The 72,089-nt window shown below is 43.9% G+C and overlaps 1 protein-coding gene across 1 annotated transcript; it reads right to left on the bottom strand.

Moving 5' to 3' along the window:
* Positions 1 to 14,301: 14,301 nt before the first annotated feature.
* RAB11FIP1 (RAB11 family interacting protein 1) lies at positions 14,302 to 55,220 on the bottom strand. The gene is made up of 6 exons (XM_075858448.1): positions 54,730 to 55,220; positions 37,212 to 37,651; positions 35,438 to 36,152; positions 25,234 to 26,676; positions 20,385 to 20,484; positions 14,302 to 16,846 (listed from the first exon to the last, which is right to left on the bottom strand). The coding sequence occupies exons 1-6, from the start codon at positions 55,077 to 55,079 to the stop codon at positions 16,637 to 16,639; spliced, it is 3,258 nt and encodes a 1,085-aa protein (XP_075714563.1). The 5' UTR covers positions 55,080 to 55,220; the 3' UTR covers positions 14,302 to 16,636.
* Positions 55,221 to 72,089: the final 16,869 nt, after the last annotated feature.

Raw genomic sequence — 72,089 nt, 5'->3', positions numbered from 1 at the left:
CTGGAGTTGCTTTTTCTTTTTTGTTTTTCTATAGTTTATAATCCAACCTAGGTCTGATAACTCCTGCATTACTATTTTCACATGAGTGGAAAGAATATGTCTGGTTTTCACTGTAATAAAAAAGTAGCGAAGGTAAGAGACTATCATTATCCGCTGCTAAATGTCGCTACGATCGCTATCTTTATTTTCGTATATACTCTCAGGACGGATGAGATTCCAAAAGGGAGAGCTGTAAACTGAAAATGCAGGACCTTGTCTGGAGATATTTATACGGCAAACCTGAGGAACTTTTGTGAAGAGGGGTGAATATGGACATGGTAATAAGCGTCCTTTAGGTCTAAGATGTACATGTATGCCCCTTTGTTTATTAGAGGCACTGAGGATGCTATGGACTCCATCTTGAACCTTCTGTATACTACCCACCGTTCAGGTATTTCCGGATTATTAGTCTGTGTGTTGTTTGGCTTTTTTTTTATCAGGAAAAGTGAGGAATAGTGACCTTTTTCCCACGGAGACTGAGGTACCTGAGTTATTACCCCTAACTGAAGTAAACCCTGAATGTTGTCCCACATTCCCTTCTTTAGGATGTTTGACAGTTGTCTGGTCAAAACAAACTTTCTGGGAGGAAGAACTGAAAATTATAATCTGTATCCGTTCCTGATTATGTCTAGGACCCACTTATTTTGAGTGATGTACCTCGACTGATGGTAGAATTTTAGTAAACTTCCTCCAATCCTGGCATCATAGTTTGTTTTCCAGATTATTGAAGTTATTTTGGTTGAGGTGGAAGCCTCTACCCTTTCCTCCTTTGGGGTAACTCCAGCAATCTTCTTGCAGCGTTGGTAAGGGCATCAATCCTCAATCAGAGATATCTCCCTGCTCTGCCATAGTGTTCAATAGTATCTTGTCCTAAGGACACAGATACAATTGAATGTGGTGTCGGTGCCGCTGTAGCAGTCATAGCGGCAGGGAGCACGGCCTCCCCGTGCCGTGGGCCCCGAAGCACCCACTGTGGCTGCTAAAGCGGTAGTTACGCTGCATCCTAGACAGGGGCTCCCTCTAGAAGCAGAATTCCTGGGAGAGCGTCGGCAATGCTCTGGCCAGGGATTCCACTCCTGGAGGAGCCATGAAGGCAGCGGCAACACCCAGAGGTCGAGTGGGCCCCCCCAAGGGTAGTCGGTCCTGGTCATAATGGTGTCATGGATCATCACTTTTAGGAGAATACAAAGCAGTAGCTTACATATTACTTCATGACACTTTCCTTTCTTAAGGTGCAGGTATAAGTGCCCGGGTTGCCCTGCTGTTTATGAGACACTCACCCCCAATCTTTGCTGAATTGTCAGTTCTCGTACAACAACAGATAGAAAAAGCCTTAGTGCCAACACCTACATTTTCTTGAGTTGGGAGATCTTTGTGCTACAGTTATCAGAATTGTTGATGTAGAAGAGCCTTTATACAGTCTTTATGAAGCTTTGTCCGTTTGTGGGGGAAGGAGGATATTTTTTAATTACTATGTTCATTGGTTATTTAGGATAATTTCTAAAGTGAGAAAACGTCTGGTGTTGGATTGAATATATATTCCAACATTGTTTTGAATTTTGTATGCATTTCAACACAAGTATGTCCCTTTTCTGGGTTAGCACCCAAACGGAGTATCTGAGCACTTGTTCTGGAGTTTGATATAACATAATTGGAAAGCTCAGTTTTTTTTTTGCATCTGATACATCTGCACACAATGGAATTCAAGTGAGATTACAGCTAAGAATAGAATTTCCCATTGTAAAGATTATTTGGCCTTGCTTTTTGTTAGCAGCCGCCAGAATTTTCTTAGACCATTTCAAGTCTTGGCCATGGCATGTGAGCATCCTCCACAATGTTACTGACATCTACCTGTATCAACCACATTCAATCAGTGTGTTTTGTGCAACTTTCTAAATACTTTTTATGAAAAAATGATTTTTACTTTTTGGGATACAGCTTCTTTGTATACTGTATACAGGGAGCTGTATCTAAGGGTATGTTCACACGAGGGCGTCCGTTACGGCTGAAATTACGGGGATGTTTCAGCCTGAAAACATCCCCGTAATTTCAGCCGTACCGGCATGTGCAGGCGCTTGAACGCCGCGTCCATTACGGGCGTAATTAGCGCTGCTATTCATTGGAGTCAATGAATAACGGCTCCAATTACGGGCAAAGAAGTGACAGGTCACTTCTTTGACGCGGGCGTCTATTTACGCGCCGTCATTTGACAGCGGCGCGTAAATATACGCCTCGTGTGAACAGACAAACGTCTGCACATTGCTTTCAATGGGCAGATGTTTGTCAGCGCTATTGAGGCGCTATTTTCAGACGTAATTCGGGGCAAAAAAGCCCGAATTACGTCCGTAAATAGGCCGTGTGAACATACCCTAACGCTGAAACCTGTGTCCGTCAGTGAATAAATTACAAAGCCATAAAAAAAGCAACCTGTGAAGATTTCTGATTTACGTAACCTCCTAACAATCACAGTAAAATTGAAAGAACGCTACAGGAAATGTCAATTTTTTTAAATGTAGATTTTGAATTTACCGTATTTTTCAGACTATAAGACGCACCCAGGTTTTAGGCAACAGAAAATAAATTCATATTTTACTACTTTTACAAAGAAAAAACTATTTGTTTTAAAAATAAAAAAAATTTGTTCTGTTTCATCACATTCTGAGAGGCATTTTTTGGTACATGCGATTTTTTTTTATCACTTTTTACTTCATTCCTTATTTTAAATTTTTTACATTGTGCTTGGGGAAAGTGGGAAAAGGTATTTTTTTTAACTTTGAATATTTTTTTACACTCCTAAAAATGTATGTAACTTTTTTTTTTTTTTTACACATTTTATTAGTTCCCTTAGGGGACTTGAACCAGCGATCATTACATCGCTGGTACAATACAATGCAATACATGGATGAGTTACGGTAACAGCGTAACTCACTGAGCTTCCCTGCTTCCGTAATTCCCATCATAGTGAATGGCAGTTACAGAAGCAGCGTAGCATGCTACGCTGTTTCTGTAACTACTATTCAATTCTATGGGAGTTACGGAAACAGCGTGGCTCACTGAGTTACGCTGTTTCCGTAACTCGACCATGTACTCTGTTATCAGAGCTACCGAGTTCTGGAAACAGCGTAGCTCGTGGTGCTAAGCTGTTAACGTAACTCCCATTCACTTCTATGGGAGTTACGGAAACAGCTCAGCGAGCACTCGGCTGTTTCCGTAACTCCCGACCACCTAACCAGGAAGTGGCCGGGAGACAGCGGAGCGAGTACGCTAGAACGGGGGTTTAGGAGGCCCTGTTCTAGACATAGGTGCGGTTATCAGAGATAGGACCCGCATCTATCTGACATTTATGGGAAGACCCCTATAAATGCTGCGGTTCCTATTGTCCGTTGCATTTAACTAGTTAAACAGCCAGGAAGAGCGTCATCGCTGTTCCTGGCCGTTAGGGCAGCGTGTCAGCTGTAAAACACAGCGGATACGTGCAGTGTATGGAGCGGGCTCAGCGCGTGAGCCTGTTCCAAACATCATCCCCTCCACGCTCCATGAAGTGCCGGCACATCATGGGTCGGGAAGGGGTTAAGCAAGAAGTGGTCAGGGGGCCCGGCGTTGTCGGGTCCCTGGACTGCCGACTATAAGAAGAAGGAACTTTTTATCAAGATTTATTCTTGCTAAAAACTGCATGTTATAGTCCAAAAAATACGTGTTAAATAAATATAGTTTGCCTATAACTCAGGTTCATAAACCCCTTCCCAACATTTGACTTACAGTTACCTCATAGCCGTGAATGGATGAGCCCACTCTATACTCAACGGGTGTCGGCAGATAACTCCAATCCCGGCCGTTTAACAACTTAGATGACGCGGTCAATAGTGACCGATCACATATTCTCCTTCTCTCCCTGCAGGCTACTAGTATGTTCCCCACTGCTCCATTCTCCTCCTCCAGACAGGCTAAAATGAGAGCTGAAAATACAGTATATTGGCTATAAAACAGACCAAAATCGTGACTCAAGCTGCGTTCTAGCCAGAGCAGGAGCCTTTAGGCTGGGTTCACACGACCTATATTCAGACGTAAACGAGGCGTATTATGCCTCGTTTTACGTCTGAAAATACGGCTACAATACGTCGGCAAACATCTGCCCATTCATTTGAATGGGTTTGCTGACGTACTGTGCCGACGACCTGTCAAACGACGACGCGTAAAAATACAGCCTCGTCAAAAGAAGTGCAGGACACTTCTTTCAGACGTAATTTGAGCCGTTCTTCATTGAACTCAATGAAGCACAGCTCAAAATTTACGGCTGTCAGGGTATGTGCACACGTAGTGACCAAAAACTTCTGAAAATCCAGAGCTGTTTTCAAGGGAAAACAGACCCTGCTTTTCAGACGTTTTTTGACCAACTCGCATTTTTCGCTGCGTTTTTCGCGCCGTTTTCGCGGCGTTTTTTACGTCCGTTTTTGGAGCTGTTTTCATTGGAGTCTATGAGAAAACGGCTCCAAAAACGTCCAAAGAAGTGTCCTGCACTTCTTTTGACGAGGCTGTATTTTTACGGGTCGTCGTTTGACAGCTGTCAAACGACGACGCGTAAATAACAGTTCGTCTGCACAGTACGTCGGCAAACCCATTCGAATGAATGGGCAGATGTTTGCCGACGTATTGTAGCCCTATTTTCAGACGTAAAACGAGGCATAATACGCCTCTTTTACGTCTGAAAATAGGTTGTGTGAACCCAGCCTCAGAGAAGCCTCGCAAAATGCGAGGAGGAGCAATTACGTCTGAAACGAGGCAGCTGTTTTCTCCTGAAAACAGTCTGTCTTTTCAGACGTAAAAGCCTCTCATCATGTGCACATACCCTTAGGGCAGATTCACACGAACGTTGCGTTTTTGCGCACGCAAACAACGCGGCGTTTTGCGAGCGCAAAAACCATTTGACAGCTGCGTGTGTCATGCGTGTCTGATGCGCGGCTGCGTGATTTTCGCGCAGCCGGCATCATAGAGATGAGGCTTGTCGACGCCCGTCACTGTCCAAGGTGCTGAAAGAGCTAAATCTTTCAGCACCCTCGACAGTGAATGCCGAACACAACAGCGAAAAACATGTAAAAAAAAAGATAAAGTTCCTACTTACCGAGAACTTCCCGGCCGTTGCCTTGGTGACGCGTCCTTGGTGACGCGTCCATGGTGACGCGCCTCTCTTGACATCGGGCCCCACCTCCCTGGATGACGCGGCAGTCCAAGTGACCGCTGCAACCTGTGATTGGCTGCAGCCTGTGCTTGGCCTGTGATTGGCTGGAGCTGTCACTTGAACTGAAGTGTCATCCCGGGAGGTCGGACTGCAGGAAGGAGACAGGAGTAATCGGTAAGTTAGAACTTAGTTTTTTTTTTACAGGTTCATGTATTTTGGGATCACAAGTCACTGTCCATGGTGCTGAAACAGTTTAACTCTTTCAGCACCATGCACAGTGAATGTCTCCCGACGTCGCGGACCGGAAATTTTTTGGCCGGGTTCGGCCAAAACGAGTTTGGCCGAACCCGGTGAAGTTAGCTTCGGTTGTCGGGGTTCGCTCCTCGCAAAGACACTCCGTTTGGATGCTTGGAAACAGAAAAGCACGTGGTGCTTTTCTGTTTCCATTCATCCTTTTGACAGCTGTTGCGCAAACACGAAGTTCGCACGGAAGTGCTTCCGTGCGACATGCGTGGTTTTCACGCACCCATTGACTTCAATGGGTGCGTGATGCGTGAAATACGCATAGTTATTGAACCTGTCGCGTATTTTGCGCAGCGAACAAACGCTGCGCAAAATACACGGACTGTGTGTACTACCCCATAGACTTCTATAGGGCATTGCGTGCCGCGCGAAAACCACGCGCCCTACACGCTGCCAAATCACGCTCGTGTGAATCCCCCCTTAGAGTGGCAGCTCTCTCTGCAGTCACACTGCCTGAGCTGTGCTTGGGCTAAACTATAAGATCCTTTTCCTACATCCTGAGCACAACTCAGGGTATGTGCACACACACTAATTACGTCCGTAATTGACGGACGTATTTCGGCCGCAAGTCCCGGACCGAACACAGTGCAGGGAGCCGGGCTCCTAGCATCATACTTATGTACGATGCTAGGAGTCCCTGCCTCGCTGCAGGACCACTGTCACGTACTGAAAACATGATTACAGTAAGGGACAGTTGTCCTGCAGCGAGGCAGGGACTCCTAGCATCGTACATAAGTATGATGCTAGGAGCCCGGCTCCCTGCACTGTGTTCGGTCCGGGACTTGCGGCCGAAATACGTCCGTCAATTACGGACGTAATTAGTGTGTGTGCACATACCCTCAGGATAACCTATTAGGTGGTTAAGCTGATAATAGTACATTATCCAGGAACTAACAGAGCAAAAATGCAAATCTCTGCAAATTGTACTTCATATTTAGCCTTTCATAACTGAGGTCCAAAAGCGTTTCCCAGTGTGAATAATTTTCCATCTTCATTCAGTGCTTGTTGCTGATGCAGTCTGTGGAAGCATGTTTGTCCATCATCAGTCCTGTGCGAATCTCATGTGGCCTTACAATTAGGCCGGATTCACACGAGCGTGAGCGTTTTGCGCGCGCAAAAGGTCCATAAAAGCTCCGTGTGTCATCACCATATGATGCGCGGCTTCGTGATTTTCGCGCAGCCGCCATCATTATGACACTCTGTTTTTATGTTTGTAAACAGAAAAGCACGTGGTGCTTTTTTGTTTTCATTCATAGGTTTGACTACTGTAGCGCGCATCACACGGAAGTGCGTCCGTGTGCCGTGCTCGGTTTTCACGCACCTATTGACTTCAATGGGTGCGTGATGCGCGAAAAACGGGCAAATATAGGACATGTCGTGATTTTTATGCAGCGGACACACGCTGCATGAAAATCACTGACAGTCTGAACGGCTCCATTGACTAACATAGGTCCGTGCAATGTGGCAGGATGATCACCACTGGTGTAGAGTAGAATACAATTGTAGTTTGGTAATATGATTCACGAGTCATGTAGGATAGATGTAGAATCCTGTTTGTCTACATAGTTAGAAATATTTATTAGTGATACTATAGACCAATTGTACAACAGAATAAACTTCTTCAGGTTTTTTTTAATAAAACTTAAAGTAAATCTATCAGATAGGCCCCTTAAGGGGGTTGTCTAGTCCCTAAAAATTGATGGCCTATTCTCAAGATAGGCCTTCAATATTTGATCGGTCGGGATCCGACTGCCGGGACCCCTGCCAATCAGCTGTTTTGAAGGGGCCGCAGTGCTAGCACGAGCACTGCTTGCCCTTCATTCCGGTCACTACTCCCACTGTGAATCGCTGACATAGCAGTAGTGGCGGTTCACAGTATTACAACCTTCTCCCATTGAAGTGACTGTAAGGGTATGTTCACACGGCCTATTTACGGACGTAATTCGGGCGTTTTTGCCCCGAATTACGTCCGAAAATAGCGCCTCAATAGCGCTGACAAACATCTGCCCATTGAAAGCAATGGGCAGACGTTTGTCTGCTCACACGAGGCGTAATTTACGCGCCGCTGTCAAAAGACGGCGCGTAAATAGACGCCCGCGCCAAAGAAGTGACCTGTCACTTCTTTGGCCGTAATTGGAGCCGTTATTCATGGACTCCAATGAAAAGCAGCGCCAATTACGTCCGTAATGGACGCGGCGTTCAAGCGCCTGCACATGCCGTTACGGCTGAAATTACGGGGATGTTTTCAGGCTGAAACATCCCCATCATTTCAGCCGTAACGGACGCCCTCGTGTGAACATACCCTAATACTGTGAACCGCCGCTACAAACGTGTCGGTGACCCACAGTGTGAGCAGTAAGGGAAATGAAGGAGAAGCAGCGCTAATATGAGCGCTGCGGCCCTTTCAAAACAGCTGATCGGCGGGGGTGCAGGCAGTCAGACCACGACCAATCAAATATTTATGGCCTATCCTTAGGATGTCATCAATTTTTAGGGACTGGACAACCCCCGTAAAAGCTTTTTTACAGGGGCCAATGGACACTCGAACAAACGCTTATTCCCGATCATTGCCCTGTGCAAAACTGGCTGTGATCAGCCGATGAACGAGCAAACGCTCATTTGTCGAATGATCACATCTTTTATGTGGACAAAAAAGACTATTGTCAGCAGCACATTATACAGGGGATGTGCTGCCAACAAGATGCAAAATGTATGGGAACAAATGATTATATTAACGATAGTTCGTCCACATACTTGCAATAAATGGAGTAGACGAGCGCCAATCGACAAGCTGTTTGAGGTTCGCAAAAAGGAAACAGTCGTGTGCATGACGCCTTACGGTCAGCCCTCCCAGCCCGCTTATCAATTATAAAATATACGTGTCTGCTATTGATTCCGTCGTTAAAACGGAGACCTGCCGGAATGGTGACGAACGGAAACCATTAGCGATGTTTCCGTCACCATTGATATCAATGGTGACAGAAACGGAAGCTGTGGTTTCAGTTTCACTTTCCGTTGCAAGGTTCACCCGATGGAAACCTCCGACGGAACCCCGAAACGGAAAGCCAACGCTGATGTGAACAGGCCCTTACCGGACTTTAAGATTTAGAGGGGGGCTTTTTTTCCTCTCTCTACTATGTGGGTGAGAAGATGAGCCGTTCTAATCACAATCTGCACCTCATTTGGACATTTGTTGACTATCACTTGTTTACGATATCTGGATGGCAGAGACTTTGACACTTCAGGCATGGTGAATGTGTGAATATATGTGCATGTAGACATAGAAATAAATGAAATGTATGAACTCTGCACAACTTTTATTTTTAGGGGGTGTTGTGCGTCTCAGGCTCTGCTTAAGTCAGACTTTTAGCCATAAACATGAGTTTTTATGCATTTTCTTTTTACACAATGTTAAGCTTTCATGCATGGGTATAAGGGTATAATATAATTTTGTTTAATTTGATAATTCAGGTTTTATTTGTGCATGTCAAACGTGTGACAATTGTGGCAGCAAAAGGGGTTAATGATTAAAAGATTTTCTCTGTTCACAAGGTTCATAAGTGTTTACTTACATTTCGATGGCAAGAATCAAATCCGATCAAAAATACCAGAACCAGACAGACACTTGTTGAACCCCATCATGAGACAATGGGATCTCCCAGGTAGGGCTGGGCAATTAATTGGAAAAAAAACGAACCAAATCTCAGCTCAGATAATTGAGGTAATTTTGCACATTTCGTTTTTTTTTACAGATGAATTCTATAGTAGAGCAGTGGGCCGTCCGTTCCCTGCTCTACTGTTCGCAGTAGAACGGTGGCCGCTCCCGGCTCAGCGCAGACAGGTGCGATGACGCCATTGCCTCGAATGTATTCAGAATCCACGGCACTTCTGCCATATACCAGCGTTTCAGGCAGCTTATTGGTCCACGGTCTCCTCAATGCCCGCCCCATTTACTTCTTGTTTAGCCCCAATGGTATAGAAACGAATGATGGGGTTATATACAGGGATGATGTGGGTCCCTGTATATTACCCGCATCATCCGTCTATATGCCATTGGGGTGGGCACTGTCCACTCGCCATGCCGCATGGACGTTGAGGCTAAACAAGAAGTAAATGAGGCAGGCAATGAGGACAACGTGGACCAATAGGATGCCTGAAACGCCGGTTTATGCCAGAAGTGCAGCGGAAACAGAAAATATGCGCCGAGCCACATAGACCGAAGGAGCAAAGGGATCTCCTCCACTCGTTGGAACGGTGTTAGGGGAGTATGTATTTTATTATTTTTATTAGGCACTATTGAGGCTGTGTGGGGGCAGATATAGGGACATTATACTGTGTGAGGGGCAGTGTCAGGGGGGTACATTATATACAGCAGGCTCAGGGGATCTATATTATATGGTGTGGCATGCAAATAGGGACATGGCTGCAAAAGGTGTGTGGCCCAAAACGTGTTTATTAACCGTAATCAAGGTTACATGTTCAATTAATCGTGATTGGGTTTAGATCATAATCACCCAGCCCTACTGTCAGGGTTCACCAGCATCCCTTTAAAAATAGATACGGAAAGGCTGTACCGGTTAGGAGTCGAGTTAAAGGGGTTTTCCCACTAAGCACATTTATCACCTATTCACAGGATAAGTTGTTAAATGTATGATTGCTAGCGACCCCCTGTTCCTCCTTACTGCACTATTGCAGTAAGGAGGATTTAGAATGGGGCCGACGGAAACAGCCAAGCGCAGTACTAGTAGCAATCGTGGCAGGCAATTGGGGGAAATTTGTCAACTTTTCTATTCCAGTTTTCTGGCTTAGCAAAGTCGCAAATATTTTGACTTTCTGCCCATTTTCGCTGCTTTCACTAATTTTCTAAACTAAAAAAAAAATAAAATTGCGGAAATCTATGCTATCTCCTAGCTGGCGTAGATTTCACTCAGTGGCGCTCAGACAGCCAAAGATACGACTAATTTATTATGAGGTGCAGTGCATTTCTTAATAAATTTGTTGCATCTTACTCCAGCTTGTTTCCTATTAAGACTGGCATATGAAATGCCAGTCTTAATAAAGGCCCCCTCTTTTTCTATTTGCCCTGGGGGCTAGATTTGCAGTTGAAACCATTTTATATGCAGAGAGCTACCATTTAACAGGCGCTTTCAGCATCCCATCAGCATGGAGAAAGGGTTTCCTAGCTTATGAACCTCATTATCCAAGCATTCAGGGCCTTTTCCCTTTTTTTTTTTTTTACACAGTGCTGCAGAATATGTTCACACTAGATAAGCAAAATGAAGCTGGAAAAATATTTTTCTCCCCCCCCCCCCCATGCCTCCTATTAGTGTAGTTGTTGCTGATGAGTTGCTATGTTAATAAATTATAATTCACATAAAACTATGGTCAATCCAGATAGTCAGGGGTGGGAGAGACGTCGTGACTGGTCACTGGCTCTGTTCATTAAAGGATTAACAGCTTTTCCAACTACTAATCACATTCTGCGCTACACATAATACGTACAATTTATTCACAGAAACCTGTCCAGCACCACCCGGGATTTATCTAATGACTACAAATGGGTAGTTCCATTTCCGGCCATTACTCATCTAACTGGTACACTCAGCTAATTCCATCTCTTTACTTAGTAAACAAGTATTAAGAGGTCACATCAAAATGCTATGTCCACCATTATGTTATGTCCAGCGCTTCTTAACCCCTTTGTGACCAGCCTATTTTAGGCCCTAATGACCAAGCTATTTTTTTCATTTTTCTTTAGTTGCATTCAAAGAGCTATAACTTTTTTTTTTTTTCTGTCGACTTAGCTGTATGAGGACTTGTTTTTTGCGGGACAAGTTGTACTATTTAATGGCACCACTTTGGGGGTACATATTTTTCGATTAACTTCCATTGTTCTATGAGTTTTAAAATTGACGCCATTCACTGTGTGGCATAAAAGAACAGGTTACCTTTATTCTATGGGTCGCGGCAATACCATATGTGTGTACTTTTACTAAATAAAACCACTTCTGTAAAAAAAAAAAAAAAAAAAAAAATGGAATTATTTTTTTACTGAAATTTTGATTTCACATTACTTACTTATTTTTTTTAGTCCCACTTGGGGACTTTACTATGCGATCTTTAGAGTTCTGCTTTAGAAATCTGACAGGCAATCTATTAGACCGTGCCTCTTTCGCATCCTAATGGGCATATGCCCAGGGCAGACCTGGAGGCTTTTATAAGGCCTTGGCTGCCATGACACCGCATCGGAGACCCGCGATTGCATTTGCGGACTGCCGATGGGTGATAGGGGGAGCTCCCTCCCTCTGTAAACAAGTTAAATGCCGCGGTCGCTATTGTCCGCAGCATTTAACGGGATAAACGGCCGCGATCGAAGTAAACTTCGATCGGTCGTTGGAGCCCAGCTGTCATTAGACAGCCGAGCCCTGGCCCCAGCCTGCACGGGATACCCGTGCAGGCCTTAGACTGGGCCGCCGTGAAAAGATGGCCTAGCCCAAGGCCCCTTAGTGACCGCAATGAAAAGGCGTATTGGCGGTCACTAAGGGGGTTAAAGAGAACCAGTCACTTCGCCGTACACATTGTGGTGCGGTTTTTCATCCAGAATTTTCACGGCAGAAAGCAGCGCTGGGGGGGGGGGGGGACGGACCGTTCATACTTACCCCCCTGCCTCTCTTCTGCGCATAGTCCGGCCTCTTAAGAGGGACGTTGCAGGCCATGTGACGCTGTAGAGGTCACACGGGATGAACAGTCATCTCAGGAGGCTGGACTGCAGGAAGGAGAGAGTTCTGGGTGAGTAGGATTTTTTTTTTTTCCCCCAATTTGCAACGGCATCGCTGCGATTCCTCCGCAAAAGTCACAGCACACTGCTTCCGGTTGCGGGTTATGCATTGCCACTAACTTCAACGGGAAAAACCCGCAACAGAAAAGCAATGACAACGCAGCATAACTTGACACGCTGGAGATTTAAATTCTGCACCGCCGGTGAATTTATTAACATTTATGTTGCAAGTTTTTTCCGCAGCGTGGGCATGAGATTTACTAAATCTCATCCTCTTTGCTGCTACTGTAAATGCTGCGTCATTTCCGCACAGAATTCAGTTGCGGAAATTCCGCAGGGTTTACGCTACGTGGGAACCCGGCCTTATAGGATGCCACCATTGCAACAAGTCAGTTTGTGAAATTTTTCCATCTTAGATATTCCATGATGAACGGTGAGTGGTATTATTGCAAAGTGGAAACATTTAGGAACCACAGCAACTCTGCCACAAAATTGTGGACCACGTAAAGTCACAAAGCGGCATCGCCAAGTGCCGAAGGGCATAGTGCATAAAAGCCACCAGCACTCTGCTGACTCAATATGCCAAGCAGCTTCATGTAAGCCTTACATCGCCAAGCGTCAGATGGAGTGGTGTAAAGTATACCGCCACCGGACTCTTGAGCAGTCAGAGTGTTCTGTGGAGTGACGAATCAGGCTTCTCTATCTGGCAGACGAGTCTGGGTTTGGGTTTGGTAAATGGCAGGAGAGCGTTACCTGCCTGACCTCATTGTGCCAACAGACACTCCAAAATCTTGTAGAAAGCCCCAGAAGAGTGGAAGTGGTTTTATCTGCAAAAGGTGAACCAACTCCATATTGATGGCTAGGAATTTAGAATTGAATGTCATTGAAGCTCCTGTAGGTAAAGTGTAGGTGTCCAAATACTTTTGCCATATAGTGTACCTCAATGCCCTCAACTAGAGGGTGTAACAGCCCCCCCTCCCAAAGAAAGTGTAAATGGGGCTGAAAAAATAAAAAAGATACGCTGGCGCATTTAAGCCACACCCTCTTTACTAGACAAAAGCTTTTGGTCTAGGCCATGCCTCCTTGACCATTGAGGCGCAAAGGCTCTAAATTAGTTAATAAACGTGGTGCACGTGCAACAGAATTCTGGCTCAATTGGAGTAGTAAATATGCCCCATTGTGTATGACATGATCCCTCTCAGTAGCTCTGAAAAGTGTCATGTGACATGCCACGAAGCCTCAGGAATAGGACTGCTTCCCATTATGTCTTCAAAGCTGCCAACTGGCTGAAAAAGATCATGTGATAAACCATGTGACTCCACAGAACCAGGAAGTACTTTCTTTGGCCCAGAAAAATCCACTATGTACACAGCAGTCACAATTTTCTGTTTACCTTAGTAGCAAGAATTTCCTATCCTGGAAATCTCACATTTATAGCGCCTTTAAGCCACATTGTTTATGTGGTCAGTGTGTTCAGGGGGGTGTTACAGCTATGGTGAAACAGTAGTAAATAATAAGGACATTGTGTGGCAGTTTTACGTTAGCACTGTATATCTCGAATATAGTACATAGATTATAAAAATAGGCCGCCACCACACTCCAAAATCGAGCCTATTTATTAGGAGGTTGCGGTTATGACGTGCCGTAGCTAAAGTGTAAGAAATGTGTAACTTGAAATTGCATCTCAATAACGGATGGTAAATCTGTCACTTTAAATTAGCGGCTTGTCAGCATGTTGAACAAAAGGGAACAACCAATATGGCTGCACCTCTCGTTGTCACTTATAAAACTTGGCCGCCACAACTGAACAGGATATTAAATTTCTCTGTAAGTTACTAAAACATAATTACCAAACGTTGGCTTCTTCTCTAACTTGATTAACTAACATATGGCCATTTTACATTTTGGGTTGAAATCCTCGAATATATTTTATATATTAGTAACCATCTATAGAAGTGCTAGGTTGAATAACAAACAAAAAAACCACAAGGAATTTGTCTCCCAAATTTAAAATATATATTTAATAATTTTATAAATACATCATCACTACAAGAAAATTCCAGCTTATAATATCAGTATATACTTCATAAAGTGCTGCTAGAAGGGCCAGCAGGTGCTGGGCAATATGGAAGCCACTTAAAAGCAGCAAGAGATCCACATTGTTCTGGATTGTACGTCTTAAAAGAACTTATCAAGTTAGGACAGAAGAATTTTCAACCAGATATAGTTTAGGTCAGCGTGTTAGGAGCGGCAGGAGAATTTAGTAGAGTTGTTGGATACTTATGTTAACAGCTGTATGACCGGTAGGGTCCACCCCCCCCCAATGGTCAGTAGAGCGTAGGGGACATGGCACACACTGGTACACCACGGCCTCTTTACGCTTTATCCAGGCACGGTGCATATAAGTGTGGCCCATTGAGCTGCAGTACCAGCCACACTTATGTACAGCACGGTGTATGGAGAACCGTACAAAGTCCTAAACAACCCCTTTAAGCCAGTGATGTGAGAAGTCTACGAGCACAGATCACCTAGGCTCCGTTTGTGGGCTAAGAAAACTATACTTAAAAATGGTTGGGCCTGTGTCTCAGAAAGCACATTGGTAGTTATATTGTCTGACTTGTAAAAGATTGCAGTCTTCAAGGTTTAAACCAGATGAGATATATTGAAGGTCACTCACACCCCTGAAGTCCAGGAGCTGGGAACCTCCTAATGTACTGAACGAGTGAGCACCAGAATTCAGACCCTCTCCCCCCCTCTTCCAATATGATCTTCCATTATGTCACAAGATCTGTTCTTTGGAATACCCGGTTATCCATAGATATAACAGTATACGGGGAAAATTCCTTTAGACCGGCATTCTATACCAAAAAAATAATTGGATAATCCCCCACCTATCATTTCTCATTGAAGCCGGATGTAATACATTTTACTGTATCAATAATCACGTTCTAGAACAGTCTAGTTTGTGTATAACCAGTCATTCGTACGTTTCAGTCTTCAGTGAGTGGATATATTCTATACTCCACAGTAATATATTTTAATAATAATAATTGAAATAACAAATAATATAATTTCCACTTTTTAGCATCAATTTCCATTTTTTAGGTTTTAAGTATTATGGGATCCGCCTGATAGAGAAAGATTTAAAAAAACAAAACAAAAACAAACTTCTTACGCAGCAATAAAACTGTAACAGTCTAATAAAGTTACCACTACCGATTGTCCTTGCAAAATGGTGTTTTTTTTGCAGTGTTTCCTCACTTTATTAGTGCACGTTAGTATAAAACTTGTTCATTAAAGAAAAATACATTTGTTTTCTAGGTAAAATATTGATATTTGAATAGAAATATAGATCTCATTATACAATTGCTCTGCAATGAGGCAGGCCTGGAAATAGAAAAGTATAGGTTCCTTATATACAAGGCACATAAATATACACATATAGAACACCCACACAACAACTCACACTAAGGCCTTGTTCACACGAACGGGTATTACGTCCATGCTACGCGCGTGGCAATCACGCACCCATTGAAGTCAAATCGCGCTGGGCACACGGAAGCACTTCCGGGTGCCGCGCATGATTCGCGCAACAGTAGTAAAAAGAATGAATGAAAACAGAAAAGCACCTGCTTTTATGTTTGTAAACCTAAAAAGTGTCATAATTTTGCCGCCTGCGCGAAAATCCCACAGCCACGCATCATATGCTGATGACACACAGCTATTGCGCACGCAAAACGCAGCATTTTTTGCGCGTGCAAAACGGACACGTTCGTGCGAATAAGGCCTTACTAAAACCATTCTCATATCTTGGTACAATGCACTCTCCACAGAAGTTCAAGTGATGGACTAAAGAAAGCTCTGACAGTAGGAAAAGAGGGACAGTAGTAGTCGTCCGAGGAGTAGGAAGAGATCAGTAGGATTATTTAGAACAATAGAGAAGTTGGATTAGATGGCCATAAGTGACAACAGTTTTACATTCAGTGTCACACCATCTCGGGAACCTTCCTCATAAATTATAGATAGGAGAGTGCAGTTTCCTCAAACTATAAAAGGTGCTGAGGTTCATCTAAATATGCGTGAAGTTCATTTCCGAAGTTATACCCAAGGGCAACATGAGGGAAAATCAGGGTAGAAAAGGAGATGAAAATAGAATTAAAGTGGACATCCCCTTTAAGTACCATTAATCCAGTGATGTCAAATTTGCCACGTACTTCTCCTTTTATAGAAAGAGGTGCAACCATCAAATGATATCCTTCTATTGGGCATTATACACTACAACCAGCCCAGTCCATTCATATACTCTAACGAGGTGTATAGTCCATCAGTCTCATTGGGGGTTAGATCCTGCCAGCCTTCTTACTGCCGCTTCTTAGGATGTTGGGAGTAGCCTCCATGACCCGCACCAGCAGGTTGTCAATGTAATCTTCCAGCTCTCGTACCTGTGCGTCCTTCCTACGAAGAATGTCTTTCTGCTTCACGATCAGCTGGATGAGCTCGTCGTGTGTGAGCTGAGCATAGGCAGTGCCAGGATCTGAGGCGTCATATTTCTGTCAATAAAAAGAGAAGGGAACTGGTTAAAGTATATAAGCTACAAATAACAAAACCAGGACTGATCATAGACGAGGTTCAATAAAAATAAAAAAAGGCGGTCTAGGACATTTGTATGTGTGCCCGCTATTTGACCTTTGATAGGACTTTGGACAGACACACTAATCATATATATTATAATTGCACCTACTTAATTGATGGGTGAAGCGCCACTGGTTTTCACTTACACTTAATACATACGCAAATTAGAATGCCACAAACTAGATCTTTCCGGAGACAACGTGGCCACATGGTCAGTAGCATACTGTACAATTAGACTATCCGTTTCCTTTTTAGTTTGCAAAAATGAAAGCTAAAACGTTGCCCCCATACATATTGGATTAAAGTGGAGGATTTCGGCCATAACAAACATTTGTGTCAAATTACAACTGAACGATAGTAGGGGTATGTTCACACGGAAAACGAAAACCGGCTGTAAAATACGGAGCAGTTTTCAAGGGAAAGCCTCTGATTTTCAGCCGTTTGTTATGCATCAAGAATATTTTTGCAGCCGGTTTTGGAGCGGTTTTTCTATTGACCCAATGAATAACTGCTACAAATATGCCTCGTAAAAAGCGCATGTTACTTCTTGAGCCGGTTTTGGAGCAGTTTTTTTGGGGCGTTTACGGCCCGAAAAACATCTGAATAGGCCGTGTGAACATACCCTTACAGCCGATAGATGGCAGACAGCCATCTTCTAAAAATCAGGTCGGCTGTCTTGGAAACTTTCATCCACATATTGGAAGAGGTTAAATGTACATGGATCATTCAGACGATCTGCACACGATTTTCCAGCAATACCAACACACAGAGGAGGAGAATAGTCGAAGATAACTTAAAGGGAATATTGCTTTCCTGGACGAATGCTGGAAATCTACATACTTTTCATATCACTTTCACCCATTAATTGGCCGTTATTCTTTTTGTGTGGTCGGAAATGTATGGGCACGTTGCCAGACTATTACGGCCAATATAATCTGAAATATGCAAAGACATGTCTGCCCAATTAACATTTGTCAGACGAACAATGGTCTGAATATCACCCTTCTATCTAATAGATATGGGCACCTTAAGGTCTCGCTGGTTGCTATGAGCAAGAGATTCTCCCACTTCCTAAGGCGGCTAAGTCCACATCACATTTGGGCATTCCGTTCAGTAAGACCATTTGAAACGTTGTATACCCCAGTCATACTACTATATGCCTGTACAGTTGCATATGCCTGCGATTGACTCATCGGGAACGTAAGTTTACCGCATAGTGCAATTTTTTTTTTTTGCACACAGTTGTATTGAAAAGCACAGTAGACTCCGCTTAAAAGGGTTTTCCAGCTTCTGACAACTACATGATCTGTGGGGGTCCGACACCCGAACAGATCAGCTGGCGCGGTGCCACCATGCACTGGACGTACAAGCCGGAAGCAGTTGGCTCCGGCCACAGAAAGGCGGCCGAGCTGCAGCTCTACTCCTATTCAAGTGAATAGGAGCAGACCTGCAGCACGGCCGCTATGCTATGTACGGAGCCAACTGCTTCTGGGCTCCGTACATAGCATTATGTGCCACAACAGTCGGTGTCCGCAGGCCACCGGAACAGCTTATCGGTGCGGGGTCAGGGTGTCGGACCCGCACCGATGACATACTGATGACCTATCCAGGGGTTAGGTCATCAGTTGTCAGAAGGTGGACAACCCCTTTAAGGTCTCTGCTTTCTGCAGAATACATAGGCGATATAAATAGATTACCTATGTGACAAGTGGCAGATTATATATATATATATATTTACAATAAATATGTATGGTTTGTATGTTAGGGTCAGAGCTCATTGTAAATAAATGTGGGTGACGAGAAGGCAGTGTTGTGTTAGTCAGGGAGAAGTCTTTGTGAGCAGAGCATTGTAATGAACCAGAAATATGCACATCCTGATATAATAAAAAGCACACGACCCGAGTCAGTCATGATGAAGAGGAGCTAATTATTTCATTAACGTTTCTTCCAGAGAAGTTATTAGGAGCAGATGGAAGGGAATTAATCGCCTTCTGTTTGAACCATTTGTTTCTGCTCTACAGGAAAACCAGTGATCTAAATATCAATAAGGACAAATGACTCAATTGTTATGGATTTACTTCCTCCATCTATATAATCTTGTTAGAAGGGTCCACGCATACCCTCTCCACAACAAAGTTGCCCTTTCCTGCCATAGCGGCTCTTGTACCGGGACTTTGATGCTTCTTTCTTCAGCCACTGTGAGGTTAGTCCTATCCATGGCAGGTACTACGACCTCCATCGGACAATGCCCGGAACAGTGTGACTGTTAGACCATTAATGTGAGCTGTGGGTCTTTGTAATGGTATGGACCTTTTTGTTAGTGTTGAGTGATTTATTTGACCTATTACCACTATCCCGCAATGTGTAGTTAAACCATGAATTGTTATCTTATATTTTCAGTACTGCGTCTTTTGCAACTTGTAGTTTATTGAGGAAATAAGTTATTTCATGTTATATGCCTTTTTTCTTATCCAGTTTAGAGCACTTCATGGCACGCAGCATGGCTGTACAGTTTCCTTTATTTTTTTTTGCTTAAATCACATATTGGGGCCGAATTAGTAGGACTGGAGTTTCATATGCTAGTCTTAGTATGAAGCCGCAGGAGTAAGAGGAGATTTTTTTTTTTTTTTTTTTTTTTTTAAGAGGCGCATCGTCTGCCGTCTGCGCCATATAGAAGTGAATGGGACTTATGGAAACAGCGTAGCACCGGTAGCTACGCCGCTTATGGATTCCCGCCCTTTTGTGCATCTATGATCTGCTTCGATCCGCTGTATTTCAAATTGCTTGAGTAAGGGGGCGTTTGAGAGTTATTTAGTAGATCCAGTTGTATTTACTAATTTAACAATTTGTGAGAAGGGCAAAGAAGAATCAAAAAGAGTTAATTAGAAGGAAACAAAATATAATAAGTCACACATTTAGCAGCCCTCATTCATTTTAGTAGCCCTTTTAAATACTCAGAAGTGGTCAAATCTGAGCCACAAGGGCTCGGATATTACTACATCTCCCCAAATCTTTGCCTCCCTCAATTACTTTACCGTGCAACCCCGAACTGCCCTTTACAAGTATTCTGTGCCCCCCTAGTTCAATGCTAATTTACAGTGGTCTTTTCTGGAGATGCCATGAGATGAGCCGTCAACATGGAGGATATGAGAATAAGATCTGACTTTTGTGGATGACTCATGGTGATCCTACAATTGAGTAAAGCTTCACAAAGCAGTTCTAGATAATACAACCCATCATGATTGACATTTTCTTGCCATAAAAGTCCTAAAAAAACAAAAACTGCATTTCACAACGGCCTCTCTTAATCAGGAATGAATAGTTGGGCATGGAATGCTATCGGAGACAACGGATTAATCCTATACAGGCAATGGCTTTTAGGGCCGGCTAGGGATGGTGTTAGTACTGGTGTCCTCCTATAGAGTCAGGTTTCCATTATGGGTGACCTGACCTTACCTTGCTATTGTAGGCATTCAGTGCATTCTCCTGATTTTTGATTGGTTGTGAAGAGCTAGAAAGATGGTTCTGTGCGTTCATTGGTTTCACTGGATTCGTTCTGTAGAGAGACATAAATAACATACTGAAAACCATCCCTCATAACATCAGATAGTCTACAGATAGAAAAATACAAAGAACCTGTAGATGAAGACAAAAAAAATGTTGACAACATGTTATGTACAACATATCGCAGTTTGGCAAGTCACAGATTTAACCGTCCGATGCCAGTAACTAAATGGTTCCATATTGAAATTGGTTTTCGTCTATAGATACAAATCTTAGGACCCATCACAAATTCTGCATGAGGAAGAGAGATCTCTAAGACCATTCCCCATCATGTTGGCCTCTGATAGCCGGGAATTCCAGTGACGTCATCTGTAAAACTTCCTGTCCAAGATCTGGGTGGATGTCACATATTTGTTGTATGGTAACCAGCCATATGGAGAGGCTAGGGCCAACTTGGCAGATTTTGTAAGATTCTGCTTGGGTCAGGGGTCATTTATTTACCGACTAGCTGGCTACAATAGCACAACTAAATCCACCCTATGTGGATAACACACCCATCGGGTGAAAAGCAATGCGCAGAGAGTGCGGGTCCAGTAAATGCGTGTACCACTCTACCAGCACACATTGAGGAGTTTCTCTTCATGCCTCACATGTTCACAATGCCGTGCGCTCAGATTTAATTTGGTCATGAAGAACGCCTTCATATTTTAATTGAGGATTTATGAAGCAGAGAATGAATACCATATTATGACGCAATTTCCCTTTACTTTACTATGCCAATTTTTAGACTCCCATTACTGGGTATGTGCAAATCATTCCGATAGGGAACCTGGTTAAATCGAGAAATGACAAATTCTTACAAGGTAAAAAGCATGCATAATTTATCCAGAAGTTATCCTGCACTTACATGACAGGAAAACTAGATGCAAATCACGTGGACTTCATTCATGTACAAGCACGTGCAGGCAATGACAATACAGGATTGAATGTAAATTAGGTAGGAATTCATTTCCATTCATGCTTGTCCCAGTTTCATTCAGTCTATAGTTGGGATGCATAAACTTTTCCAGTCAGAGGGCCACATTATAGCACTCCCAAGAGCCGCAATAAAAAGGAGTATTCCCATATGAGGCATTTATGACAGACAGTATATGTGGGGGTTCCACTTCTGACCTTCCATGGATAGTGAAAATGGAGCGTCCCCTGTAATCCAGAAAAGACAAGCCGGCCGATCACGCATTTGGCTATCTCCAGCTGTTTCCGTACCTTCCATGAATTACAATGAACAGGTCAGAACAGCCAAAAGAAAACGAGAGCCGCATGCATGCACGGCCACCTCTGCTCCTCATCTCCTCTTTGAAGTACCAAACCTATGAGGCATTTGTGGTATATATTGCGGATTTGGCATAAAAAAAGTCTTAGATGGAAATACCCCTTTAAAGAAGCAATCTGAGTAAAACGGATGGCCATGGTCTGGCACAAAAGCAGAATACAGTAAGTTTTACCTGGATTGCTCCTTCACAATGATTGAACTAGAACTCATAGAGCCGCAGTGTTCCCCCAATAACAGTGCCAGCCCCACTGTACCTCCAATAACCGTGCTATCAATAGGATGCGGCTGTCAAAAGAAGTCAGTGTCTTTCTGAACGATCATGACAGATGAGCAGGTCTGTGTATGGATTGCTGGGGCTGCCCAGAATGGCATCGCGGGCCACAGGTTGTGCACCCATGGTCTATATTAATCCACCCAACCTGTTCTACCTGGGAGCCACATTACCGTACATCGATCAGAAAACTGCGCTATCTCAGCAATAATACTATAATGGGAACTGTCCCCTTTGGAGAGAAATAATAGTCAGCATGGCAGTGGAAGTTGAAGCACCTTGCTGTTCTGCAGGGTTATTGCAGCATTTCTACATGTTAAGGCCCCATGCACACGAACGTGCCCGCAATCACGGCCCGCGATTGCGGGCACGGCCGGCCGCTGACTGACAGCTGCATTTTCGGGCCGTGCTCCCATACAAAGTGCTACGGAAAGGTGTCAGTGTTCAATGAAAGTGAATGGCTCCGTTTTTGCGGACTGCAATTGCGGTCCGCAAAAACGGAGGTTTTTTGCTGTCGTGTGCATGGGGCCTCAGGCTGTAATTCTGATAACAGGGGCAAGGATCATATGCACTAAGAGAGGGGGGGGGGTGTATTTTTAGCGGTGTTCGGCTCTGTTCACATCTGCGTTGGGGTCCCGTTCTGACGTTCCGTTGGAGCTTTCCGTTAGAACTGGAACAGGACAAAAACCGCCACAGATGGAAACCAGGGGTTTCCGTTTCAATCACCATTGATTTCAATGGTGATGGATCCGGTGCCCGTGGTTTCCATTTGTCTCTGTTGTTCACCGGACTTGTCGTTTTTCCGGCGCTATTGCTTCTGGCAAAACGACGGGTCTGGTGCACAACAGACAAACGGAAACCACGGGCACCGGATCCGTCACCATTGAAATCCAGGTGTCCAGTTTGTGTCTGTTCAGGGAACAGTTTTGATGGAAAGCGCAGATGGAACATCAGAACGGGACCCCAACGCAGATGTGAACAGAGCCTTATCTGCAGTATCCACAGCGAATGTCTCTGATCACCGTAAATAAATGACACGGCAGCTTTCCGCGCCGCACCGGTCTAGTGATCATTTTGGGGCCAACCTCCACCAATCAGACATTAGTCTATTCACTTACTGGAGCAAAGGGGATTTATGTTCAAAAGGAAACGACAAGTCGGAAAGATGTTCTCCGCAGCAAGTCTTTCCACTTGATATAGTATTAAGAAAAATACAAAACTTGTTTTTATTAGCAAGACGTTTTCCTTTCAGGGTGAGCAAAATCTGAATGCGCTAAACACTATAACACCACTGACTACAGACTGAATGTTATGGAAATGCTTCAGCCACAAACTGCTGTATAAAGTCTATGGACAACGGGCAGGCAAATGCTGCCCTTGCTTCCCCCCCCCCCCGAGTGCATTCAGATTACTCCATTTAATCTAAAGCAGTCACACAATGACACCAGCGCTATAAGTAAAGGACACTGGTGGCATTTGTACTGTAGATTACTGGGCACTGTTAAACCTGGCAAAGCTGAAGTGAAATAGTGCAGCTGCCAGTGGATATCAAGGACGAACACTGGTCCTGGTCACGAGTCTGCAGCATGATACTTCATGCAAACTTTGGCACTGGAAGTGGCAGGCAAAGTTTAATAGATTTTTCCCCATAATTAAAGCAAACCAACCTATAAAAATGCCAGTACCCCTCCCCTCAGTCCCTTGTGATGTTTTAGACTGTACATAAACGGTCACACGCGATCCAATTACCCAGATGATATACGGAGATGGTATCAATAGATCTTTTTCATAGTTTACTGTAATGATAAAGCTGAATATGCAATTAAGCAGAATAGATCCGGATAAAATAACGGGGGTTCATTGGGCAGAGAAATCTAGAGAAAACACTTGGCAAATTTTAGTATTGATCACCTTTGTTTTCCAGTCTCTTCATTTGAGATGGACAGCGCTTGAGCCCTGGTAAGCCCTGACCCAATGCATTGATTATTGCAAAGTTCTTACAATCCTGGTCATTACAAAACAGAATCGGTCACCAGTTTATTAATTACCTATCTCATAACTAATCGAATAGATGCTTTGCTGATAACTACAGTGTGATTTGTTTAAAAAAAAAATTTGCATAGTTATGGCCATTTTTCTAAGTATGGTAATGTGGCTCTAACAGCCAAATAGGAGTTGACTTTTACACTCTGCGCGGTGTAATGTTTCCTATATGACGCTGTCCAATCAGCATGCAGCTTCTCCCCCTTCCCTCTGCCCAGCAACAGTGTGATCATATAGTATACAGCTTCCATTCCCATCTGTGCATTCAACTGGTTATATCTCCGGTTGTGTCACAGCTAGAACTGCGATCCTAGTGTCATATGAAAGATTAGATTCTCCTCCTTCATATGCCACCAGAACCGCTGTTCTAGGTGGAGCCGGAGATATGGCTGTTTGAAGTGATCCCCCCTCCCTCCAGCCTCAGTCTCTCACACTGTGTGCAGCAGCTTCATGCTGATAGGACAGCTTCAGAGGCTGTGAGGCGGCTCCACCTCCGGAGAATCGCTGCTGTTACCTCCCACTTGTCAAGTATAGGCTCATTTGCAGATTTAGAAAAAAAAGCTTATAACTTTTAAAATTAATGTTTTGACACAATTTTCACTAGCATTCTCAGTGTGACAGCGATTAGATTAGCTAGGAGATGGGGCATTACTAAACTAGTGACAGATCCTCTTTAAAAGTGGCTTTCCCATTAACAAAGCTATCAGCTAAATATACAGAAGATAGGTGATTAACTTAGATTGCTGGGGCCTCATGATCCCTAGCATTGCATACCAGTGCCCAGATTCTCCTCACCAGCAAGTAAGGAGGAGTTGTATTTAGTGAAGATTAAGAATAAGCGCTGCCGCACTAGGCAACTCTATGGAAAACACCCAAATAAGAGCGTTTGCCTAATACTATATTTTGGTGGAGTGATCATTTTAACAGCTGTAGGCACACATTTTCCTAGTAGGTTCACTTTTCAACACTAGAATTTCCCGAACTAAATCGATCATACAGTAAAAAAACGAGGCTTAGGATTGGTAGATCACAGCTTAGCACTCATTAAACTTTGCAATCTAATTCTTAATTTTGATTGGTCAATAAAAATTTATATTTAATGTGCAGCTGTAAATGTAAGATGGAAAAAAAAAAATAACTAGACATTTTCTCACCTTTGTCGTGAAGACACTGTTCCACCACTCTGCACTGTAGGGATTGGATGTGTTTCAGAGGGTGAAACCCATGCCCGAAGCAGCTTCTTCTTGCCAGAGGCTTCCACTTGATCAGAAACATCAATGGTTGGGATTGTCGTTGACTCTACGCTAGGAGAACTAGGTGTATCAGTTGGAATAGAAATAGAATGTGAAGAAGAACTAGGAAAATGGTTTTGAGAGGACACAGGTTCAGGTGAATTTTGGTGGGCCGAATCACTCATCTCAACTTTTACTTTACGGTCAGAAGAATTTACTTCATCAGGCTTCAGGTTGTCCGCTATCGCCTGGTTATGGTCGGCTGAAGACTTTTCTGATAAATCCCTCTTGACCAGACCATCTTCTTGATACATTCTTGAGTCATTGTTGGTCTTTACAGAAGAATGTAGACTACTTTCCATCTTGTAGTTATAATCTTTAACATCTATCTGCTCATCATCTGAAGTACCTTCTGGATTTTCAAGAATAACTGGAAGCTCATCTAATCTGTAACTGAAGTCTTCACCTAGAGGATTGGCCATTTTCATGTTGGTAGTCAAAGCCTGTCCTGAGTAAACTGGAATATCAGTAGGTGAAGCACCAACACTAGAAGCATTCTCCATGACACGTTCAGAAGAAAAGCTCTCCCTGGGTTGAATTATAGCTGTACCAGACACAGGCTCTTGGGTTTTGTTTAATCTAGCACTTCTGGGTGCTGGCTTCGGTGGCACTGGTTTTTCACCTTCAAATTCCTTCTTAGGGACAGACTGTACTCTTGGGGTTGGCTTTGGCACATCTTTTACATAGTCATTGGATTTTTCTATTGTTTCAGTAGATAATGCTGTAAAGTCTTTATCATCAAGGTCTGGAGTAAATACCTCATCTTCTAGATTTTTTTCAAATCCACCAAGTCCTGAGGTCGAGTTAATCCCTGGAAGAGCTTGAGGTTCTTCATAAAAAGATGAAGTCTCAGAGAGTGCAGGTAATATTCCTCTCACTAAATCTGCATCTACTACATTTTCATTATCGGTGTGTGAGGACTTGCCTTTGAGTTGGTCAAGAAGAGTCTTTACATAAGTCTTTTTTGTTTTAGTTTTTTCAGTAAAGGGGGAAACAACATTGACTTCTTTAGATTCCGACTGTTTAGTTGAACTTACACCTGATCTCCAAAATAGAGGCATGGAAGGCTTTTCAGGCTGAGTTGATTCTTTATTTCCTTCACTTAACATTGGGCTTCTTGGAGGGGAGGAACCCTTATCAAGTGAATGAGAGATGGAAGTACTCTGAGATATGGTATGCGGATCATGAAAATCAGCCTCAGGAGTGCCCTGCCCACCATAGAAAGAAGCAGCAAGAAAAGAAGTACCAGAAACAGATGAAGAAGAGAGCCTGGCTTTGGTTTCAGCCTCTGAAGACACGTCCAGTCTGTAAAGAGGACAGAATAAAAATAAATCTGCAGGTCAGTTGACTCGCAGATACTAATAATACATATCTATATCAACATGAAAACTTACATTTAAAGAAATTTGTTGAATGCAGTCAAAGCTCAAGGAGAAACCATGTTATCAACCACACCACTTTAACAGGCTTATCCATCTCCCCCATCCTATTCCGTGACACCCATCATGGTAGATACAAAATTTAAAAAGATGCAACCAACTAAAATAAAATGTGGAATCCAAGCAGGTAATCAATAAAACAACTAGTCTTGTAACAGCCATTGCAATATAAAAGTCAGTACCATTATCGAGGCTCCTAATTTCTGGGTTCCTACTAACTAAATAGATCAGCTAATGTGCTTATGCCTTTCTAAATAATGAGTACAAGACTCCCTTAATCACATGACATTTCCTAAAAGGAGTTGTTCGCTTTGGACATCCTCTATATGTAAAGGTGATTTTACACGGCTGGGGTGGCGGAGTATTTAAACTAGGGCTGAGGAGGGAGGTCAATGTAGAAAATAAAGGGGTAGCCAGGTTAGAGAGGGGTCAGACTATATTGGTGGGGGGAGAAACAGAATGTGGGGAGAGGACTAGACAACAGGATAAGGAGATCCTTTCGTTACAAAACATCAGTGTAAATAAAAAGGACCGATTAATGTCAAATCACATTTCTGATAATAAAAGTGAAAAACTGACAGGCAAGTTAAAGTGTATGTTCACAAATGCCAGAAGTCTAGCAAGTAAAATGGGGGAGCTGGAGGCCTTGATACTGGAAGAAAATATAGATATAGTTGGTGTTGCTGAAACATGGCTGGACTCTTTACATGACTGGGCTGTAAATCTACAGGGTTTTACACTTTTTCGTAAAGACAGGACAAATAGGAAAGGTGGTGGTGTATGTCTGTATGTGAGAAGTGATATGAAGGCGAGTGTGAAAGAGACAATAGTGGGTGAAGACTGTGAGGAGGTTGAAACCTTGTGGGTGGAACTAGAAAGGGAGGTAAACACTGAAAAAATTACTTTTGGTGTAATCTATAGACCCCCCAATATAACTGAAGAGATAGAAGGTCAAATATATAAACAGATGGAGCGGGCTGCACAGGCGGGTACTGTAGTGATAATGGGAGATTTTAATTTCCGGGATATTAATTGGTGTCATGGTTCGGCTTCAACTGCAAAGGGGAGACATTTCCTCAACCTGTTGCAGGAAAATTTTATGGGCCAGTTTGTGGAAGACCCGACTAGAGGTGAAGCTCTGTTGGATCTGGTCATTTCTAATAATGCAGATCTTGTTGGGAATGTCAATGTTCGTGAAAACCTTGGTAACAGTGATCACAATATAGTTACATTTTACCTATACTGTAAAAAACAAACGCAGGCTGGGAGGGCAAAAACATTTAATTTTAAGAAAGCCAATTTCCCCAGGATGAGGGCTGCAATTCAGGATATGGACTGGGAAGAACTAATGTCAAATAATGGAACAAATGATAAATGGGAGATTTTCAAATCTACTTTGAGTTATTATAGTGCAAAATTTATTCCTACAGGTAATAAGTATAAACGACTCAAATTAAACCCCACATGGCTTACACCTTCTGTGAAAGGGGCAATACATGACAAAAAAAGGGCATTTAAAAAATACAAATCTGAGGGTACAGCTGTAGCCTTTGTAAAATATAAAGAGCTTAATAAAATCTGTAAAAATGTAATAAAATTAGCAAAAATACAAAATGAAAGGCAGGTGGCCAAGGATAGTAAAACAAATCCTAAAAAATTCTTCAAGCATATAAATGCAAAAAAGCCAAGGTCTGAACATGTAGGACCCCTAGATAATGGTAATGGGGAGTTGATCACAGGGGATCAAGAGAAGGCAGAGTTACTAAATGGGTTCTTTAGCTCTGTATATACAACAGAAGAAGGAGCAGCTGATGTAGCCGGCGCCAGTGCTGTTAATATATCAGTTGATATACTGAATTGGATGAATGTAGAGATGGTCCAAGCTAAATTAAATAAAATAAATGTGCACAAGGCTCCGGGACCAGATGGGTTACACCCTAGAATTCTTAAAGAGCTTAGTTCAGTTATTTCTGTCCCCCTTTTCATAATATTCAGAGAATCTCTAGTGACTGGTATAGTGCCAAGGGACTGGCGCAGGGCAAATGTGGTGCCTATTTTCAAAAAGGGCTCTAGGTCTTCCCCGGGTAATTATAGACCAGTAAGCTTAACATCCATCGTGGGGAAAATGTTTGAGGGGCTATTGAGGGACTATATACAGGATTATGTGACAATAAATAGCATTATAAGTGACAGCCAGCATGGTTTTACTAAGGACAGAAGTTGTCAAACTAACCTAATCTGTTTTTATGAAGAGGTAAGCAGAAGTCTAGACAGAGGGGCCGCTGTGGATTTAGTGTTTTTGGACTTTGCAAAGGCATTTGACACTGTCCCCCATAGACGCCTAATGGGTAAATTACGGACTATAGGTTTAGAAAATATAGTTTGTAATTGGATTGAGAATTGGCTCAAGGACCGTATCCAGAGAGTTGTAGTCAATGATTCCTTCTCTGAATGGTCCCCGGTTATAAGTGGTGTACCCCAGGGTTCAGTGCTGGGACCACTATTATTCAACTTATTTATTAATGATATAGAGGAAGGGATTAATAGCACTATTTCTATTTTTGCAGATGACACCAAGCTATGTAATATAGTTCAGACTATGGAAGATGTTCATGAATTACAGGCAGATTTAAACAAACTAAGTGTTTGGGCGTCCACTTGGCAGATGAAGTTTAATGTAGATAAATGTAAAGTTATGCATCTGGGTACCAACAACCTGCATGCATCATATGTCCTAGGGGGAGCTACACTGGCGGATTCACTTGTTGAGAAGGATCTGGGTGTTCTTGTAAATCATAAACTCAATAACAGCATGCAGTGTCAATCAGCTGCTTCAAAGGCCAGCAAGATATTGTCGTGTATTAAAAGAGGCATGGACTCGCGGGACAGAGATGTAATATTGCCACTTTACAAAGCATTAGTGAGGCCCCATCTAGAATATGCAGTTCAGTTCTGGGCTCCAGTTCATAGAAAGGATGCCCTGGAGTTGGAAAAAATACAAAGAAGAGCAACGAAGCTAATAAGGGGCATGGAGAATTTAAGTTATGAGAAAAGATTGAAAGAATTAAACCTATTTAGCCTTGAAAAAAGACGACTAAGGGGGGACATGATTAACTTATATAAATATATTAATGGCACATACAAAAAATATGGTGATATCCTGTTCCTTGTAAAACCCCCTCAAAAAACAAGGGGGCACTCCCTCCGTCTGGAGAAAAAAAGGTTCAAGCTGCAGAGGCGACAAGGCTTCTTTACAGTAAGAACGGTGAATTTATGGAATAGCCTACCGCAGGAGCTGGTCACAGCAGGGACAGTAGATGGCTTTAAAAAAGGGTTAGATAATTTCCTAGAACAAAAAAATATTAGTTCCTATGTGTAGAAATTTTTCCTTCCCTTTTCCCTTCCCTTGGTTGGACTTGATGGACATGTGTCTTTTTTCAGCCGTACTAACTATGTAACTATGTAACTATGATATTGGCCGGAAAAACAAGTGGCGATCGACAATATAGCACGTTGATCGGTGCTAGTTAGCTCCATTCCCAAGGAGCAAGTATCGTTCATTTTTGGGGACGAATAGTTAATACGATCATTGATCCCTATGCATTTGCATTATGTCAGCAGCACATCTCCTTGTTTACAGTAACATGTGCTGCCAACTAGCATCCTTTTTTTTTTTGGGCCGAATAAAAGATCCAATCAGCTGATTGCTGCCCTGTTTACACAGGGCAATGCTGGTTTGCCCAATCCTTGGCCTGTATAAAAAAGGGCCTGTAGAAAGGACCTTTGACATCTGGTGGGGAACGGCACGTAGGTAGGGAAGTGTTGGGAGGCTCGATGTAATTCAGTAGAGTAATACAGTGCATAGTACTCCTTGCAAGTGGGTGGGATGTCATGGTCTCATATGTTACTTATTTGTATTACTATGAAAACACGTGTCAATTAAAACTATTTGATTTAAAAAAAAAAAAAAAAAAAAAAGAGAGAAAGGAACTTTGACAATAAGCTGATAAAGTGTTCCCCAGCTGTGATCCCAAGTGATACTGTTATCTGTGGGCAAACCTGGCAGTAAAGGTACTTTTACACGACCCAACGCGGGCCGTGTAAACAAGCGCCGATTAACGAGACCACTCGTTGATCGGGGCTCATTTGCTCCTTTCACAATTCGCTAATATTGGGATGAACGGTCGTTACTCAGAGAGCTCGTCCCCATACGTTTCAATCATTTTGGCAGTACATTTCCCTGTTTACACAGGGAGATGTGCCGCCGCTGATATTTTCGGCATTTAAAACTATACAATCAGCTGATGAACAAGCTCTGAACGCTCGTTTCCTCATAATTGGCCAGTTTAAAAGGGCCCTTACATGGGCAGTGTAAACAAGCACCACTCAATGAGCCAGAGCGTTGATCGGCGCTCGAATGCTCGTTTTATAAGGCGCAATTTCTTAGAACGAGCGATCGTTACTACGATCGCTTGTCTCCATACATTTCCATTATGTCGGCCACACATCTCCCTGTTTACTCAGGGAGATGTGCTGCCGACAACGATAATATTTCATGTTGTATAAAGGATAGGATCAGCCAATGAGCGAGAGTTCGACTGATCTTTACCCCGTTTTCACAGGGCAATGATCGGGAAAGGGTGTTCATATGAGCCTTCGTTGCCCGATAATTGGCCCATGCAAAGGGGCCTTATGTATTCAATTTCCCTGCAGCACGACGACAAGGGAAAATTCAACATTTTATAGTGTCGAAAAGGTGAATAAAATTTTAGTATTAGAAAATTCTGTATATGCCAAGCGAAATGCCCCTAAAAAATTTGAATCCATATGGGGGACCATGGTTGCCTGAACTAGTACCTGTGATACGGATGAGATAAAGTGAAGTGATATACTTATTATAGGACATTTTTTTATTAAACTGTCTATGGAAGATGTTCATGAATTGCAGGCAGATTTAAACAAACTAAGTGTTTGGGCATCCACTTGGCAGATGAAGTTTAATGTAGATAAATGTAAAGTTATGCATCTGGGTACCAACAACCTGCATGCATCATATGTCCTAGGGGGAGCTACACTGGCGGATTCACTTGTTGAGAAGGATCTGGGTGTACTTGTAAATCATAAACTCAATAACCGCATGCAATGTCAATCAGCTGCTTCAAAGGCCAGCAGGATATTGTCGTGTATTAAAAGAGGCATGGACTCGCGGGACAGGGATGTAATATTACCACTTTACAAAGCATTAGTGAGGCCTCATCTAGAATATGCAGTTCAGTTCTGGGCTCCAGTTCATAGAAAGGATGCCCTGGAGTTGGAAAAAATACAAAGAAGAGCAACGAAGCTAATTAGGGGCATGGAGAATTTAAGTTATGAGGAAAGATTGAAAGAATTAAACCTATTTAGCCTTGAAAAAAGACGACTAAGGGGGGACATGATTAACTTATATAAATATATTAATGGCACATACAAAAAATATGGTGAAATCCTGTTCCTTGTAAAACCCCCTCAAAACACAAGGGGGCACTCCCTCCGTCTGGAGAAAAAAAGGTTCAAGCTGCAGAGGCGACAAGGCTTCTTTACTGTGAGAACTGTGAATCTATGGAATAGCCTACCGCAGGAGCTGGTCACAGCAGGGACAGTAGATGGCTTTAATAAAGGGTTAGATAATTTCCTAGAACAAAAAAATATTAGCTCCTATGTGTAGAAATTTTTCCTTCCCTTTTCCCGTCCCTTGGTTGAACTTGATGGACATGTGTCTTTTTTCAGCCGTACTAACTATGTAACTATGTCTTGTGTAAGCCATGTTAAAAATTACAGGTATGTATATTGCTTGTAATAATCCAAAACTTCTTGAGAATGTACTACATACCTACTGCTGTAAACCACTTTCCTTGTATATGAAAAATGGACCACTTGTACTGTTCATCTAGGAATTTGCCGGGGGAGGGTTGGGGGGGGGGTTGTTTTATGTAGGTTTGGTTGTGTTTTTGTACTATATAACTTTTTGAAAACCCATAAAATACGATTTGATTAAAAAAAAAATATTCTGCCAGGTCTGCATTTAAGCAGCTTTTTAAATGAAAATACTGAATAAAAATAGAAAAGTAGATCTCCCCGAGCTCAGCATCTCCCCCTCTATCCTTGATCGGCAAGCATAGGCGTCCTGACAAATCCAATTTAAATACGGAAGTAGGGAAACAAACTTTATCTAAGGCTGGCCATAACGTACATTTTAGAAAGCTATACCTCCCGATATCCTCATAGACATGCACGCTCTGCCAAGTGTGATCTCAGGGAGAAAGCCGCCATTAGATTCCTCTGGCAGCAGGTTATCTCCAAACAAACAAAAGGATCAGGCATGTTAAAATTCAGCATGCCTGACCCTCCTCTCCCCAGACATCTGCCGTCGGGGGGTCAGGACACATTAGATGGTTGGCTGGTCCCAAGTGTTTATTTCTTTAAACCTTCAAACTGCAACAAAGCCGGTCCAAAGTTACAACATTAAATCTACTCCAGAATTATTCTAAAAACTTATAGCCCAAATGATCAAATCAACAAACAGCTTAAGGCCCTTTTACACTGGGCAAGTAATTGGGCAGACACTTGTTCATAGAACGCTTGTTGCCGATAACTGTCCTGTGTAAACAGGGCAGCGATCAGCAGATGAATGAGCTCGTTCGTCTGCTGATCGTATAGTTTTAAAAACTGAAATATCATCGTTGTCGGCCGCACATCACCGTGTAAACAGGGAGACGTGTTGCCGACATGATAATAATGTATGAGGAAGAGCGATCGGAGTAACAAGCGCTCCTCCCCATCCATAGCTCCGTGTGACAGGAGCAAACGCGTGCCTATCAACGAGCTGTCTCGTTGATCGGCGCTCATTGCACCAGCTAAAATTGGCCGATGTAATACGGCCTTTAGTCTCTTGCTGGCCTCCATACTACATCTCAGAATTTTGCTTAAAAACACTGATTTTGTAACAGGAACTTATTTTGTAGCACGGAGGATAAACTGGTCAGTTGTCACAAAGCTGCATTGAGATAAGATATAGTCGTTTAAAGACTATGAAGGAAAAGGAGCAGAATTTTTATTAGGGGGCAGATTTTGTTGTAGAAATTTCTGCGACTAAAAATCAATTCCATTCATCTGAACGGGAATTCTGTAGCAGGTGCATGGATTTCTACAATTTTAATTTTAGTATGAATGGAACGGATTTTCAGTCACAGAAAACATCTGCAACAAAATCTGCCGCGTGTGACTGCACCCTTCGGCCCCCATGCACACGACTGTATATTTAAATCCGTAATTACGGCCCCATTCATTTTTATTGGCCACGGACACCATATATTTACAGATGGGGTGCCCGTGCAGAAAAATATAGAACCCGTCCTATTCTTGTCTGTAATTACGGCGCGGACTCTCCCATAGAAGCCTATGGGTGCTTCCATAAATACGGACGACTACGTATGTGCATCCTATGCAACATCATTTGCAGCCTCTTTTTTGCGGATCTGTATATACGGATGCACTACGGACACTGTTCCGTATATACTGATTAATTACGGATCCGTATTTACGGATAGATGAAAATACGATCGTGTGCATGGGACCTTAGAAATGAGGTAAGCAACTTATACTGCCGTAGTGAACCTCTTATGACTTCAGAGAATACATTTGTTGATCAAAGAGATAAGTAAATCTCAAATCACTTACATCACTCTAGGTTATCTTGCTTTAACAAAATCTATTCGCAGTCATAGCTATGCTCATCTGAGAGCTATGGAAGTATATTATATATATTTAAAATGCTCCCTACTTTAGACCGTAGAAGTTTAGGCTAAACAATGGGTTAACAGAAACCAGTAGAACAAGAAGCAGTGGCGCTAGCCTGGCCTTCCTCCCAGTGACCTCATACCGGTGTCAATGAATAACATCAAACACCTGGAAAGAACCGGTCTCTCCCATCACAGGACTGGATCACTATGCCGTGTAAGAACATTTCACGCTAACAAAATCAGATAGGACTATAGTCATTGTGCGAATGTATTAAGTGATCTTTGTCAGAGCAGCTGTTGACGCACTGCCATTCCCATAACCCGCTAGGAACGAAGAAAAAAAACCAAAAAAACAATGCCAAACAAACCTGAACGGGGTTCCTCTAAAGTACCAAAGGGGCAGTGTTTGTTAAATCTCATCCAAACATGCAAGTTCAGAATTAGTGGCACTTTTTTTTTTTTTTTTTACAATCCAGCATCTGGTCATCCAGAAATTTGTGATAATCCAACACGCGTTTCCAGCACAAAAATGCCATAATATGGAATTTTAGAAATTATAGCTAGACGTCGGAGCAGAAAAACTATTTGAAGACTCATCCGATTAAACGTTACAGCGACATACTTAATATCGGCATTTGTATTTTACATGTATATGTGGTAATTCTTCCTAGTTTAGGCTGGCTTCCAAAATTTTTGCTTGTACAATTTGTATACCCCCAATAGATTGACCAGAATTCACAAGCATCTAATTCCTATAGAAAACGATACCAAAGCATTTATCAATGACACAAAGGAAGTCCTTCAATTGGTGGTTGTGGTTAACAAACACGAATAATGGGAAAAACTAACCTGGGTTTGACAGCTGAGGTTTTCGCATTTCTCTCTGAAGGAAGAGGCTCTGGTTTCTTTTCTTCAAGATCTTCCTCAAATGGGTTAATTGAGGTTTTTTTAGTTTGGATATCCGTGGGCTGCCGAGTATTATTTTTCAGTTTCGGATCTTCTTTCTTTAAAGGCACATCATTGACGTGCTCAGAGTTTTTAGTGGTTTCTTTCCTCCCGGTGACCAATGACAGTAAGGACGACTTAATGCTTTCCGGCTTTTTACTTTCTTTGGACTCTTTTGGAAGATCAGATGAAGTAGGGACTTTGTATTTGGATTCTTCAGCCTGTGAACTTTCAGTTTTTGCCAAGTCAATAGACTTGAAAGAATTAGAACTGGAAGAGGTTAGGTCTTTGTCAGGAACGTTACCGATAGTGTTTGCAGTTTCCTTGGATGGCTTATAAGACAAATTTTCAGCTGATGCATACGTAGGATTTTTTTGGATCATCTGTGGCGAGTTGGTCAGAGAATTGTCTTTAGGACTATCACTTTTGGGTTCAGTCTCTTCCATGTACACATGATTTCCATTAATACACAAATTGGAACGAGTGATTGGATCATTCTTTGACTTCAAGCCAGTGAAGAAGGAAAGTCCATCTTTTTTGTTTCCTGAATTGACCTGCTTGGTGTCCGCACTTGCTGTTCTTTTGTGGGTCATAATTGTAGGAAAGTTTGGAAACCGCCCTGTAAATCAGAACCAAAAACGTATAAATGAAAACCTCTAAAAAGACTGGAGCTATAGAAAGGTGATCATTGATAACTGAACTAAACTTACCAAGATGAAGTGAACAAAAAAATTTTTTTTTACCTTAAAATAAGACCTATATTGCCTATTCAAGTGAATTACCAGCTAAAAACACTGGTTTTCAGTTTATATATAGGATTAACCTACATAAAACATTGAGTAACTTTGCAAGTACATCACATTATTTATCTTGTAGAGATCCGGAGTTGCAACCTGCATTATAGTCCAGAGCTGCATTTACAGTTCTGCTGGCTTTGGAGCTGAAATCAGCTAATATACTCTACTTGTTCAGTGTCTGCAAAGAGCTTGTTCTGGGTATTTGCAATGTAGTTACAAAGTTCCACTCCATTTCATGGAGAATATATCTTAAAGGGGTTGTCCAAGATATTTTTTACATTTTAGTAACTGCAGTAAATGTTATAAAATAAAAGAAGGTTACTCACCTTGTAAACCCCCTGCTGCTCCAGTGTCGATGCTCCGGTGCTCCCGGCTTGTCCTGCAGCGATGAGGTCACGGACATCATTCACGCGACTGCTGAAGCCAGTCACTGGCCTCAACAGTAATGCCTGCATCTATGGCACATGGCCGCTGAGGTCATGTGAATGAGGTCATCACTGCAGGACTGGCAGGGACCACCAGAGCATCGACGCTGCAGTGGCAGGAGGGAATAAAAGGAGAGTAACCTTTTTTTTTTTTATTCTATAACATTTCCTACCGTTACTGAAATGTAACAAATCTTGGACTGCCCCTTTAATAAAGTAAAAAAAAAAAAAAATGTAATTCTAAGGTGGACAAGCACTTAACTAGAGCGACATCTATATGGTGGGTAAAGTGAAAGTTATATGGCATTAACCAGATCAATGAATTCAAGCCATTTTAAATAGAGTTTGTAGATACATTTTATAAATCGGTCGACCCACTAGTAGGTTACATTTTTTCATCAGACACCGAATGGCTTTCTTCATTGTGACACATTTGAGAAATAATCGAATACTCACTTTCTGACACCGGAGATCCTGGAGCTTGCCTAAAGTCGGATGAAAAATCACCGGGCTTAAGGACGGTTCTTTGAGAAGGCGAGGGAGGAAGCGTTGGCAAGACAGACATGGACTGAGACATTGAATTTTTCTTCATTCCTGGTTTGGAAAATAAGTTTTTCAGCTTTGATTTCTTCTTCTCCCCATCAGGCATTTCATCATCACTTTCATCGCCATATTGATTCATGCTTGGAACAACGGCTGAAGCGGTATCTGGCAGCCCATCTGAACGTTTTCCCTTAATTTTGTCCTTGAGCTTCCCAAAGGGTGAGCGAGACTTTTCTTTCATGGACAGGTCAAACATACTAGCGGTCATGTTGTTCCTTTTGAACTCGACTTCCACTTCAATCTGACCACGGTCTTTTCCCTTCTTTCCAGGCTTGGACCTTAGAGGAAACCATCTAGACAAGAAAGTCACAAATAAGGAACAAAGTTTAGTTATTTTTCATGCACTTTTGGCCTACAGATATCATGCATAGTACTCTATGGAGTTTTATTTCAAAAGGGAAAACACATTGGAGCCCTTCTATAGAGATTTTTTTATTTTAATGACTGGTGTAGCCGATCCGAGAACATTTTGTACAAAGTTCAATAAGGACATTCCAGTAATGAGAAGCCCTATCATTAGAACACCTATTCCAGGTCACCTTTGCGAGCTGCAAACTGTAGTGTCAACACAAACCATAGTCATAGTCTCCATGTTTGTAGACACAAACACGATAAGCTGGTCACTTTGAAGGATTACGTATTTGTGCAAAAGGGATTAAAAAACAAAAAAAAAAAAAAACAAAAAAAAAAAACGAATCAGAACATTAGTTTAGCCCCTAAGTAACCCGCTCCTTTTCATGTTTTTGGTTAGTATTAAGCTGCCCCCCCCCCCCAAAAAACAAAAACAAAAACTTTATACATTTACAACTTTGTGGAGTCGGTTTCTCAGCCAATATACACAAAAACATTAAAATAGACCTCCTATACGATATATACACCAACACATTCATCCGATACCTCTGAGCTATCAGAAGGCCCTCATGTATGTAGAGGTTAAAGGGGTTGTCCGGTTTCAGAAAATGTGTTAATTAAAAAAAAAAAAAATTATACAATTTTCCAATTAACTATTAATTCCTCATGGAATTTCAAGATCTCTGCTTGTTATTCAGTAGGAACATTCATTGTTTACTTCCAGTCAATACAATTCTGTTCATGTCATGTGATGGAGACACAGGTGCTGGGATCATTAGAAGACACAGCTCCGACACCCATCCTGTAACGAGCCATGCACCTGTGCGTTCATCACATGATCATGGACAGAACCGCATCAACTGGAAGTAAACAATAGATGCTCCGTATGAACAACAAGCAGAGATCTTGAAAATCATGAGGAATTAATGCAGAAAGTATATTGGGAAATTCTATAACATTTAATTATACAAAAAAAGAACAATTCATTTGCAGAAACCGGACAACCTCTAACACATGTAAATTCATTGCAGTTCTCCACGTACGGTTTCTTTCCGGCTGAGAACTACCAGACGTGTGCCAATCATGCCCCTACAATAGGCTTTTCTATCGTTACTTCTGAACGGTGGTTGAAAGAATAAATGGTTAAATTAATTAAGTACAGAAACAAGATGTGCAGTCATGAGGAACAAGGGAGCAAAGAATGCAGACCTAAGCACTGGCTGGAATGAGAGCTTAGTACGGGTGACCGGCCTCAAATTTCCACATAAAAACAAAAAAAAAAAATTAAATTTGAGAAGAAAATCTTTACCAGTGTTGAAAATTAAATTGCTTCCATGCTAGCCAGTGTATACCAGTTTTTGTTTTTTTTTACCAGCGGTCAACCTCAGAATGTACTAGATCCAGATTACATAGAGATCCATTTCATCATTCGGAGCAGAAGTTGCCACTTTTCGGTCAAGACCTCCCGATTCCGATCATATAGTATAAATATGGTTGTTCAATAGAGGGGAATGATTGTATAGTTTAAATTCTAAATGAAAAAGACTCAATGATGGCATAGAGATTGAGAGAAGTATATAATAAAGTTACAGACAGCAACCAATGAGGAAGCGGCTCTTATCCTGAATGGTTTTGGAAAAGTACAGATGTAATCTGACGCTTTGATAACCACTAAATATACAGCACGTGAAACTACACATGAAGGTGATAAATCCATGTGTAGATCTTGGAAAAGGAAGTGCTGCTGTGCCCATTAAAGCCTCGGTACGTAGACACTCCGTGTGCCACCGTAGATCAGATTACTTCTATGGGGAAACGCCTTCATAATTCTGCATCTAATTTGTTTTTCGGTTTGATTTACACTGGAAATGTTTTTGCATGAAATCACCAGGCGGATGTAGAGTACGGCCCCTTAAAGAAATCTGTCAAACTCAGAGGTTGGACGTAGTCCTAATAGCACTAGGTGCATGAGGTCTTGAGACTCCTGGATAGGGATTGTAGTATTCACCGGTACTTAACCCCTTAACAACATGTCATGTACTGGTACGCGGCAGCTGTTAAGGGGGAAGCATGGAGCAGGCTCACGTGCGGAGCTTGCGCCATACACAGCGGGTAACTGCTGTGTTACACAGCCAACACCTCACAGCAACGGGCGCCGCCATTTAACACCTTAAAAGCCAGTCAATCGCAACCACAGCATTTAAATTGTTAGGCACGATCGACCGTTTACAGTGGTTGTTATTGCAGCCTGGGGGCCTCCGGCAGGGCTTCAAAGGAGACTGTCAGAATCACGATATACTGCAACACATTAGTATTGCGGTATATCATGCAAGCGATCCAACGATCGCTGCTTCAAGTCCCCTAGGGGGACGAATAAAAAAAGTAGAAAAAAGACTTATAGAATGTTACAAAAAAATAAGAATTTTTTTTTTTTTTTAATGTTAAATCAAACCCCCCTTTACCCATTTTTTCCCTAAAGCAATGAGAAAGTCCGTAAAAGTCTGAATGATCACAATATAGCGTTATTTAACCCGTTTGGTGACCGACAAACAATAAACTATATAAAACATGCAAATTGCTGTTAATTTAGTCACCTTAGCTCCCCAAAAAAAAAAAAAAAGGAATATGTGATCAAAAAGTCGCATGTACCCTAAAGTGGTATCAGTGAAAACTACAGCTCACACCTCTTGATGGAAAAGAAGGAGTTACAGCTCAGAATATGGTGACAAAACATTTTTTTTTTTAGCAAATAGTTTTATTTTCTTAAAAGTGGTATAACAAAACAAGAACATCTAAACTTCGTATCGCCGTAATCGTATCGACCTGTATTATTAGGTGAAAATGACGTTTTTTACCGCCTGACGGACGACAAAAACAAAACCCCCCCAAAATATGCGGTACAATAAATGGTGCCATGAAAAGGGACAACTTGTCCCGCACAAAACAAGCCCTCATACAGCGATGTTGACGAAGAAATAGAAAAGTTATGGCTTTTGGAAGGCGTGGAGGAAAAAAACCGAAAAAAAACACAAAAACAAAAAACTTACATTGGCCTGGTCTTTAAGGGGTTAAAGGACACGTAGGATTAATGTAAACTGTAAAATATTAAAAAGAACAAATATTGAAACAAGTGAAATTCTAAACCCTTTCTATAGACCGGATCATAAGCGAGCAGCTAAGCCACCGGCATAGGTTAACCCTTTGTTAGTTGTGAGGTGAGCGCTCGTGTAGCCGTATCAGGAGGATTAGCACGATCTCTTGCCGGCTCACCATCCACCACGTGGCTCTTCGGCTCAACATTACACAAGAAGAATTCAGAACAATTGGGCCTTTTTCTGGTTCCTCCAAAACCCTGGAGTTCTCAAGAACCTGAGCTGCATATTCAGGAGACTAGATATTCTCTCTCCTTGCTAAGGGTTTGCTTATTTCCAACCATCATCCCCCCCCCTCAACCAGTTGAGGGAAATATCCCAGAGTAGCTGAATCTAGGACTGAGGTGTCTGGCAACCATGTTAGGAACGTGGCCTCAAAAAAATTCAGCAGGGCTTACCCTACGTTGTAGCAGAAGGATGGCAAACCAAAATAAAAATGTTACCAGTTGCTGCTGAATCTTTACGAAATGCAAAGCCCCGTTTTGTTGCCCCATTAGCTCGTAGATTGTGCGTCGAGAGCACTTGTGCGCCAGGTCGTTCAAAGTGATACAAAAAGGAGATCAGAATTCCGACTTTCCAACGTTCTGGTAAAAGAAAGTCGAATACTGCCAAACTGGTGGAAGATTTTAATGTTCTGCAGAACTACCCCTTTTACCACGCGAGTCGTATGTAACTCTGTAAAACATTACAGTATATAAACCAATGACCTTCACCATCGTGCAGGACTGGAGCTTTCGCTTTACGCCGGAATAGGGATGTACACAATGATAATTATGAAAACGGAATCTCCCCGTACGTATATGAAAGTGTGGCCCCAAAAAGGTATGGGTTCTCAATTTCCCCTTACATCAGAACCTGCCCCCCTCAGGCTTCACAGCAGAGCAGTGGGTATAGTGCCACACAGTCCTTACGATTGGTGTATTAGGTATAGGTACTCCGGGTGCTGCCATATATTACAGCTCTGTACTACAGAGGTATTTGCACGGTACCGGAATATGGCGATGTGCATGAGGCATTAGACTGATATACATGGAATATTGCATTAGAAGCAGATGTGCAGTGTGAACACTCCCCCATATGCCAGACAAACAGTTATGTAATCCAGCTGACAAACTAATATTTCAAGGAGTTGTAGGCCGACAATCTGATAAGGACTTGTATCACATAACCGCTCTCCTCTGGAATTATTGTGCAACAGATTTCTCCGCAGAGTGGGCACAGGGAATTTCTCCATGTTCCTTTTCTGAAATACGATAACCAGGACATCATGTCATTTCCACCCTTGACCAAACTCCTGGTCAGGCTGGGTGTATGGCAGGCAGGGTTAACCCTATTTGGCAGATGTTTAAAGGGTAAATGGATCATTACAGGTTGAAGTTTTTATCTGGAGTCATTTAGTACTTGGAACGTTCAGGAGAATATTTTTTTGGGGGCCACAGCCTAAACACATTGGGGTATATAATTTCACTTGGCATGCAGAGCCAACATACCCTTGGGGAGCGGGGGAATAATCCAGTGCCAGACACCTCTCGGTTGGTGACTTATCTCCTATGTGAACAAAGGATTGGGCTAGAGATGCACGATGCATCGAAACGTCGATACTGTGCACCCCCAAACGGTTCAATACCGTTATTTCATGGATTTCGATACGGGGCTGTGCGGCCGCACAGCTCAGTATAGGAACACATGAATGTATGAGAGCGGGGCTGCGGCTGTGTAATATAGTCATTGCCGCGCTCCAGAGTCCTGATAACAAGTGTGCGCGACTATTACACAGCCGCAGCCCCGCTCTATAACGGCGGAGATCAGAGAAACCCCTTATCTCCGCCGCTATTCCCGTGAATGCTGCGATCACAGCTGACTGCAGCATTCAGAAGAAAATGAGAAGGGGGATGCCCCTTGGATTGCGTCACAGTGAATTCCTGTGATGCGATTGAGGGACATACCATATATGGGCAGACAGCCCAGGGTCCATTGACTGACCCCAGGGCTGTCCTACCATATTTCCTGTTAGGACATACCTAAGTATGCCCTAACAACTGCCTGTGTACTATACATACACAGGCTAATGTACTGTAATATAGATATATGCCTGTACATTAAAATTTAAAAATAAAGTAAAAGAACACAAAGTAATGTTACATTTAAAAAAAATACACATACACCTTTTTTTTTTACAACATTAAAATAATTCTCAATACATATTCAGTATTGGTGCGGCCGTAATAACCTGCACAACAATTTTTTTCTGTTATTTATGATGTGTACTCTGTAAAAAAATAAAATAAAAACTGCTTTCTATCACTTATTGTGGGGCACGAGGTGCGATGATGAATTTAACCTCCATGTGCCTCACATTAATAGTAATTAACCCCATCATGTACCTCACACATTAACCCATTATGACTGAGAAACATGATGGGGTTAATTGCTATTAACGTGAGGCACATTGAACAATCATCACACCTCGCGCCTCACATCAGAAAATGGAAGAACTTTTTTTTTATTTTTATTACTGTTGGCAAAGTATAGTTTTGGTATCGAAATCTCAACACTAAACGAAGTATCGGTACCGAAGTCCAAATTCTGGGATCGTGACATCCCTAGATTTGGCATGTTGAAATTTAACATGTCCAAGCCCCCCCCCCCCTTCACATCTGCCAGTCCCACCGATATTGATGGGTTTGAACATCATATGTCTAATTTGTATGGCCACTTTTAGGGAATTGCATTATAACTGTGCCTTCTATAAGGTTATACACAAAATTGTCGGTGACCATTCCAACAACAATTAGTGTCCGCACACAATTGTTCATAAATAAGGTGATGTGACGAGTAATATCCAAACACATGAAGTCTCCCGTTCTTTACAATGTCACACCCTAAATGACAACGCAACAACCACAACTAAAAATAACCTGCTCTCCATCATCCCCGGCCCACTGACGTGACCAAGAGGTATGTGCTAAAGAAATTCTCCTTTACAAGCAGAGAACATGTCCCATTGCTGCTTGAAGCGGTTTTCAAGGGCAAGGGTTTTTTTTTTGCGTGATGTCATTGTCCCTTGCTCAGATTAGGCCTCTTTACACAAGGTAGGATAGGTCAATTTAAATATACTAAAGGTCAAAATGGTTATGGGGTTTTTTTCCTTCCAGAAACCGCACCACTCTTGTCCATGAATGGAGTCTGGTATTGCAGCTTAGCCCCATGCCCTTAAAATAGGGATTGACTACAATACCAGTCACCGCCCACAGCCAAGGGTGGCGCCATTTCTGAGGAAAACCCCCCCAAAAAAAAAAAAAAAAAAAAACACTTTTACTAATCCTGGACAACCCCCATTTTAAAATGTATGGCAAGTCTATTAGATGAGAATTGTTGCCTCCGCTATGTGCACGTTATTAACCAGGGGCTGAAATTAACCAGGTTACTCATCTCATCATCACTGTGGATAATGACAGTTTTGAGAAGGGGACTAAGAATAATCCGGATTAAGTAATGCACCAAGGATGCCAATGTACGGTACGAGACTTAAGGACATGAATCTTTTTAATAGAGGAATGAGGTGCAGCCGCACTATTACAGACCTAGTCACAGTGCACGTATAATGGAGGATGGGAGAATCTAGCAACGAGGCGGTAATATCCATGCGGCACTTAGCCCACACGAGTAGCGGAGACTGTTCCGTGCCATGTGCATCTGGCAGATTTCACATCACGTTACATGTTCTTCCTACTTGTCAACACCTTAGGAGTGTTTAGAGCAGTCACATGCAACAACCACTGGTCCTGGGCCAGTGCGTCAATCGATAATTGCTTTATTATCTGGTTACTATATTGAGGACTTGTCAACTGTAGCGGAATGTGCAGGAGATCTCCTGGGCACCCCACATACTCTCCTCCACTCCCAAGCGCCGCCGCCAACATCCTGGAGCAGAGCCGCATCAGGACAATGTCACCCAGGATCGGAGGCAAGCGACACAATGGGGAGAGATGAATAGCTGAACGTCTGGTCAGGGGTCTAGATCTTTATTTAGGGGGGTCTGATGTGTGGTCTTTATTTTGGGGTGTGCTGAAGGGGATATGTAGGATTTGTAATTGAAATGCTGTAGTTTAGGGGTGTGTCCTATATGAATGGGTGGGGCATAAGTAACACATTTTGACGCTTTTTGTTCCTTTTGGAATCTCCTTAGTCTCCCTTCTCAAAAGTTGGCACGTCCATGAAGCCCAGACCATCCACACTGAATTGTACAGCACGTATGGATACGAGAGAACAAACATAGCACCTACATATAAAAGCCCCCACACCACCATATCTTGGCTTATAGACCATGCTGTAACATACAAGGAAATCACAACTGGTTCATAACCCCTTATGTTCATCCAGTCTTATGTCATTTATACAGAATATTTGTATGATGAAAAGTTCGGAAATTTCCTAATCCAATAGAATATAGGTTTGAATTCCTCGCAATCAATCTCTATGCTTGCTGGGAATGAATAAAAACATGAATTCATATTCAGCAGCTGAAAATCCATCCTGACCAGTTGGTGCGGACGCAATTGCAGACATTTACAAGAGTAGGTAAGAGCGACTACCAGCCTGCGGTCCGAGCTCGGAGAGGAATTGGAGATACTGCAGTGTTTATCTATCAAAGAGGACTACACTGATACGCTGTAACAAACTGCAGCTGTTTAAAAGCAGTACTAGGTCTGTATATCAAAAAGTATATTAGGAAGTTGCAGAACTTCTCATTATTCAATGCTTAAACTTTATTCTTATTAGAATGGACAAGGTCATTAAATACGTACAACATCCTAAGGGTATGTTCACACGCACTGTTTTCAGACATAATTCGGGCGTTTTACGCCTCAAATTACGCCTGAAAAAACTGCTCCATCGCGCCTACAAACATCTGCCCATTGCCTGCAATGGGTTTTACGGTGTTCTGTTCCCACGAGGTGTTATTTTACGTGTCACTGTCAAAATACGGCCGCGAAAAAGAAGTGCATGTCACTTCTTGGGTCGTTTTTCATTGACTCCATTGAAAAACAGCTCCAATAATGCCCGTAAAATACGCGAGTTGCTACAAAAACGTCTGAAAATCAGGAGCGGTTTTCGCCTGGAATAAGCTCCGTATTTTCAGACGTATCTTGCTAAGCAGTGTGAACACACCCTAATAGTCCACAAAGAGCTGGACAGTGTTACTGGCTTATAGTACCAGACCACTACAGAAGTGCTGAAATCCGCTGACAGGCTGCACAGCTCTGTATAGAGAAGCGTCCAGAGAAGGTAGAGACAGACACGGGCAAGACCGCTCGTGTGTGACCAAACAAGCTGGAGAACTAAACTTAGGGCACGCACGCACACGCGCTTTTTTGATGCAGATTTTGGCTCCGTCATTTTTTTACCCAAACTGGAGTGGACGCAAAAGAAAAAAAAAGAAGATGAATAAATCTTTTCTTTATACCCTTCCCTTCTCTTAGATCCACTTCTGGCTTTGGGAAAAAAAACAAAACCTGAGCAAAAACCTGCATCAAAACTACATGTGTGATTCTGGCCTTATACATGTGAACGGCTTACAAAGACAACCTCTGTCTATATGCCTTGTTATGGCATAGAAACGTCAAAGGGGAGTCCCCTGATCTGGAGCCCATTCTATAAGTCAGAGCAGAGAGTCACTAACAGCGACAGGTGGACTTGAGCTGTCCATGTATTTATTAGCAGAGAGTCACTAACAGCGACAGGTGGACTTGAGCTGTCCATGTATTTATTAGCAGAGAGTCACTAACAGCGACAGGTGGACTTGAGCTGTCCATGTATTTATTAGCAGAGAGTCACTAACAGCGACAGGTGGACTTGAGCTGTCCATGTATTTATTAGCAGAGAGTCACTAACAGCGACAGGTGGACTTGAGCTGTCCATGTATTTATTAGCAGAGAGTCACTAACAGCGACAGGTGGACTTGAGCTGTCCATGTATTTATTAGCAGAGAGTCACTAACAGCGACAGGTGGACTTGAGCTGTCCATGTATTTATTAGCAGAGAGTCACTAACAGCGACAGGTGGACTTGAGCTGTCCATGTATTTATTAGCAGAGAGTCACTAACAGCGACAGGTGGACTTGAGCTGTCCATGTATTTATTAGCAGAGAGTCACTAACAGCGACAGGTGGACTTGAGCTGTCCATGTATTTATTAGCAGAGAGTCACTAACAGCGACAGGTGGACTTGAGCTGTCCATGTATTTATTAGCAGAGAGTCACTAACAGCGACAGGTGGACTTGAGCTGTCCATGTATTTATTAGCAGAGAGTCACTAACAGCGACAGGTGGACTTGAGCTGTCCATGTATTTATTAGCAGAGAGTCACTAACAGCGACAGGTGGACTTGAGCTGTCCATGTATTTATTACGTGGTCGGCCATTCATATGTAAAACCACATTTCTTCTCAAGCTGCAGAGTTTTGAAAAGGTTTGTTGACAATCCCTTTAACGCTATGAGGTGAATTATGTAGTGCTAGGCCTCGGGCCTGAATTATAGACGTAGTTACATTGCCCCATTGTGTGAATGTCAGTGTCCACTGTAGCTAACATTCTATTCATGAAACAGGCCGGTCAGGATGAACAAAGTAAAGTGTGTAACGGTTCTGAGGCGAGCCTGCAGCGCGGGTGATTAAGTTAAACGTTCTGGATGCCAACGCTTGTTTTTGTACAATATAACGATACAGAGTCTGGTTGGAATGTCTGGGGGAGGTGGCCCATTACCGAAAGAAAAGATAAGCCGCCGTGGGTTACTGGAAAACAACTTCCAACCTCTGTTTAACGTCCAAAAATCTGTCTAGAAAGCTCAACTAATTCAATAAAACCAAGACGCTCCTAAGAAGCTGCGGTGTCAGGCCTGGTCCAGGACAGAGCTCCACTGTAGTTATTCCAAAGGTCTAGGAGAACATGGACAGTTGGGTAAGGTTACACATGGCAGCCGCCGGGGGACTACGATTTGGCAAACAACCGCCGTTAACCTGCAAAACCTTGTGGCCATAAACAATCCATTTAAAAACTGCATAACTTTGCGGTTTTGAGGCGGCCGCCACATGTAGACCTACCCCAACATTAAGAATTCTAATGGCTCATCTGGCGGTCTGCTCGTAGCAGCGGTTTCTTCTCCACTGACAAAGTAGATATCACCAGGGGGTCTCAAAAGGATCCATGACAGCCCTCCATGAAATGGAGGGGGATCAAGTGGAAAAAAAAACCCCTTGTGAACAGGAACAGATCATTGATTGAAGTTACAAGCCCAAACCAAGCAGCTGCTCGCTTCCAGTGCTCCCATGACAACACTTACTTCCCTAGCACTTCAGTTTCATCATGGGGGCATTGTGTAGATCCAAATCATCAATCACAGAAAATGGCCAAATACAAACTATTATAAACAAGAAATGTATGAATGGCCTTTTAATGTACACTAATAATGTGAAGAACGTTTGTATAACATCTTCTAGAGAGAGATAGGATCACTTGAAGCTGTAAAACTGGGGAGATACGGATGACAACATGTCCCCTTGTGATTTCTGTCATGTGCAGCGTTGTCATAGGGACATTGTGTGCATCTAAATCAGCAGCCACATCTATGTCCACACATATTTGCCACTATTCAGGCCAGTTAGGAAGTAGATATTCATGTAGATGGTGATATGAATTTACACAAGGTCAGTCAGAGTATATATATATATATATATACACACATATACACACACACACACACTTTTATGTGAATGCTTCACATAATTCTCAAGAGCAATGTTCATTCTTTATTTTGCCTTACGCGTGGAACAATTTCCGATTTCTAGGAAAACGTTTAGTGGAAGTATGCAAAAATATCAAAGAAGAAGCCTCAGTAGAAGCAGCTGGCAGGATATACAAGCCATAAAGCAAGTGCACCAATCACAGAGACATGAAGTATTGTACGCTGACGTCAAGGCCAGAAGGAATGTGGTGTAACCGGTTACCTGCGTAATAAGACAGGACTCTTCATTGTGTGACTGGTATCAACAACTAGCAGATACTGAACCAGGAGGCGGCTCACCCACGGCTCTTACCGGGCACCTTATTATAGCTCCCTAAACAAGGTGTGAACACAGATCTATACAAGGTGCAGATATTTATAACCAGGCACACTGGTACAGACGGAGGAATGAAATCCACTTATGTAACAATAGGACACCTGCATATAAAGCCGGTTATTCCACATGACCATTATGTGGAAATCTTGTGCATATAGATTAGAAGTAGCCATGGTCCCATAGAGCTGCATCAGATCATACAATACCATGGACTGCAATGCTTCAGTGTCGTGGTATTGTCACGTCTCAACAGAAACCAATGTCAATTTACACTGCACAGAAAGTCATTGGAGTCACGTGCCACCGGGCATCATGCAGCAGGTTTATTCCCAATCCAACAGGTACAGGTCGAGCAGGACACAGAAAATATTTACTTGCGGATATTGACTGGTTGCACAAGCAATCAGGGTGAGCCTTAACCAAGCACTGCCACTGGGGGCAGCATACTTTCCAACACTTAGATGCTAATTCACCCCCGTTACAGACGGGAAATGACTCATCCGGATTTGCATAAACCCACATTTTGTTTGTGTGACAGTCCTGAAAAAATACAAAAAAAGGGAAAGACTGTTGGCAGGAATGGAGAACACGGATCTGACAGAATGGACTTTTGTCTGACACCTTTGTATCCCCTGGAGATAAGCGGCACAAGAAATGTCTGACGGGGCATCTCTTCTAGTGAAATAATATACGACCTGCCAGGTGTAAAGTACATGTTACTGAGGAAGTCAGCCTTCTTACAGTGAAGACCAAGGTGCCCACAAGCCATGTTATGTGTTTGCCCTCCACATTTCCTGCATGTTCTAGTGTGATCAGACTTACAAATGACTCACACGGCCAGCGTGTTCTCCTGTGGTACTACCACACCCAGTGTGACTGCGTACATTATTACAGGATCCCAATCTCCATACCAGTAGTTCTTCCCACTCATCATACAACTAGCCCTATAATAGATTTACGGATCTAAAAATAATTCTTCAGGTCTGGCTCATACAGAAGTGTCTGTTAGAGAACTGCATTATTTGGTGCCTCATAACAAGTATGTTTAGTAAAATGTACATGCTTTTTGTTTAAAAATAAGAGGTACCAGCACGAGGGGCCAGTTGCCATCCCATGGCTAGAAGTGTAGTCATCATTATGCACCACAATGGTGGGCGTCTCAATGAGTTTCAGGGTAGTCACCCATACACTGCGGTGTCGGTTTCTAGGCAACAACCTGAACTAACGTGGGGTCTGCCTAACCTACTAACAAGAAATTACAATAAGAAATTCACACATTGAACAACTTTCCTCATTTTCTGAGCTAGTAGCAGTGAACTATGAAGCAAAAACAAACAAAAAGTAATTTCAGTAAACTCCTTTTCAGACTATTCAGATCTAGTTGACGACATAATGGAGTGGGTGGAGGGTATCACTTGACACCCATGCCTGACAGTACATGATGAGCTGTGTGCCGCCAGAGGATATGGGCTCGCATGTCATTGAACAGGAAACGTCAGTATATATTACGCACACAATGGCTATATACCTAAAAATAGCTTCTATATATTTACAAGCCAAGAACGTACACAATAACCTTACATTATGGGCATTGTTACAGAACTAGACTACGTGTGCCCAGGACACCGGTCAGATGGGATAATAGGCACTTTGTACACCTTCACTGGATTATAGGTTTCACTCCTGATAAGTGGCCTGTTCAGATCACATTAAGGTTCTGCTTGCTTTGGGACATTCTGTTCAAGAACCCTCAATTGCTTACCTGGTGTCTGTGCCATGTTGGGGAAAACACAAACTGGTTTCTGCAATGTCCTACTGGTGTAGCTAGACCATGGAAGTATCGTATATAGGGATTAAGAATGGAAACTGGAAGATGGAGGGGGATAGCTGGACTTTTGGAAATGATCCCAGGACAGTTTCTAAGGAAAACCAGATTGTGATACTTAACGTAACTCCCTAATGAATATTTTATTCCTCCTTTGATGCACATGACAGCACACCAATGCATTGGTGCGAACGTATGTGCCACAGCGCTGGCAAGCAGTCAAAATTCCCCTGTGCTCGTGCACAGCAAAGTTAAAGGTGGACGACCCCTTTGTAATAGCGCTGTCATTCAGAAACCGACCTCCATGCTTAGCAGGAAAAGGAGCTCCCCGGTCATGGAGGTATTAGTCGCTTGTACCTGTGACAGATCCTCTTTACCAAGTGCCAATAAAAAAAAAAAACAAAAAAACACTTGTTACATATAAAAACGCTGGCATTTTTTCATGCAGTTTAAAACACCACACAAAACCCTGTGTAAAGCAGGCTTCATGTTTCTCTGTCGGAGTTCTTCTTTAAGGTGCCTCAGACAGGGAAGAATACACCTTATGACTGCTTTAAAGAAGTCGTCTCTTTCTACTTAAAGCGATGATTAAATAATGTCATGATCGAGTTACCCATCTTGCCACATGGCTTATTCACCCTCCAGGTAACTCTAGTCACTACACAGATAGGAGCATAGTCCAATGTGACGTTAGCCTCTCCTCAGCATGTTCCCCGGGATATCTCATGTACACCACTGAGGGAAGAAGGAATTTTACATTAACCAGCTAGCAGTGAACAGGAAGCTTCAGCAAATGCACGTATTGATCCTCTACGGTTTGTTGACATAGTTTTGTGACTTCATCTACAGAAACCCAAACAAGTTATCCAAAACCACAATGAGCAACATAAAAAGCTACAAAAACATACGGCACACCTCCTGCTTCTCCAACATGGTGGTCTATGAAAGATGGAATACCCACAGTCCCAAGAGAGGAGACCCTACAAACTACCTAGTGCCAAACTTGTTAAGCAGCTGCCAAGCAACAGACCCCCCCCACCCCAACAGAGGTGCCCACACCGGTGGGGCGTATTGCAGACATGCTACAGCATTTTGCTGGGGACATGCAGTCAGGAGAAATACTGGGGACAGAAACGATGATGGTGCAGAAACCGGAGCATGGACATCCAATGTAGTCACCTGCAAACTGAAGTGTTTGTTGCTAAGCAACGACCAGAAAGAGGAATGGATGAATCCCAGGAGCCAGGTAGCCAATGCTCCAAAAGAGTTGCTACTTATTTAACCTTTAGTTTTTTTTTCTCAAAAGGAGTCTAGAAAAAGGACACATCCACAAATTGTATGTATGAGCTGTACCTCCACATAGTGGATTTTAGAACAGGTTTGCTCCACATAGTAAACACGTAATGCACAGAAACGGTGATCTCATCTACTGGAATAATATCAGATCACATGTGACCATAATGTGTCATGTTTATCAGTCTAGATCCTGGTTGTGACTGCTAGTATGTCATCATCACAATATTGTGACTAACTTTATCATAATGCTGGGGTTTCTTTATGGCAGTCACAGAATATTGTATAAACGTCAGATAGATAGATGCAGGTCTTAGAGATGGGACCCGCATCTATCTCTAAAACGGGGCCCCGAGACTGCCGTCCTACCTTCTGCTGTTGAGGGTTTTCCGGAAACCACCACGCACGTTTTGCCACGATGTTTCTGGAACTCGGGAGCTATAGAAACATCGAAGTAAAACGCACTTGGACATTTCCCGACAACCCAACCCCTGGTAACTTAGTAGCCGGAGGCCAGCGGCAGAAGGAGGGTCAAGGGGCCCAGTGCTAGAGATGGACGTGGGTCTTAGAGATGGGACCCGTACCTATCAGACATTTATAGTATATCCTTAGATCAGCCGTAAATGTCTAAGATGGTAATACGCCTTTAACCTTTATACCGCCAACATCAGTCTGTAAATGTAATGTGGATGGGTTCATGAAGCCAGCTGTCAAAATCAAACACACAACACTGAGGAATGCCCACGAGTGGTCTTATGTGCCATCACCTTGCCAAGTGTTCAGCTGGGATATGGCTACATGCAGCTTGTCATCACATAATATGCTATCCAGAGTTTCTAAAGGGGGTCCATTTGTATTGGAAAATAAACTGTTAAAGTCCTATTAAAAAAAATGCAGTAATGTGTTTTTACGTGGTTATGTCCCTTGACAACTAAGCCCATTACATTACTAATTCGGGTTTGTCAGAGATTAGAGACTGTACCCCTCTTTTCCATGGGTTTCATCTGGTATTGCAGAACGGAGCTAAGCTGCATTACCAGATGCAGCCCACGGACAAGAGTGGTGCTGTTTCTGAAGAAAGGAAGACTTATTTTACTAATTGCATCTGGTCCAAAGGGCACCCCGACCCTCTAGTGTCAACCATACTGGTTTCTGCAACAAACACACAATACAGTGGAGGCAAACACAACTATGGATGAAGCTTTATGCTTGCAAATGGTTTAACACTAGTGTCATTCACTACAATTACAAGCAACCTCGTAAAGCTCAGAATTGTGGTCACGTGCAGCACATAGAGGGGGGTGGGCTCAGCCAATAATGGCAAGTGGACTCCCTGCAGCGCTGGTCATTCACTCGGAAAAATAATCGCATTTTGCAATTAATAATAGTCGAAGTGTAAAGCTATGCTGTAAGCCGGTATGTTCACATGTCACTAGACGGACTGTACCCTCATCCCTTGCTGCTAGCTTGTCACCATACTTTCCAACTCTGAATGGGATGACAGGTCTAGGTTTTTGGGGGTTTGACATTTTGTCTTCTACCTGCAGAATTAAGACCTCGTACAGTCACACCGAACATATTCATGATAAACCATGACCGCGACCATTGTCCTGTGAAGAATCACTGTATAATGAGCCTCTTCTACGTTGTATTCACACATATTACTATTAATGACACCTTCCACGTACGGAATAAAATGTGTCACATAACATGACGGCATCTTAAGACGCCATTGAAATTCAGGTGTCTGAAGCGTCCCGAGAGTCACATTCATAGTCCGTAAGCAGCAGCACAAATACATAACCTTTATTCACACACTATACCCACTATCAGGCCCTCACCAGAGTAATGCGTGGCACTGCTAGATCTCCACTGAAGCATGCAGATCTCACAGGGTCAACAGTTGTAAGAGGGGATCATCAGCTAACATGTTTCTGGTTAGAGGTGCCAGTCAAGTGTCATCAATATCTTTTCTGCTTGTATTATGCCATATTTACCAATGTGAAACATTTAACATGACTGACATGGTGGTGGGTGCATCAGGACACCCTCGAGTCGAACACACAGACCAATATGGCATTGGTCTGTGTTGTACTCAAAGCTCCAGTCCATGCAAGTATAAAGTGTGGGGTAATGCCCCAGTTCAAGGGGCTGTCCACTCTGGACTACTGTTGAGTAGATCTCCAGGGAGTCCTGCCTCTGGGACCTCCTAGGATCATCTGTGACAACTGCTGCAGAAGTGATCACTTTCCTGAAGTGAAGTAGAATATGGCATCTCTGAAATCAATGCACAGACTCCTATTGTCATCCACAACGATTTTCTGCTCAACCCTATATAAGGAGAGGGGGTGTCATCTTCAGGGGTCTCTCCTTTACCGTCTATAAAAAGAGGTCTTAAAAAAACAGTGCACATATGGTAAAGTCGAGGAGTTGTCCACAACAGCCAATCAGGTTGCAGTTTTCATTTTCTAGAGAGCCTCTGAGGAATGAGAGCTGCAATCGGATGGGCTGTCCTGGTTGACCCTTGCACTAGCAGCTGTAGAGCAGAGTCTGAGACATTTTGCTAGAATTACACTTATGACATAACTTTTTGCGACCCGTTCGTCAGTTGTTGTACCGGTGCGGATACTTACTGGACTTTCCTCCGGTTCTTGGTCTGGTGCAGCTCCCAGAGGTTGAGGTCCAGCTGTCCCAGGAACTTGTCCATCCCCACCAGGGCCCGGTGCATGACGATGATGCGGACAGTGCAGCGCTCCTGGTTGTTGTTATGCAGGAGGGGCACCTCGAAGCTGGCTTCCTCCTTCCACACCGGCGCCAGGCTCTTCTCGGACACCGTGGTCGAGTACTTCTCTTTCCCCAGCTGGATGATGGCGTAGGCATCATTGGTGCCCGCTTTCCCCTTTGACCTTAGGCTTTTCGCTTGTAAGACGGTGACCTGGACATGTGTGGGGAACCAGGTCTGTGACTGCAGGGCGATAGACATGTTACCGTCGTCACCTGCTGCTTACTGTGTGGAAAGCAGGGCGGCGACTGCACGGTTATAAAGTACTCTACAGGTAGGCGGGGCTCCCGAGAGACGTGACCTCCTCTCCCTGACAACCAGGGACAACCTGCTGCATGTGGCATCCCACGGTCGCTTAGTAACATCGCAGTCACGTGATTGTAACGCCGGCCAATTAGAATGGGCTGGAAGGCTCGCCTCGCTTAGAACTAGAACACCTTGTTGTCCAGACAAACTTTATTAACGTACGCTCATTAACAAAGTTTATGGCCCTATGTATAGATATATATTTACATTTACCTACACATTTTGAAGCAGCAGCAGTAGTTTATGCACCGCACTAATCAGGGTCATCGCTTTTAGTATTGCCCCAAACGTTCCTGACAGTAGTAATCCTCCACAGAAGCTACAGATCCCTATGATTCTCAGGGCGTCTGACGCGCGGACGGGACAGGATCTTTGGTCCTAATATAGGCATAAAAATGTGCACGTATTATGCTTGTGTGAAACCTCCTTTATATCTCCAGAGCTCCTAAGACCAGGGCTACAAGGCGACTGGCCCCAACACACACATACCGGCTCCCAACTTTCAAGTAACGCAGTGTGCGCCACTACAATTTTTTTCCTTTTAAACCACGCCTCTAATCCTACCCAATCTCCGCCCATACACCCCCCCCCCGATTCAGCCCACACAGTATCATGCTCCCATAGTGCGTCCCACACATTATAATGCCCCAATAGCTGCCCACATACCGTATAATGCCCCCACAGCTGCCCCATACAATACAATGCCTTTATACCGTATAATGCCCCCACAGCTGCCCCATACAATACAATGCCTTCATAACGTATAATGCCCCCACAGCTGCCCCATACAGTACAATGCCTCCATACAATATAATGCCCCCACAGCTGCCCCATACAATACAAGGCCTCCATACAGTATAATGCCCCCACAGCTGCCCCATACAGTACAATGCCTCCATACAGTATAATGCCCCCACAGCTGCCCCATACAGTACAATGCCTCCATACAGTATAATGCCCCCACAGCTGCCCCATACAGTACAATGCCTCCATACAGTATAATGCCCCCACAGCTGCCCCATACAGTACAATGCCTCCATACAATATAATGCCCCCACAGCTGCCCCATACAGTACAATGCCTCCATACAATATAATGCCCCCACAGCTGCCCCATACAGTACAATGCCTCCATACAATATAATGCCCCCACAGCTGCCCCATACAGTACAATGCCTCCATACAATATAATGCCCCCACAGCTGCCCCATACAATACAAGGCCTCCATACAGTATAATGCCCCCACAGCTGCCCCATACAGTACAATGCCTCCATACAGTATAATGCCCCCACAGCTGCCCCATACAGTACAATGCCTCCATACAGTATAATGCCCCCACAGCTGCCCCATACAGTACAATGCCTCCATACAATATAATGCCCCCACAGCTGCCCCATACAGTACAATGCCTTCATAACGTATAATGCCCCCACAGCTGCCCCATACAGTACAATGCCTCCATACAATATAATGCCCCCACAGCTGCCCCATACAGTACAATGCCTCCATACAGTATAATGTCCCCACAGCTGCCCCATACAGTACAATGCCTCCATACAGTATAATGTCCCCACAGCTGCCCCATACAGTACAATGCCTCCATACAATATAATGCCCCCACAGCTGCCCCATACAGTACAATGCCTTCATAACGTATAATGCCCCCACAGCTGCCCCATACAGTACAATGCCTCCATACAATATAATGCCCCCACAGCTGCCCCATACAGTACAATGCCTCCATACAATATAATGCCCCCACAGCTGCCCCATACAATACAAGGCCTCCATACAGTATAATGCCCCCACAGCTGCCCCATACAGTACAATGCCTCCATACAGTATAATGCCCCCACAGCTGCCCCATACAGTACAATGCCTCCATACAGTATAATGCCCCCACAGCTGCCCCATACAGTACAATGCCTCCATACAATATAATGCCCCCACAGCTGCCCCATACAGTACAATGCCTTCATAACGTATAATGCCCCCACAGCTGCCCCATACAGTACAATGCCTCCATACAATATAATGCCCCCACAGCTGCCCCATACAGTACAATGCCTCCATACAGTATAATGTCCCCACAGCTGCCCCATACAGTACAATGCCTCCATACAGTATAATGTCCCCACAGCTGCCCCATACAGTACAATGCCTCCATACAGTATAATGTCCCCACAGCTGCCCCATACAGTACAATGCCTCCATACAGTATAATGTCCCCACAGCTGCCCCATACAATACAATGCCTCCATACAATATAATGTCCCCACAGCTGCCCCATACAGTACAATGCCTCCATACAGTATAATGTCCCCACAGCTGCCCCATACAGTACAATGCCTCCATACAATATAATGCCCCCACAGCTGCCCCATACAGTACAATGCCTCCATACAATATAATCCCCCACAGCTGCCCCATACAGTACAATGCCTCCCTACAATATAATGCCCCCACAGCTGCCCCATACAGTACAATGCCTCCATACAATATAATGCCCCCACAGCTGCCCCATACACTACAATGCCTCCCTACAATATAATGCCCCCACAGCTGCCCCATACAATACAATGCCTCCCTACAATATAATGCCCCCACAGCTGCCCCATACAATACAATGCGTTCATAACATATAATGCCCCCACAGCTGCCCCATACAATACAATGCCTCCATACAGTATAATGTCCCCACAGCTGCCCCATACAGTACAATGCCTCCATACAATATAATGCCCCCACAGCTGCCCCATACAGTACAATGCCTCCATACAATATAATGCCCCCACAGCTGCCCCATACAGTACAATGCCTCCATACAATATAATGCCCCCACAGCTGCCCCATACACTACAATGCCTCCCTACAATATAATGCCCCCACAGCTGCCCCATACAATACAATGCCTCCCTACAATATAATGCCCCCACAGCTGCCCCATACACTACAATGCCTCCCTACAATATAATGCCCCCACAGCTGCCCCATACAATACAATGCCTCCATACAGTATAATGCCCCCACAGTTGCCCCATACAGTACAATGCCTCCATACAATATAATGCCCCCACAGCTGCCCCATACAATACAATGCCTCCATACAGTATAATCCCCCACAGTTGCCCCATACAATACAATGCATTCATACCGTATAATGCCCACACAGCTGCCCCATACAGTACAATGCCTCCATACAATATAATGCCCCCACAGCTGCCCCATACAGTACAAAGCCTCCATACAATATAATGCCCCCACAGCTGTCCCATACAATACAATGCCTCCATACAATATAATGCCCCCACAGCTGCCCCATACAGTACAATGCCTCCATACAATATAATGCCCCACAGCTGCCCCATACAGTACAATGCCTCCATACAATATAATCCCCCACAGCTGCCCCATACAGTACAATGCCTCCATACAGTATAATCCCCCACAGCTGCCCCATACAATACAATGCCTCCATACAATATAATGCCCCCACAGCTGCCCCATACAATACAATGCCTCCATACAATATAATGCCCCCACAGCTGCCCCATACAATACAATGCCTCCATACAATATAATGCCCCCACAGCTGCCCCATACAATACAATGCCTCCACAGCTGCCCAATACAGTACAATGCTTCCATACAATATAATGCCCCCACAGCTGCCCCATACAGTACAATGCCTCCATACAATATAATGCCCCCACAGCTGCCCCATACAATACAATGCCTCCATACAATATAATGCCCCCACAGCTGCCCCATACAATACAATGCCTTTATACCGTATAATGCCCTCACAGCTGCCCCATACAATACAATGCCTCCATACATTATAATGCCCCCACAGCTGCCCCATACAGTACAATGCCTCCATACAATATAATGCCCCCACAGCTGCCCCATACAGTACAATGCCTCCATACAGTATAATGTCCCCACAGCTGCCCCATACAGTACAATGCCTCCATACAATATAATGCCCCCACAGCTGCCCCATACAGTACAATGCCTCCATACAATATAATGCCCCCACAGCTGCCCCATACACTACAATGCCTCCCTACAATATAATGCCCCCACAGCTGCCCCATACAATACAATGCCTCCCTACAATATAATGCCCCCACAGCTGCCCCATACAATACAATCCGTTCATAACGTATAATGCCCCCACAGCTGCCCCATACAATACAATGCCTCCATACAGTATAATGTCCCCACAGCTGCCCCATACAGTACAATGCCTCCATACAGTATAATGTCCCCACAGCTGCCCCATACAGTACAATGCCTCCATACAGTATAATGTCCCCACAGCTGCCCCATACAGTACAATGCCTCCATACAATATAATGCCCCCACAGCTGCCCCATACAGTACAATGCCTCCATACAATATAATGCCCCCACAGCTGCCCCATACACTACAATGCCTCCCTACAATATAATGCCCCCACAGCTGCCCCATACAATACAATGCCTCCCTACAATATAATGCCCCCACAGCTGCCCCATACACTACAATGCCTCCCTACAATATAATGCCCCCACAGCTGCCCCATACAATACAATGCCTCCATACAGTATAATGCCCCCACAGTTGCCCCATACAGTACAATGCCTCCATACAATATAATGCCCCCACAGCTGCCCCATACAGTACAATGCCTCCATACAATATAATGCCCCCACAGCTGCCCCATACAATACAATGCCTCCATACAGTATAATCCCCCACAGTTGCCCCATACAATACAATGCATTCATACCGTATAATGCCCACACAGCTGCCCCATACAGTACAATGCCTCCATACAATATAATGCCCCCACAGCTGCCCCATACAGTACAATGCCTCCATACAATATAATGCCCCCACAGCTGTCCCATACAATACAATGCCTCCATACAATATAATGCCCCCACAGCTGCCCCATACAGTACAATGCCTCCATACAATATAATGCCCCACAGCTGCCCCATACAGTACAATGCCTCCATACAATATAATCCCCCACAGCTGCCCCATACAGTACAATGCCTCCATACAGTATAATCCCCCACAGCTGCCCCATACAATACAATGCCTCCATACAATATAATGCCCCCACAGCTGCCCCATACAATACAATGCCTCCATACAATATAATGCCCCCACAGCTGCCCCATACAATACAATGCCTCCATACAATATAATGCCCCCACAGCTGCCCCATACAATACAATGCCTCCACATCTGCCCAATACAGTACAATGCTTCCATACAATATAATGCCCCCACAGCTGCCCCATACAGTACAATGCCTCCATACAATATAATGCCCCCACAGCTGCCCCATACAATACAATGCCTCCATACAATATAATGCCCCCACAGCTGCCCCATACAATACAATGCCTTTATACCGTATAATGCCCTCACAGCTGCCCCATACAATACAATGCCTCCATACATTATAATGCCCCCACAGCTGCCCCATACAGTACAATGCCTCCATACAATATAATGCCCCCACAGCTGCCCCATACAGTACAATGCCTCCATACAGTATAATCCCCCACAGCTGCCCCATACAGTACAATGCCTCCATACAGTATAATGTCCCCACAGCTGCCCCATACAGTACAATGCCTCCATACAGTATAATGTCCCCACAGCTGCCCCATACAGTACAATGCCTCCATACAGTATAATGTCCCCACAGCTGCCCCATACAGTACAATGCCTCCATACAGTATAATGTCCCCACAGCTGCCCCATACAGTACAATGCCTCCATACAATATAATGCCTCCACAGCTGCCCCATACAATACAATGCGTTCATAACGTATAATGCCCCCACAGCTGCCCCATACAATACAATGCCTCCATACAGTATAATGTCCCCACAGCTGCCCCATACAGTACAATGCCTCCATACAGTATAATGTCCCCACAGCTGCCCCATACAGTACAATGCCTCCATACAGTATAATGTCCCCACAGCTGCCCCATACAGTACAATGCCTCCAAACAATATAATGCCCCCACAGCTGCCCCATACAGTACAATGCCTCCATACAATATAATGCCCCCACAGCTGCCCCATACACTACAATGCCTCCCTACAATATAATGCCCCCACAGCTGCCCCATACAATACAATGCCTCCCTACAATATAATGCCCCCACAGCTGCCCCATACAATACAATGCGTTCATAACGTATAATGCCCCCACAGCTGCCCCATACAATACAATGCCTCCATACAGTATAATGTCCCCACAGCTGCCCCATACAGTACAATGCCTCCATACAGTATAATGTCCCCACAGCTGCCCCATACAGTACAATGCCTCCATACAGTATAATGTCCCCACAGCTGCCCCATACAGTACAATGCCTCCATACAATATAATGCCCCCACAGCTGCCCCATACAGTACAATGCCTCCATACAATATAATGCCCCCACAGCTGCCCCATACACTACAATGCCTCCCTACAATATAATGCCCCCACAGCTGCCCCATACAATACAATGCCTCCCTACAATATAATGCCCCCACAGCTGCCCCATACACTACAATGCCTCCCTACAATATAATGCCCCCACAGCTGCCCCATACAATACAATGCCTCCATACAGTATAATGCCCCCACAGTTGCCCCATACAGTACAATGCCTCCATACAATATAATGCCCCCACAGCTGCCCCATACAGTACAATGCCTCCATACAATATAATGCCCCCACAGCTGCCCCATACAATACAATGCCTCCATACAGTATAATCCCCCACAGTTGCCCCATACAATACAATGCATTCATACCGTATAATGCCCACACAGCTGCCCCATACAGTACAATGCCTCCATACAATATAATGCCCCCACAGCTGCCCCATACAGTACAATGCCTCCATACAATATAATGCCCCCACAGCTGTCCCATACAATACAATGCCTCCATACAATATAATGCCCCCACAGCTGCCCCATACAGTACAATGCCTCCATACAATATAATGCCCCACAGCTGCCCCATACAGTACAATGCCTCCATACAATATAATCCCCCACAGCTGCCCCATACAGTACAATGCCTCCATACAGTATAATCCCCCACAGCTGCCCCATACAATACAATGCCTCCATACAATATAATGCCCCCACAGCTGCCCCATACAATACAATGCCTCCATACAATATAATGCCCCCACAGCTGCCCCATACAATACAATGCCTCCATACAATATAATGCCCCCACAGCTGCCCCATACAATACAATGCCTCCACAGCTGCCCAATACAGTACAATGCTTCCATACAATATAATGCCCCCACAGCTGCCCCATACAGTACAATGCCTCCATACAATATAATGCCCCCACAGCTGCCCCATACAATACAATGCCTCCATACAATATAATGCCCCCACAGCTGCCCCATACAATACAATGCCTTTATACCGTATAATGCCCTCACAGCTGCCCCATACAATACAATGCCTCCATACATTATAATGCCCCCACAGCTGCCCCATACAGTACAATGCCTCCATACAGTATAATGCCCCCACAGCTGCCCCATACAGTACAATGCCTCCATACAGTATAATCCCCCACAGCTGCCCCATACAATACAATGCCTCCATATAGTATAATCCCCCACAGCTGCCCCATACAGTACAATGCCTCCATACAGTATAATGTCCCCACAGCTGCCCCATACAGTACAATGCCTCCATACAGTATAATGTCCCCACAGCTGCCCCATACAGTACAATGCCTCCATACAGTATAATGTCCCCACAGCTGCCCCATACAGTACAATGCCTCCATACAATATAATGCCCCCACAGCTGCCCCATACAATACAATGCCTCCCTACAATATAATGCCCCCACAGCTGCCCCATACACTACAATGCCTCCCTACAATATAATGCCCCCACAGCTGCCCCATACAATACAATGCCTCCATACAGTATAATGCCCCCACAGTTGCCCCATACAGTACAATGCCTCCATACAATATAATGCCCCCACAGCTGCCCCATACAGTACAATGCCTCCATACAATATAATGCCCCCACAGCTGCCCCATACAATACAATGCCTCCATACAGTATAATCCCCCACAGTTGCCCCATACAATACAATGCATTCATACCGTATAATGCCCACACAGCTGCCCCATACAGTACAATGCCTCCATACAATATAATGCCCCCACAGCTGCCCCATACAGTACAATGCCTCCATACAATATAATGCCCCCACAGCTGTCCCATACAATACAATGCCTCCATACAATATAATGCCCCCACAGCTGCCCCATACAGTACAATGCCTCCATACAATATAATGCCCCACAGCTGCCCCATACAGTACAATGCCTCCATACAATATAATCCCCCACAGCTGCCCCATACAGTACAATGCCTCCATACAGTATAATCCCCCACAGCTGCCCCATACAATACAATGCCTCCATACAATATAATGCCCCCACAGCTGCCCCATACAATACAATGCCTCCATACAATATAATGCCCCCACAGCTGCCCCATACAATACAATGCCTCCATACAATATAATGCCCCCACAGCTGCCCCATACAATACAATGCCTCCACAGCTGTCCAATACAGTACAATGCTTCCATACAATATAATGCCCCCACAGCTGCCCCATACAGTACAATGCCTCCATACAATATAATGCCCCCACAGCTGCCCCATACAATACAATGCCTCCATACAATATAATGCCCCCACAGCTGCCCCATACAATACAATGCCTTTATACCGTATAATGCCCTCACAGCTGCCCCATACAATACAATGCCTCCATACATTATAATGCCCCCACAGCTGCCCCATACAGTACAATGCCTCCATACAATATAATGCCCCCACAGCTGCCCCATACAGTACAATGCCTCCATACAGTATAATCCCCCACAGCTGCCCCATACAATACAATGCCTCCATATAGTATAATCCCCCACAGCTGCCCCATACAGTACAATGCCTCCATACAATATAATGCCCCCACAGCTGCCCCATACAGTACAATGCCTCTATACAGTATAATCCCCCACAGCTGCCCCATACAATACAATGCCTTTATACCGTATAATGCCCCCACAGCTGCCCCATACAATACAATGCCTTTATACCGTATAATGCCCCCACAGCTGCCCCATACAATACAATGCCTCCATACAATATAATGCCCCACAGCTGCCCCATACTGTACAATGCCTCCATACAATATAATGCCCCCACAGCTGCCCCATACAATACAATGCCTCCATACAATATAATGCCCCCACAGCTGCCCCATACAGTACAATGCCTCCATACAATATAATGCCCCCACAGCTGCCCCATGCAATACAATGCCTCCATACAATATAATGCCCCCACAGCTGCCCCATACAATACAATGCCTTTATACCGTATAATGCCCTCACAGCTGCCCCATACAATACAATGCCTCGCCTCCATACAGTATAATGTCCCCACAGCTGACCTATACAGTACAATGCCTCCATACATTATAATGCCCCATAGCTGCCCCATACAGTACAATGCCTCCATACAATATAATGCCCCCACAGCTGCCCCATACAGTACAATGCCTCCATACAGTATAATCCCCCACAGCTGCCCCATACAGTACAATGCCTCCATACAGTATAATCCCCCACAGCTGCCCCATACAGTACAATGCCTCCATACAGTATAATCCCCCACAGCTGCCCCATACAGTACAATGCCTCCATACAGTATAATCCCCCACAGCTGCCCCATACAGTACAATGCCTCCATACAATATAATGTCCCCACAGCTGCCCCATACAGTACAATGCCTCCATACAATATAATGCCCCCACAGCTGACCTATACAATACAATGCCCCCATACAATATAATGCCGCCACAGCTGCCCCATACAATACAATGCCTCCATACAATATAATATCCCCACAGCTGCCCCATACAGTACAATGCCTCCACAGCTGCCCCATACAATACAATGCCTTCATACCGTATAATGCCCACACAGCTGCCCCATACAGTACAATGCCTCCATGCAATATAATGTCCCCACAGCTGCCCCATACAATACAATGCCTCCATACAATATAATATCCCCACAGCTGCCCCATACAATACAATGCCTTCATACAATATAATGCCCCACAGCTGCGACATACAATACAATGCCTTCATACCGTATAATGCCCACACAGCTGCCCCATACAGTACAATGCCTCCATACAGTATAATCCCTCACAGCTGCCCCATACAGTACAATGCCTCCATACAGTATAATCCCCCACAGCTTCCCCATACAGTACAATGCCTCCATACAGTATAATCCCCCACAGCTGCCCCATACAGTACAATGCCTCCATACAGTATAATCCCCCACAGCTGCCCCATACAATACAATTGCTCCATACAGTATAAACGCCCATAGCTACCCCATACAGTACAATGCCTCCATACAATATAATGCCGCCACAGCTGCCCCATACAATACAATGCCTCCATACAGTATAATCCCCCACAGCTGCCCCATACAGTACAATGCCTCCATACAGTATAATCCCCCACAGCTGCCCCATACAGTACAATGCCTTCATAAAGTATAATGCCCCTTCAGCTACCCAATATAGTACAATGTCTCTATATACTATATACTATATATTATAATGCACACATAGATGCACCCATACAGTATAAAGCCAACACAGATGCCCCATACAGTATAATGCCTACACAGAGGCCCCATGCAGCATAATGCCCCATAGCTGCCACCATACAGCATAATGCCCCCCACAACTGCCCATACAGTATAATGCCCCCTTAGCTGCCCACATACAGTATAATGCCCCATAGCTGCCCAATACAGCATAATGCCCCCCATAGCTGCCCCCATACAGTACAATGCCCCCTATAGTTTCCCCCATTACAGTATAATACTCTATAGCTCCCCCATACAGTATAATGCCTCTTTAGCTGCCACTATACAGTATAATTCCCCCTTAGCTGCCCTGATACAGTATAATGCCGCCTTAGCTGCCCCATACAGTATAATGCCCCCTTAGCTGCCCCTAGTGCCGGTGCCCACATATAAAGTGCCAGTGCCCACGTAGATAGTGCCACAGTGCCCATGTAGATAGTGCCACACCCTCCAGTTGCGTAACTACCGCTGTAGCAGCCATAGCAGCTGCTACAGGGCCCGCAGCATGAGGGGCCCGTGCCGCCCGCCGACACGGGGCCCCCCATGCCCGGCGGCGCCGCTAGCAACCGTTATGGCTGGTTCTACGGGGCCCGCACCGCCCGGACTCTAACATTAATGGGACGGGCGGCATGTCCTGCTCATGCCCGGCAGCATCGCTAGCACTGGAGGGGGCCCCGGTGCTAGCGACAGCCACATTCTGTCTGAGAGGGTGGCGGCACCAGTGAAACTTGCCACCACCACCCCCTCTTGCACTAATTTTACCTGCGTCTATAGCACGCAGGTACAATTACATGCATTAGCGCTGAATGGCCGGGTACATTCCGTGCCCGACCATTCAGCGCCTTACAATGACGCTGATTGGCAGGGCAAAATGTTTTCTATTCATTGTATATTTAACGGGAACCTGTCAGGTAGTTTTAACCTCTTGAACCACCCCATGCGGTAATGCATGACCTGACAATACTTCTAAATGTACGTTTTTTTCAGATGCAGCAAAATCGATAAAATCAACTTTTAAAATGGCGCACACTATATGCTATTTACTCATTAAAGTGTCATGGGGCGATGCCACTATCCTGACGAGTCACATAGTCCTGCCTCCAAACCCACCTTTCCATGTTTGATTGACATCTCCGTGGCTGATACAACTTTCACAGATGCACCATTGCCTTGTACTACTTGGGCACGCACCGCGCATCGAGGTGTACTCTGCCCGGCTTCATCGCTGCACTGCGCATGCCAGGGGGGTACAAGGCAATGACGCATCAGCAAGAGTTTGAGGAAGCTAGTAGTGATGTAGAACAGCCAGGGGGATCTCAATCAAAATCTGGGGGGCGCCATTTAAATTTTTGCCTCAAGCAGCAGAAAAGCTAGAATCGGCCCTGAGTGTAATGATGGGGAAAGGGAAACAGACAAGTGAGCCCTAATCTACACGCCACTCAGTCCCTGCCTACTTGCAACGACCCGCCCTAGGCGACGGGGTACAACTGGGCGACGGTCCCTACGCTCAATAAGTGTACGACAGACAAACAAACAAGGGTACACAGAAGCTAAGGGTAATGGGGCAGTTGCCCACGGCAACACCGTGAGCAGCATGAGTAGTGAACGAGCCGAGTGTAACCAGGAGTGTACGAGGTACCAAACGCAGAGCAGGAGAGTAGTGAACAAGCCGAGTCAAACCAGGAGTGTACGAGGTACCAAACGCAGAGCAGGAGAGTAGTCAGTAAGCCAGGGTCAATATGAAGCAGGGACAAATAGTTCAAGAAGCTGCAGCAGGGCCAGGAAACCAACAGAGAAGAATCACAAGCAAGGAGGAACAGGAAAGGCAGGTATAAATAGACAGAGGGCAGGAGCTAGCTCCGTTTGGCCAGGCTGCGATAGGCTCTCCCACTCCTAAGCCTGCCATCCTGATTGGTGGAAGATGGAGTCAGTCTCACAGACATAGAAGCAGGTGCAGACTGATTACCTATGGGCGTTGATACAGAAGCTGTTCCTGGCAGATCCTTTACACTGAGCCTGCAGGCCACATTAGGCCTGCAGCCTATAAGGTGTTGGTAAGACTCCTTGCGCAGGCCGGGATGATGACATCACTGCATCACGCTGGTCTGCGCATGTGTCCCGACCGGAGCCTGTGCAGAACTCCGTCCGTTGCAAGAAGGGGGCATGTATATATTAGTATATATTTTTTTTTGGGGGGGGGGCTGTGTGGCACTATATATAAGGGGGGAGCAGGGTGGCACTAAATACAAGGGGTGAGCAGGGTGGCACTATATACTACAGGGGGCTGGTTGGCACTATATACAAGGGGGGCTGTGTGGCACTGTACAGGGGGCTGTGTGGCACTTTACAGGGGGGTCTGTGTGGCACTTTACAAGGGGCTGTGTGGCACTACTAAGGGAGGCTGTGTGGCACTGTCTACTAGGGGGGCTGTATGGCACTATTTACAAGGGGGAGGGCTGTTGTGCTATGTACAGGGGTCTGTGTGTGGCGCAATCTACAGGGGTCTGTGTGGTGCTATCTACTAAGTGGGGGCTGTGTGGCACTATATACAAGGGAGGGGGGCTGTGTGGCACTATATACAGGGGGAGCTGTATGGCGCTATATACAGTGGGGGGCTTTATGGCGATATCTACAGGTGGGCTGTAATGTACAAGTGGGGTGTGACACTGTCTACACGGGGCTGTATGGCACAATCTACAGGGGGCACTACCTATAAGGGTGGCTGCGTGTGGCACCGAAGGGGGGGCCCCAGTCCAAAGTTTGATATGTGGCCCAGTCTTTCCTAGTTACGCCCCTAACACCCTCTTAAAGATAGTGTCACCCCCCTGTAGATAGCACGGTTTACTGCTTCAGGATTAGGTTTAACTGTATCTGCGTCCTGAGGACGCAGATACAGTTGACACCGGGAGTCCAGGACATAACACCGGCCACACGGGACAGCGGGATACCGCCCGGAAACCGCGACTGAAAGCTGAACTTTTGACGGTTGGGAGGTATGACACGGGTTGCACAACCAAATATCGCTGTGTCGTCCTGCCTGCAGAGCAGGTAGTGAATGTCAATGTGGCTGCGAGACCCTACATTTAAAAAAAAAAAACAGTAGGTTCAGATTTCTTGCAACTGTTGTGCAGTGGTCGTGTCAACCCAAATGTTTCTTAGGGTATGTTCACACGTCTTAACAAAATACGTCTGAAATTACGGAGCTGTTTTCAGGCGAAAACAGCTCCTCAGTTTCAGACGTTTTTGCATGTACTTTTCGTGGCGTCTTTTACGGACGTAATTGGAGCTGTTTTTCAATGGAGTCAATGAAAAACTGCTCCAAAAACGTCCAAAGTAGTGACATGCACTTCTTTGACGCGGGTGTCTTTTTACGCGCCGTCTTTTGACAGTGACGCGTAAAATTACACCTCGTCTGAACAGAACATCGTAAGACCCATTGCAAGCAATGAGCAGATGTTTGCAGACGTATTGGAGCCGTCTTTTCAGGCATAATTCGAGGAGTAAAACGCCCGAATTACGTCTGAAAATAGGCTGTGTGAACATACCCTTACAATTACAACAATTTTGGCCTTTAACTTCTCCTGGGGTTCCAATGTATACTTATTGTCATTAGGGACAAATGACATGACTTTACCGGACCTCACCATACTGTCACATATATTTCCCTTAGGGTCAATGCACACGATGAGTATTAAGTGCGGTTTTGCCGCGAGCGGCAAGTAATACAGTACCAGCATAGACAATGAGATTCCAGGTAATCTCATGTCCATGCTGCGGTAATTTTCAGGGACGTAAATTGACCGGTGGTGCGTATTTTAGAAACCACGGCATGTCAATTTATCCTGCGATTCCACTTGCGAACTCTATCCCTGTAGTTCTACAGAAATACCAAGCAAAACCCGTAGCATGAAAACGCTGCGATTTACGCATCAAAACGTATACAATGCACTGAAAAACATAAAAAAACGCACCTTCAGGTGCGGTTATTCCTGCGAATTTCTTGCAGTTCCCTGCGGTTTTGCTGCATATTTTCCTCAGCATACACTACGCTACAGGTACAACAGAACAGCCCATACACGGCACGTCACAAGTGACGTGTCGTATACCCGGAAAAGAATTGAAGATCAACACAGCGGCCAGAGAGTGACGTCACCCATCTTGTATCCCACGGCAGGATCTGGAAACGGGGCCACTTTGGAAAATGTAAGTATATTACAAATGTATTTACATTAATAAATTACAAGCATTAACACAGTCATTTTATTTTGGACAACCCTTTTAACTTGCATTGCCAAAAACTGGAAAAGCCCCACACTTCCTAATGTTGCAGAGATCCTGCATATTGTCCACCATAACTCTATCATGGAACATTTGATTGCTGGTTGTCTAGATAAATTGGCATCTTTCTACCACACTTGGGTAAAATGGTTTCAGTAGGTTGGACACACATTACCTATTATTTAGGACTATATACACACATCTGTTTATAATCCTACTAGATTATTTGATATTGCGACTGATCTCTGGGCCTGGAGTTGTATTTCATACTCCTGTTATGTATTCATTATTAGCATTTCCAGTCTGGCGGATCTATGCATGTATGATATATTGTCACCTATACTAAAGATTGTTCCATTCCGCATTGTTGCAATGATATTGGATATTTACTAGATGATCAATGTTTGTTTATGATGAAAACATAACAAACAATTATAAGAAGTACAAGTTATAAAAAGATTGAATTAGATCAGACTAACACAGGTAAAGTGGGGAATCCTTGACGTCATGTAGTATAACACCTTGTCCAGAGAAATTCCCTTTGGGCCATACCTGTGCGTTTCAGAATTCAGCAGAATACTTCAGATAATTACTAGATGCCTATGTTGACAATATAAAATTGCGTACATGAGTAATGAGAGGCTGAAAGTTTCACGTAGACTGAATGTTGTAATTTCATTCTTTACCATTGTCAGGATCATATATCTCTGCTTTATACGTAAGAGATGTCATTGCCGTCTTGAAATATAATTAAAATAGCAAGATTATAATTATTGCTGCTCTTTACAGAAAGGCCCTCAGGGCTATCCTCCTGTAGTAATAATCAGGTCAACAGTACCAGGGGCCATAGGTGGTACTCACTTCAATGTCCACATGCTTTTGTATATACTCACCTACTGGGCCATTATACTTTACTATATTCTTTGATCTCTTATTATGATTATACACTCCTGGATCCAATTCTGCTTTCGGCGTAAAAATGTCATGCAAAATCTGCACTGTGTGTACAAGGCCTTAATATTCCGTGACAGAGTAACTCTAAATTAGGACATATGGAGGCTACTGTCTCTAACATGCCTGACGGACATTAAATACGTGACCAAATTCTACCATGGCTATATGCCTAGTAGGCCCTACCCTGACACTCATAATACATTGCAATACAATAGTATTGCAATGTATTATAGGCGCACATCTTAGCTGACTCAAGTCTCCCCAGTGGGATTAAAATAATTTAAAAGAACGTTAAGTAAAGTTTATGAAAAATTAAAAATGTCCAAAGTTAAAAGAATAATCCCCTTTTTTAATTAAAAGTGATTTTATAATATACAAAATATTTAAAATGTTAAAACATAGCAAAAACAACAACAACAACAACAACCCAATATATATCTGGTATAACTGCAATCCGTAGAAAAAAGTTAACGTTTTATTTAGGCTGGGTTCACACGAGCGTGTGCTTTTTGCGCACGCAAAAAATGCGGCGTTTTGCCTGCGCAAAAGGCACTTAATAGCTCCGTGTGACCTCAGCATATGATGAGCGGCTGCGTGATTTTCGCGCAGCCGCCATCATTATGACACTCCGTTTGGATGTTTGTAAACAGAAAAGCACGTGGTGCTTTTCTGTTTTCATTGATCCTTTTCACAGCTGTTGCGCGAATAACGCTGGTCGCACCGAAGTGCTTCCGTGTTGTGCGCGTGGTTTTCACGCACCCATTGACTTCAATGGGTGCGTGATGCACGAAAAACGCTCAAAGAACGGACATGTCGTGACTTTGATGCAGCGGACAAACGCTGCGTAAAAATCACGCACATGTCTGCACGGCCCCATAGACTAATATAGGTCCGTGCGACGCACGTGAAAATCACGCGTGTTTCA

The sequence above is a fragment of the Rhinoderma darwinii genome, chromosome 3 (assembly GCF_050947455.1).
Source record: "Rhinoderma darwinii isolate aRhiDar2 chromosome 3, aRhiDar2.hap1, whole genome shotgun sequence".
Taxonomy (NCBI): domain Eukaryota; kingdom Metazoa; phylum Chordata; class Amphibia; order Anura; family Rhinodermatidae; genus Rhinoderma; species Rhinoderma darwinii.
The sequence above is the reverse complement of the archived record's forward strand: the minus strand, read 5'-3'. Positions and strand labels throughout refer to the sequence as shown.

Coding starts and splice junctions, on each gene's coding strand:
- RAB11FIP1 (XM_075858448.1), bottom strand. CDS start 55,079: ATGTCTATCGCCCTGCAGTCACAGACCTGGTTCCCCACACATGTCCAG. Junction 20,485..25,233: donor ACAGTGTCTTCACGACAAAG/GTGAGAAAATGT, acceptor GTCTCTCTACAG/AACGAATCCAGTGAAACCAA. Junction 16,847..20,384: donor TGAATGCCTACAATAGCAAG/GTAAGGTCAGGT, acceptor TTTTATTGACAG/AAATATGACGCCTCAGATCC.